We start from the raw sequence: 71,200 nt of genomic DNA, 5'->3' as shown, positions 1-71,200 counted from the left end.
CATCGGGGTCTGGTGGGGCTCCTGGTCGGTAGCTGCGCTGGAACACCCTCTCCCTGGGCCCTGCTGGCTGATGCTACTAGTGGATGGCTCATCAGCCCCTGTGGTTCCCTCCACCCTGCCCACCTGGCTGTGAGCAGCCACTCCATTAGGAAAACATCCTTAGTGATCCCAGCTGAGTTGCTGCTGGTCTGTTGTCGCCTTGACAGAGCTGGGGGCCGTGGACAGCACCCGGCCCCAGCAAAGTGTTTGGTATTCAACTCGGATGACCTTGACGCAAACCCCAACGCTACCTTTTACTTCCAAGCTGCTAGGTGTCTCTCAGCCTTTGCTTCCACATCTGTAAAATGGGTATGCTAATAGCTATGCTAATGTCTCGGTAATCTCAAAGCTGCAAATAACAGAGAAGAGGGAATTCTCTAAGGGCCCTGGGGCTCCTGACTTGACAGAGGAACCCGAGCCATGTTCTCATCCAGGTTCCGTTCGTGTCTCTGTCTGCTTCTCTCCTTACCTCACACTTGGCCAACTGTGGTTCCCCTCCAGTTCACCAGTCTTTACACTCTGAATAAATACAGACTTTATTCCACAGAAATGGGCCCACACTGCACAATGGGCTGCAACCCGCTTTTACTCACTGATCGCCAGGAGCCTCCCCCGGTATCACTGGATAGTCTTCTGCTCTGCAGCCGCACTGCCCCGTGTACTCTGGAGGTTCTACTAAGATTTATTCCTTTGACTTGTCCCTTATCCTAGGATGTTTTGTAGTGACTGTCACCAGGGTTTGAAGCACACATCCCTTCCAGAGCCCTCTCCCAGGACCCTTTTTTTTTGGCCACACCGCATGGCTTGTGGGATTTTAGTTCCCGGACCAGGGATTGAACCCAGGCTCTCAGCAGTGAGAGCGCGGAGTCCTAGCCACTGGACAGCCAGGGAATTCTCCCAGGATCCCTTCTGAAGCAGGGACTGACTTCCTTCCCATCCTGATTTCCTTCCTCCACCCCAGCCCTCGACCTGGCTTCCACCTGGAGCTCCCTACACACAGCGTGGTGCAGGCACGGCATCCTCCCCTCCAGTCCTGCTCTGACTTACTGTGAGCTTTCTGAGGACAGCCCCCTTGGGGACGAAACCATCTCCAGTTTGGGCCCCGTTCCCTGGCAACCGTGACTTTTAAAACACAGTTGACTCTTGCGCTGAAGAAAAGCACAAAGCTACTCTTGTCTCCTGCCCCAAAGGCCTGTTTTCAAGTTCAAACAATAGCAATTCGATTGAACACACACATCCACATCCCTCCTGAGGCCTTCGAAAGAGGAAGAGGACACCACAGAGCTTTTGAAAATATTGTACAAAATAAAGTTTTGAATATCGGGTGAGGCACAGTCCCTGGGGGCACAGAGGGCACTCAAACTGGGTGATTTGAAGGGAGTTTGGTAGATTATTCACAAAGGAGCAGTAGGATTTAGGAAATGAGTGTGGGGTTGTGCAGAATCCTGGGCTCAACATCGAGGGGCCCTTCCCAGAGCTGAGGAGGGATCACCAGAACCCAGAGAGAATGACCGCATGGAGAGGGCCCTAGACAGGAGCTGGGGCCTTTAGGAGAGGGAGGCACCCGACCTGTGCAGACCCAGAAAGGAAGGAGCTGGGGGGTAAATACCCAGACCTCACTTTCCTCCTGCCCCCCAGACATCATCCCACTGGATGGACCCAGCTGGAAACAAGACATCATGGCTTAAGTGTCCAGAATCCCAGGACCCAGGTCAGAGTGGAGAAGGACCAGGGGTGCCCGGGCGGGGAGCAGGGAGGAGAGCACTGAAAGATATACTCTCACAAAGCCTTTGAAAGTGTGCAGTCCAATTAGAAATTATGAATTTATTGAACAAGGAGTAGTCATTTGCACAACTAAATGATGTTTTTGATTTTACAAACATTTTCAACTCGTTACCTTTAAACTAACCAACTTCCCCCTGCAGTTAAAATATGGTTCCATTTATGGACAATTCAGCTGATTCAGAGTTGTGCAGGACCCCAGACGTTCAGGTAAATCAAACCAGGGCGCACCAAGGGCTGGCTTGGAGTTACGCATAATTCCCGACAACGTCCCATCCAGCGACCTCCCTGACGGCATCGGAGTGGGGAAAGGGCAGATAGTTTCCCAGAAGGAAATTAGAGGCCGAGAAAAGAGGGGGCAGATGCTGGAAGGCCAGGAAGCCAGCTAGCCATTCCATGAGGCGCAAATTAACTTGCAAAGCTCACCCTGTTCATTTAGTGGCTGAGTCCTGATCAAAATACCAGCCTGTCCTCCCCGACAGCTCTCGTGAATATTTCAGGCTGCCTTCCACCTTGACCTAAGCGTCCGACCAGCACAATCTTTCCCAGAGATGTTCTTTCTTGATGCTCCCATCAGGAACTACTCAGGCCTACCACAGGAGCCCCTTGCCTTGGGAGATCCAGGAGCCAGTGAACATTTCCCAAGGAAAGTCCTTATGATGGGATTTTTTCCTGTGCTCGTAGCTCCCCAGGTACGAGACATCACTGCAAAGCTGTACTTCACTGGTAACAGTGTAACACATGACAGCAATAAGGATAGACCCGCATGCAGCTGGGGGCTCTGCTCAATGCCAAGGCCCAAGGCGCCCACAGAGCCCCAGCCAGCAGACATGCGGCTGAGTCCACTGTCCTCGCTGCTGCACCCAGGACAGCACATCTGCCAGCACTCTGCTGGATACCTGACCTCAGCTGGAAGTCACGGACACAGACAGAACCTCCACGTGCCATCCAGCCATCCCAAACGGCCACGTGCAAATCCTCTCCTGGTTCTTCATCTCTTCTCACCTCGTGCTAACACGTAATCGTGCTTAACAAACTTGGAAGGTGGATACAGAAAGCGCCATCCCGAGCTGGGTGGGACAAACTACAGGAAGCTCAGAAAACACTGTGTATTTAAAGAGCCGTTTTGAACAGCTGACCTTTTCAGACAAATCCCAGCAACCTTGGCACCGCCCCTGAGACGGCAGACTGGGGAGGGTGTGCAGCCATGGTGGCATGTCGATGACCACTCAGCAACACCTCCTGCGCCCTTTTCAAATGCCTACTGTTTCCTGACAATAGTGGTGGCCGTGGACAGGCTGGTCCCCGATGTCATATTCCCTCAATGGAGGCCTTTGTCTCCTGCCAGCAGCTCCACAGCCCTTGTCTTCACGATGCGTCACCCTCCACCGGAGCCCTGCTCTGTGGACAGTGTAACATGGTTCTGGCAGGGCTCAAAGGAGGCCTCCACTCCCTCCCAGCACGTGCAGAAGTGCCACTTGCAGGATGCAGAGCGGAGACCTCCATCCCGGAGCTTGACGGGAACTCGGCCAGCCTGAGTGGGGGATGATTTCATCACACCCTCCAGCTCCAGCCTCTCCCGATCACCTTCCAGCCACATCCCTGTTCCCGTCCCTGTTCCCATGGTAACCAGCCTTTCAGATGGACCCCCACCTCCTGGCAATCAGTCCCTTCCCACATTTCAGAGGGCTGACCCGAGCAATCTGTTGTGGAAGGGCAGGATGTGACTAGGTCATAACAGACATCGTGGCTTCCACCTTGCTCTCCCCAGGATCACGCCTCTGCCATGGGGTGAGGGCAGTCAAGCATCCCCGTGGAGAGGTCCGTGGGATCAAGAACTGAGGCCTCCTGCTAACGGCCAGCATGAGCATTGCATCCACGTGAGTGGCCGTCTTGGAAGCCAGTCTGCCAGCCCCTGTCAACCCTTCGGGTGAGTGTAGATCTTGCATCTTGACGACAACCTCATGGAAGACCCTGAGCCAGGACCGCCCTGCTAAGCCACTCCCAGATTCCAGACCCACAGAAACTGTGAGACAGTAAATGACTGTTGTTGCTTTAGGCCACTAAGTATTGTTACACATAACATGGCATTAGGGAGCCTGATATTCTGGGTGATAAAGTCTGAAGCCTGCAGGGGCAAAGAGCAGAGTGGTGAAGGGCAGAGAATGGACATGGTCAGTGATCCAGCACATGTGGTTTCCGGATTCCTTACTGTCCTGCCCCTCGTTGTGAAAAAAGGAAGGAGGTGTTAAAAATGCAAGTTATCCAATATGCTCCAACCACCAGTCAGTACGTAGGACACCCCCTCCAACCATGAACTGGATATTGCCCTCCCACAAAGCACCCCAAATCATGTTCTTCTTATAAAAATTATACAGCTTTCTTGACTAGAGCTCCGAGCTCCTTTTCACAGAAACTACAGCCTGGCCAGACCCCCTCAACCAGTTCTGCACTTGGCCAATGGATTTCTCTTTAAAATCTAACCTCCTCTCTCGTCAGCTTTATCTTAGCTTCATTCTGAATTTCCAAGCTATCGAAATAACTCATCTCAGCTCAGTGATCACTTTCACTCTTGCGCCCCCAACATTGCATCACCTTCATATCTGATGCCATAATTTCTCCCCATCTGCATCTGGAAAGTTGACTGAAGTAGTGACCTGGGCAGAGCTAACCGCAGAGCCCTCCACTACAGACTCCACGACTGCCTGGGGCCAGAGACCCCTTGACGACAAACACTTTGCAGAAAGTTGTACAACCTGCCATAAATGCCCTGGAAATGCTCTCATTATCAATGAGTTTTCCAACCCATTATTCAAATGCTGGCTGGATACAGTTTATCCATTCACTCTATTCACCAGCACTGTCTACAAAGAAAGTTATCTTAGCTTGTGTACTACTTTCCCGCAGCTGCTGTAATAAATTGCCACAAACCTGTTGGCTTAAAACAATAGAAATATATTCTCTCACAGGTCTGGAGGTCGGAAGTCTGAAATCTGTATCACTGGATGGAAATCAAGGAGTGGGCAGGGCTGTGCTCCCTCTGGGGGGCTCTAGGGAGGAATTGGTTCCTTGTATCTTCTAGCTCTGGTGGCCGCTGGCATTCCTTGGCTCGTGGCTGCATCACCCCAACTTTCAAGTCCAGTATCTTCAAATCTTTCTCTGCTCTGTCTTCACTTCACTTTCTCCTCTCCACGTGCAGGTCTCCCTCTGCCTGTCTCTTATAAGGACACACATAATGGCATTCAGGGTCCAGCCGGATAATCCAGGATAATCTTTTTTAAGATCCTTTGTCACATCTGCCAAGACCCTTCTTCCTTATAACATCAACAGGTTTCAGGGATTAGGACCTGATATCTCTGGGGGGCGGTGGTGGGGGGAGGCATTATTCAGTTCACCCACACCAAGATTTCCCACCTCCTGATCACTGCATTCTTTCCTAATGTTTACAAATAAACTATATCATGTTCTGCTCTATCATTTTCCAAAAGTTAACATCAAGGTTACTGTCTCTACTTTTATCAATCCACTTAAGAACTCTGCTTCCCCAGGCCGCATCAGTCCGGACATAAAAATGGGGTCATAATAAACAAAAACAGCATTTCTCAAGTTTGCCATTACTGCTGGTTCTCCAGCCCCCTAGAAACATTGGGAATCCCTAGAACGTATCTCTTAAGTAGAGGCAGCTTAGAGGTTGAGATCACAATCTCTGTTTGGACGGTCTGGGTTTGACCCATCACTGTGACCAACTTTCCAAAGATGACCACAGAAATCTCTCCCCTCCCAATGCTCTTCTGCAGTGTGGACTCGACCCCCGCTCCCAGCAAGAGGTGGCGTCCGTTTCTCCACCCCTTCGATCTGGACGAGTCTATTGTGCGTTCTCCCATAGAATGTGGTGGAAAAGACACTGTGCCATCTCCGGGCAAAGCCCTAAACTGGGCAGGCAGTTTCCCATTCCTGCCTCTTGGAATGTTCTTTCTTGGGATGCTCCTTTCTGAAGCCAGCCACCCGGCTGCGAGGAAGCCCACCACACAGAGAGACCACTTGGCCGACAGCCCCCGCTGAGCTTCCAGACGGCCAAAGTGAGAAGCCACCATGGACGTCCAGCCCAGTCAAGCCTTCAGAGGCCTCATGCCCCACCAACGTCTGACTGCAACCACAGTGGACCCCAAGTGAAGACCACCCAGCGAGCCCAGTCAACGCACAGAACCACGAGTGACAATAAATTGTTGTCTTAAGCCATTGAGTCCTGGGGTGCTTATTATATACCAATACTTAAATGAGCCACTTATTAACTGTGTAACCTGAAGCAAGTGACAGGCCTTAGCTGAGGGTCCAGCCAGAAGCAGACCCTGCAACAAAGACCTGGTGCATGTAGTTCATCTGCATTCCAGGAAAGCCAGGTAGGAGAGTGGGGAGGTGAGACAGGGAAGAGAAGGCAGCCAATAAAAGGGTAGCGTTTATGAGCGGGTTACCACAGTGACCCGTCCCTCCAGGGACCTACAACTACTGTCTCATCAATAAAATGGTGCAGCCATTGTGGACAACACTATGAAGTTTCCTCAAAAACTTAAAATTACTGTGTGACCCAGAAATCCCACTCCTCAGTATATATCCAGAATAATTGAAAACAGGATCTCAAAGAGATATTTGCACACCCATGTTCATAGCAGCATTATTCACAATAACCAAGAGGTGGAAGCAACCCAAGTGTCCATCAGTGGATGAATGGATAAACCAGATGTCGTATATACCTACAGTGGAATATTTTCCAGCCTAAAAAATAAGGAAATTCTGTCATATGCAGCAACACGGATGCACCTTGAGGACTTCATGCTAAATGAAATAAGCGAGTCACAGAAGAACCAACACTGCATGATTCTACTTATGTGCAATATTTAAAGGAGTCAAATTCATAGAAACAGAAAGTAGAATGGTGGTTACCAGGGGCTGGGGGAGGGGAACAGGAGCTGTTCAATGGGTATAGGGTTTCAGTTTTGCAGGATGAAAAGTTCTAGAAACCTGTTGTTGCACAGCAAGGTGCACGCAGGTAACACTGGAAACTTAAAAATGGTTAAGATGGTAAATCTTACATAATGTTTTTTTACCACAATTAAAAAAAATTGTCTCAGCAAGGAGCAAACAAGTTGGGGTATTCACCATCAACTCCCTTGTTGAGGGTCACTCTTGGGGTGTTAACTCCACCCCCCATGCTAAGGGCCAGAGAACACCCTGTACAGAGATGCAGGAAGCCATCAGCACAGATGGGACTCTCAGGGGTGACCTCTGGGTGAGCAAGGACCTGGGTGGGGCACTTATGGGGTCTGACACATCACCTACCTTTGAGTCTCAGTTTCCTTGTCTGTAAAACAGGAATAAGCAACACCCACCTGGGCGGAGGTTGTGAAGGCTATTTTGGGTGACAAAAGCTCCCTGCCTGCTCCCCCCACCCCCGGGGCCTCCCCAGTCTGAATTTAAGTGCACACAGCTCAGTCCCGAGTTAGGACCACCCCCACCATCACACACCCTGCCTCCCCGCTTTTATTTTTACAAATCAGTGAAATATTTGCCCAGACCCAAACTTTTGGAACCAGCCTCTGAGGTTTGCAAAGACCGAGGCAGTAGCTCTGGGTCCCAAATGCACACTCCACCTCCTCCTGGACTCCGCCCCCCCTCCCAGCTCACAGATGTTCCCGCTGAGAGAGGTGGACACACAGGCAGCCTCTCTCACCAACCTCCACCAGCGTGACATCACCTCCCCCGGCAGACAGACTTCGCCCTTCTTTATCTCGCTCGTTTCAGGCTCCAAGCACGGCTTTAGACACCCTTTCTGGAGGCTGGGAGAAAATGTGCTAAAATACCAGCAGTGATCCAGCTGGTCGTAGGACTGAGGGAGTCGCTCTTTCTTCTCTATGCTTCCTGGATTTTCCACAATAAACACATTCTATTTTTTATTGACAGAAAAACCAATTGTGTTTTTTAAGCAAGCCACCTAAAAGCCCTGGTTGCCTCCGCATTTTTCGTAGCCTCAGCTCATTCTGAGCGTCAGTTTTTCAGCCATGATACTATTTCCTGCCTCTCTGGTTTGAGTCCTCTGCCTTTGGACCTTTGCTCCGTCCTTTGAACATTTGAGCTAATCACAGATGCTGGTGTAAACCACACCAGCCTCCCTCTACGTGTCTTGATTTTCCTTCTCACTGGGAATATTTATAACCCAAATTTGCTTTACAATCTCCCAAACCAAGAAATTATCCTCACGTTCTGATACGATGCACTAAGAACGTGCCACCCCGTCCCTAATATAGGAGGAAACATCAGACAGACCCAAACTGAGGGACAGTCTATAGCATAACTGGCTCTCACTCTTCAAAACTGTCAGTGATGACAATGGCTCCTTTCCTCCTCCCCAGCTGGAAGCACAAGGGAAGTTTTCGCCCAATATTCACTTCTTAGAGCAGATTGGGCTTCTGGAGGTAATTCACAAACAGGTGAGGACCCCTCTCCCACTGGGCCCCCTCTGGAGTTTCAACTCAGCCTGGTCTACACTGAGCCCCGAGCAATTCGTCAATTTCCGTTCTGGTTCCCTTCCCCAGCCCTGGTTCCTGTGTAGCTTTCTGCTCCTGGAGCTATTGATTTAGTAAAAAAACAGGACTTCCCTGGTGGTGAAGTGGCTAAGAATCTGCCTGCCAATGCAGGGGACACGGGTTTGGGCCCTGGTCCGGGAAGATTCCCACATGTCACGGAGCAACTAAGCCCGTGCGCCACAACTACTGAGCCTGCGCTCTAGAGCCCATGAGCCACAACTACTGAGCCCACGTGCCACAACTACTGAAGCCCGCACGCCTAGAGCCTGTGCTCTGCAACGAGAGAAGCCACTGCAAGGAGAAGACCGTGCACCACAACGAAGAGTAGTCCCTGCTCGCCGCAACTAGAGAAAGCCCACGCACAGCAACGAAGACCCAATGCAGCCAAAAATAAATACATAAAATAAATAAATTTTTTAAAAAAGAAAAGCATTAGGGCTTCCCTGGTGGCGCAGTGGTTGGGAGTCCGCCTGCCGATGCAGGGGACACGAGTTCGTGCCCCGGTCTGTGAGGATCTCACATGCCGCGGAGCAGCTGGGCCCGTGAGCCATGGCCGCTGAGCCTGCGCGTCTGGAGCCTGTGCTCCGCAACGGGAGAAGCCACAAGAGTGAGAGGCCCGCGTACCGAAAAAAAAAAAAAAAGAAAAAGAAAAGCATTAAAAATATATATATATCTTAAAAAAAAAAAACTGTCAGTGTTGTGAAAGACAAAGAAAGCCTGAGGAACAGCTCCAGACTGGAGGAGACACAACCACAGGCAACTTGTCATCCCGTGATCCTGGATATCCTTTTGTTTAAAAGGAAGGTATTGGGACAATTGGTGAAATCTGAATCTGAATAAGGCCTGATATTACATCACTGGATTGATAGAAGTTTCCTGAGTGGGGTAAACGCACTGTAGTTCTAGAAGAGAATGGTTTTTGTATTTTTGGGAATTATACAGCTGAAGCTTTGGGAGGTAAAGGGTATCCTATCTGCAACTTATTCTCATATGACTCAGAAAAAACAAAACCAACACACACACACACACACACACACACACACACACACAGAATGTGGGCGAAGAGTAAAAAACAAGTTCTTTGTTCTATTCTTGTGATTTTTCTATAAGCCTGAAATTATGTTGAAATTAAAAGGGAAAAAAATCCCACAAACCTCAGGCACCGCAGGCCCGTCGGCCCCTGGGGCTGTCCTTTCCGTGTCTGTGCCTTTAGCTCTCTGACGAGAACCTCTTCCTCCTGTCTGGGGGCTCATCCCTCTCTCACCCACAATTTCCCGCTGACTGTCAGAATTTCCATTTGGGACTGTCTCAGGATCCCTTTCGCTAATGAAGACAAAAAGGCCTTTCCCTACCCTGCTGCAGAGCAGGAATTCCCCTCCACGGCGGATCCTGGATTCTCTCCATCACAGCAGTGGTTCTCACCCTCGGAAGCCCTAAAAACTCCACGCTGAGGAAACACCCTAGATTAGAATCTCTGGTGGGGGAACCCAAGCACCTGTGCTTGGAAAGCTCTCTAGGTAATTCTATTGAGTAGCCAAGACTTTAAAAAATCGACCCTACATCCCACCCAGAAAGACAACAATTAAGACCCCACCCCCACCCCGACTGCATTCCAGAACAATCAGACCAGAATCTCCGGGGTTGGGGCCCAAGCAACTGACTTGTTTAAACTCCCCAGGAAATTAGACCGCCATCACGCTGATTTCTAAATATAAAAATAAAAGAAACAATTGAAAACAAATCAAAAAATAAAGAAAAACAATCAGCTGGAAACAGGTGATTCCAAAGAGCAGCCACGTTTGAGAACCAGTGACTGAGGACGGCGGTTCCCAAACTTGAGCTGCATCTGAGTCTCCAGTGAGGCCTGATAAAGCGCAGATTGCTGGGTTCCACGCCAGGGTTTCTGATTCAGTCGGTCTGGATGGGGCCCGAGAACCTGCATTCCTAACAAGTCACTTGTCAGGGGACGCGCCTGCTGCCCCTCAGGACAAGACTTTGGGAACCACTGATGAGAATCTCCCTATTGTGTGTGGCGCTGGGATCAGCGAGGCGGCACCACCTGAGAGCCTGTTAGAACTGCAGACTCCCAGGGCCCCCAGAGCTCCTGATTCAGAATCTGCATATTAAACCAGCTTTCTTGATTTCCAAGCCGCGCTGCTCTAAAGGAAATCCCCACCATCTCACACACATACACGTGTGTTAGGGCCCCGAGCACTCAGGACTCAGGATGGAGTGGCTGCATCTGGGGAGGACCCCCATCAGTATGACCCAAAAAGCCCTCTCGTAAAAGATGGTTAACATAACCCAGACAGGCAGAGGCCACCAGTCTGCTGGACCACGATGAGAGGAAGGGGGTGGGCAGAGGCCCTGTAGGGGTTAACCGTCCAGAAAGCACAGGTGGGGGTGAACACCCCAGGAGCCCCCTGGTCTGCCCTTTGATTTGACCACCAGAGAATGAAGTTGACACAGCTGCCTGACTCCTAGGAGACTCCTGGCTAGCCCAGTCACTTGACGTTCTTGACCTCGGACTGTGTCCTCACCCTGATGCAGCCCCTTTAGGGACCCTGAGCAGGGAGCCCAACTCAGAGCTAGGTGTCTGTCGCTGCCGCACCGTCATCGTTGCCTGCAGGGGCTGCACTTAACTGTCTGCGGGCGCTGCCCTGAGGCTGCACTTCACCGGCTCTTCACAAGAGTCCTGAGGTCGGTATTTATTATTAGCCCCAATTTACAGATGAAGGAACTGTGGCTACGAGAGATGAACTTGCTTGCCCCAAACCACAGCAGCTGTTAAGTGGCAAGGGCAGAACTGACTCCCAAATCTCTCTGGCACCACCGTCTTGACAATAAACTAACCTGAAGCAGAACCCTCACCCGGAGAGCAGGAGCCTTAACTGGCCACTGCGCTCTTCCTGTGTTTCCTCTCTGGTTTCTCCTTTGCTGAAATGACAGAAACAAAAATTATTCTAAAGCTGTGACCCTTGGGCATGTGTGGCTGTTTACGTATAAATTAAAATTAAATAACATTTAAAATTCAGTTTCTCAGTCACACTAGCCACGTGTCAAGCACTCAACAGTTTCACGTGGCTGGTGGCTACTGAAATCGCATAGGACAGATTGTAGAGCAAATTTCCAAAAGTTCTGTTGAACAGCCCTAGTCCGAAAAATTTTACATGCCCTTCACTACCCACGGTCACTCTTCATTCCAAGTTAACTTTAAAAAAGTAAAGAAATGAAACTTCAAACCCACAAAGCGTGCTTTTACCTTGTTCTCATTTGTCAAATAGAAGCCAACGTTTTCAGCCATGAAACATCAGGTGTTAGAAGGGAGGCCCCTACTGGCAACACATGGGATTACAACCTAGCACAATCAGACACTGGAAACAGGCCAGAGGCTGGGGTGGAACAGCCATCACTGAGGTATCAGGGAATACACAAGTGTGGGAGAAATTCCATATCTGGATAGGATCAGGGATGAGACTCCAGGAGCAGACCCTCAGGCAGAGAATCCATCCATCGCCAGACTGAAATCTCCAGTATCATATACCTCATGCCTAACACAATGCCTGACACCAAGAAGATACATAATAAATGTTACTTAATTTCTAAAAATCTAAAACCAGTAAATGGCACGAATTTTCCAGTCATTTATCAAAATGGGCATATAGGTTTCTGCCTTTGATATTCTGATGTGATGATTATGTAACTTCCTAATAAAGCTTGGTCTTGATATTAAAAAAAAATTAGTCACTTAAATAATTGATTGATTGATTCTGAGGATTCCAGAACTGCACCACTGATTATTTAATCCTTTTATCATTTTTTCCCCAATTGGACACATCCTTCTTTTTTGTTTTTAATTTTATTTATTTATTTATCTATTTTTGGCTGCATTGGGTCTTCGTTGCTGCGCGCAGGCTTTCTCTAGTTGCGGTGAGCGGGGGCTACTCTTCGTTGCAGTGCGTGGGCTTCTCATTGCGGTGGCTTCTCTTGTTGTGGAGCACAGGCTCTAGGCACGAGGGCTTCAGTAGTTGTGGCTCACGGGCTCTAGAGTACAGGCTCAGTAGTTGTGGCGCATGGGCTCAGTTGCTCCGCGGCATGTGGGATCTTCCTGGACCAGGGCTCAAACACTTGTCCCCTGCATTGGCAGGCAGATTCTTAACCACTGCGCCACCAGGGAAGCCCCCATCCTTTATATTAAGAAGCCAATGGAGAAACAGGATTTACTATTTCAGACACTTAGCTGACACAAGAGTGTTCAATAATCAAGGGTGGTTAGGACTTTATGAAATCATCAAGAACAAGATGTCAAAATTTTTGAGTCTCTGGTAAAACATGAAAAGACATTCCTGGTTTTTCCTTTGGCCCAAGGTGGCAGGAATGAAAGATCGCCTGCCTGATCGGGAGATGAATCAAATCCCAAACCATTCATTTATCCATTCAGTTCACAAATACAGACTCGGCCGCATGGGAGCCAGGTGGCAAAGGAAATGAGCTGGCGGCTGCTTATCTGAGCCCTGAGCACAAAAGAACACAACGCATCCAAAGCTCATCCCCAATCTGGAAAGCACCCTGGGCCGAGCAAATGCTCCACAAAGACCTGGGCTGGGGAGGGCAGCCTGTGGTCTCTGACGTCTCTTCTGGGGTTCCAGGTGCTGGGAGCCCTGGGCTATTGGATGCAAATCTTGACCGTGAAGAAATTGGAGTATAGATAGTGATGCAATCCCAGGGCCCTGCAGAGGACCCCCAGTTATTGGGGAGGCTTTTCATGGGATCCAAGCAAGCCGATCAACAGGTCTGAGTCAGGGCTGTATTAACGATCTGGTGGCCTAAGGCTGCTTATAGGTCGCTGTCCAGAACTGGAGGGGACACGGGGTCTGGCCTAGCTTCACGGGGATGGAAGAGTGGAGAATGGAGAATATCATTTATTGCAAGATCCAAAACAGCCCGCCCTCCGTCAAAAAACAAAGGATGGTCCCCCTATTTGATGAGTTTCACTGGGTTCCAGCCTTGTGCGTGGTCCTGTTCTAGGTGCTGGGGAGACAGATCGGTGAGCTTCCGGGGCCAGGGGCAGACTCATTACAAAGGGCCCTTCTATCTCATCCTCCTCTTCACAAGCCCACTTGAGCCCCCTCTCAATTCCTGGCATAAGTAAGGCACTATTTCACGACACTTTTACCTTAATTAAAAGGTCTCAGATACCCATACCCAATGTGCAAACGACTTGGACAGGGGACTATCCGAATGGCTGGGAAACATGAAAAGATGCCCAACAACAATGGTTACAGGGAAATACAAATTAAAACTACGAGTGCTGTGACTGCACCCTCACCAGAATGGCTAAAGCCAAACCTCTGGAAATGTCCAGGGTGGGTGAGGTTGGGGAGTAGCACACACTGTCAGTGGGAGTGTGGATTGGTCCAAGCACTGCAAGAGAACTGTCGGGCAATTTCTGTTCAAGTTAAACAGGGACTTCCTTGGTGGCGCAGTGGATAAGACTCCGTGCTCCCAATGCAGGGGGCCCGGGTTCAATCCCTGATCAGTGGAACTAAATCCCCCATACCGCAACTAAGAGTTCGCATGCTGTAACTGAGGAGACTGCCTGCTGCAACTAAGACCCAGAGCAACTAAATAAATTTTTTTAACAAAATAATAATAATTAAAGTTAAACATACACTTAACATACAACCAAGCAGTTCCACTCCTGGGGATAAACCCAAAGGAAAGGAGGGTGTTCGTGCACCACAAAGGCCATGTCCAGAAATGCACATCACAGCTGAACTGCGAATACCCAGATCCTAAACATAACCCAAGTGCCCATCAGTGGAAGAATGGAGAAATATCACTTACGGCACCGAAGGGAAATGACCGAACTGCTCTTACATGCGATAATATGGATGAATCTCAAAAACAATGTTCAGGGAAAGAAACCAGACACAAACGAGCACATCCCGTGTCACTAAGTTCATATGGAGTTCGACAGGCAAAACTCACCGGGGGGACTTCCCTGGAGGCGCAGTAGTTAAGACTCTGCGCTCCCAATGCAGGGGACCTGGGTTCGATCCCTGGTCAAGGAACTAGATCCCATATGCATGCCGCAACTAAGAGTTCACATGCCACAACTAAGGAGCCCGCGAGCTCCAACTAAGACCCAGCACAACCAAATTAAAAAAAAAAGTCCTCATCCATGGCGCTGGGGTCAGACAGTGGCTGCCTGCTGGGGCGGTGGGAGGTGGCGACTGGGAAGAGGGCTTGAGGTGACTCACTGGATGATGGAATGTCCTCTGTGCTGATCTGGGTGGTGGTCACATGGGTGTAGACACAGGTAAAAATTCATCAAACTGTCCACCTAAGATTTGTGCATTTTACCGTGTGTAGATTATGCCTCAATAAAAGGGTAAAAGCAATCAAAGGTCTTGGTGACCACACTTGACAGAAGCATGGCTGAACATCAAAAGCTTACATGAAATACCATGACCACATCCCCTGGGGGTTTAACAGAACAGCGTCTCAAACACAGTCACAGTCCCCAGGCCCTTGGCAACAGTTTCCATCCTTACTGCTCACCTAGCACCAAAAGGGATGTGTCCCTTTCCAGCCAAGCGGGCTGCAGCCCCTCCCAGAGCTCTCAATGGACTCACTCCCTGGAGTTGTCCTCCAACAGCTCCCAAGCACCTGGGGTTGAGTGCTGCCGGCGCAGCCCTGCACCCCCGGAGCCAGGCCTGCTCAGAGCCTCGGAGACGGCCCTGCTGGACTTTAGTGGAAACTTACGGGGCCCTGAGCAAACTAGACACGCAGGGCTGGCCTGCAAGGAAAGGTTAGACAAAGGGGGCTTCCCTGGTGGCGCAGTGGTTGGGAGTCCGCCTGCCGATGCAGGGGACACGGGTTCGTGCCCCGGTCCGGGAGGATCCCACGTGCCGTGGAGCGGCTGGGCCCGTGAGCCATGGCCGCTGAGCCTGCGCGTCCGGAGCCTGTGCTCCGCAACGGGAGAGGCCACAACAGTGAGAGGCCTGCGTACTGCAAAAAAAAGAAAAAAAAAGTCCTGCTGTATAGCACAGAGAACTATATTCAATATCCTACGATAAAGCATAATGGAAAAGAATATTTTAAAAAAAGAATGTATATATATATATATATATGTATGTATAAATGAAGCACTTTGACTGTGCAACAGAAATTAACACAACATTGTAGATCAACTATACCTCAATAAAATATTAATTAATTTTAAAAAACCAAGAGAATGAGTTAAAAAAAAAAAAAAGAGCTGTCAAGTGGTAGGAAAGATCCAGACTGGAGGTATATTTGGGCATCATTAGAACAAATTCAGTTTTTAAGTCCATAGGAATCAATGAATCACCTGAAGAGAGATTTAAAGAAGAAAGAGCCTGAGCTCCTAGGAACCCAGACTTTAGAGATTGGGTAGAGCAAAGGGAGCAAGTAAGGAAGCACAAGAAGACTCCAGCGAGGCAGAAGGGAAACCAGAAGAGGCAGGTGTCGCCGAGGCTGAGAGACAAGAGGATTTGGAGAAGGAAGTGGCCTCCCGGGTGGGACGCGGCCCATAGGGTGGGCAGCACGGAGGCGGTCAGGACCTGGACGAGGCAACTCCAGTGTGATGATGGGCAGAAGCCCACTGGGATGGACCAAGGGATGAATGGACAGAGCGGGGTGGGGAGTGGAAGCTTGAGTGTCAGTGACTCTATCCAGAAGGTTGGATCAACTGGGTGCAGCTACAGGCAGATATGGACCAAGGACCGATGGAAGAATGGGCGGGAGCGTGTGCAAGCTGAGTGTCAAGACTCTATCCAGAAGGTTGGATCAACTGGGTGCAGCTACAGGCAGATATGGATAAATGATTGATTCTCTTCTGCTCAACATATTATTGTGAAAAACTTCAAACCTGCAGAAAGTTGAAGGAAGAGTACAACGCACAGCTCTTCACCCTTCACCTAAAGTCATCATTTGTTAACATTCTGCTGCATTTACTTTCCACACACACACACATATTCATTTTGGGGTGAATCACTGGAAATAAAGTTGCAGATACTCCTAAATACCACAGCATGCCTTTCCTAGGAACAAGGCCATTCTCCTACATGACCTCAATGCCACATCCCACCCAAAGAAATTTAACATTGAATCGGTAACATCATCTAGCAGACAGACCATATTTACGTTTCCCCAGAAGTCCAGACACGGCCTTTATAGCTGCTTTCTATTTCCTGGTCCTGGATCCAATTGAGGTTCACTCCTTCCCTTTTGTTGTCAGGTTTCCATACTTTAATCGGAAACAGTCCCTGGCCTTTTTCTTGTCTTTCAGGGCACTGACATGCTTGAAGAGTTCAGGCCAGTTGTCACGTTGCCTGTCCCCATACTGGATTTATCTGATTGTTTCCTCATGACTGGATTCAGGTTAAACATTTTTGGCAGGAATACCACATAGATGATGTGAGCTTCTCAAGGGAGAGTTTTTGAAAGATGGAAAATACTCCATCGACTTGAATGCAGATGTAAATGATGCAGTAGATCAGGATGATGACGGGGAGGGAAATTGGCTCAGTGAAGGAGGTCATAACATCCTTAAATTGGCCGGAGGTGGGGTGCGGGGCCGGGGGATGGGGAGGGTGGAAACAGATGAAGGGATAGACATACCTGACTGGCAGCAGGTACGTCTCCTTGGTTGTAGCAAACAAGGAGAAGCAGAAGGTGGTGTGAATGAATGAACATAGTCTGAGGCAGGGAGGGTGAGTCTGTTTGGATCTGATAGCTTCTACCTCCTCACTGAAATGAGGTGGCTGGTGGGAATGTAAAAAGGCACAGCCGCTGTGGAAAACAGTATGGCAGTCCCTCAAAAAATTAAGTAGACAGGAATTCCCTGGTGGTCCAGTGGTTAGGACTCTGCGCTTCCACTGCAGGGGGCATGGGTTCAATCCCGGGTCGGGGAGCTAAGATTCTGCATGCCGTGCGGCATGGCCAGAAAAAAAAAAGAAGAAGAAAAAGAAGAAATTCCCAGGCCTAGATGTTTTCACTGGATAATTTTATAAAATATTTAAGGAAGGCTTAACACCAATTTTATACAATGTCTTCCAGAAAATAGAAAAGTAGGGAGTACTTCCCAACTCATTTTATGAAGCTAGTATTATCCTGACACCAAAACCAGACAAAGATAGTACAGAAAACTAGAGACCAATATCCCTAATGAACATAGATGCAAAAACCCTTAACAAAGTATTAGCAAGAAAAGTCAGTCATATATAAAATGAATCATACATATTGACCAAGTAAGATTTATTTCAAACAATAAAATATTTGAATGCAAGGTTGGTTCAATATTTTAAAAATCTATCAATGCAATCCACCATACTGACAGTCTTAAGAAGAAAAATCACATAATCATATCAATCAATGAGGAAAAAAGCATTTGACAAAATTCAACATCCATTTATGATTTAAAAAAAAAAAAGCTCTTAGAAAAATAGAAATAGAGAGGAACTTAACTTGAAAAAGGAATCTACCCAAAAAATCTACCACTGATGATATACTTAACGGCAAAAGACTGAATGTTTGCCCCGTAAGAGCAGGAAAAAGGGCAAGTAAAGGCTCTCACAACTTGTATTCAGCATCGTGCTGTAAGTTCTAGTCAGTGCAATAAGGCAAATACGAAAACAAAAGAAACAAAAAAGTAGGAAGGAGTAAAATGCATATGACTGGAAGAAAAAAATTGTTCCTGTTTGCAGAGAACATGACTGTCTATGTAGAAAATCCCAAGGAATCTGAGAAAACAATTCTAGAACTAATAAGTGAGCTCAACAAGATCTCAGGACACAAGTTAAACATATAAAAATCCATTGTATTTCCATGTTCTAGTAATGAACAGTGGACACCAAAATTAAAAATACAATACCATTTACAATTGCACAAAAAGAAAAGGAAATACTCAAGAGTACACATCTAACAAAACTTGTTCGAGATCTGTATGCTAAAGTGACAACATGCAAGTGAAAGAAATGAAAGCAGATCTAAATAAATGGAGGGACATAGTATGATGGTGGATTAGAATACCCAGCATAGCTAAGACGTCAGTTCTTGACAAATTGATATACAGGTTTAAAGCAAACCCTATCAAATTCCCAGAAAAGGGCTTTTTTTTTTTTAGATACAGACAAGATTATTTTAAAATTTATACTGAAAGGCAAAGAAACTAGCATAGCTAAAAGAGTCATGAGAAAGATAAATAAAAAGAGAGGAATCAGCCTATCAGATTTCAAGACTTGCTGTTAAGCCTGCAATTATCAAGGATGTATGGTATTGGCAGAGGAATATACATATAGACCAATGGAACAGAGTAGAACATTCAAAAATAAATGCACACAGACTTGCCCAACTGATTTTTTACGAAGGTGCCAAAGCAGTTCAATGAAGGAAAGAGATCCTTTCCTACAGGAGGAATTAGACATCCACAGGCAAAAAAAAATTATCATCAACCTAAACCCCACATTTAATACAAAAATTAACTCCAAATGGATTGCTGACTTAAAGGTAAAATGTGAAACTATAAAACTTTTAGAAATATGCATAGGAGAAAATCTCTAGGATCTAGGGCTTATACTTGATACTAAAAGCGCTATTCATAAAAGGAAAAATCAGTAAATCGAACATCAAAATTAAAAACTTTTGCTCTATGAAAGATCCTGTTAAAAGGTAGAAAGACAAGGTACAGAGTGGGGAAAAAATATTTGCAAACCATGTATCCAACAAAGAACTATTATTTTGTGTATATGAAGAACTCTCAAAACTCAACAATAAGAAAAACAAACAATACAATTAGAAAATGGGCAAAAGACATGAAGAGAGATTTCTGAAGAGGACATATGGATAGCACGTAAGCAGTTGAAAAGATGCTCAATGTTATCAGCCATCAGGGAAACGCGGTTTGAAACCGCTATGAGATATCAGTACACATTTATCAGAAGTCTAAAATAATAATAGTGACAACACCAAATGCTGGCAAGGATGTGGAGTAAATGAATCCCTCCTACATTGTTGGAGGGAATGTGAAATGGAACAGCCCAACTGGGTCTTGGAAAATCTAAACATGCAACTCCCATATGAGCCAGAAATTGCACTGTGGGTAAATTATCTCAGAGAAATGGAAACTTATGTTCAGACATAAACTAGTACATGAATGTTTATAGCAGCCTTATTTGTAATAGCCAAAAACTGGAAACAACCCAAATTCCTTTAAGGGGCAAATAGTTAAAGCAACAGTAGTACATCCATACCATGGACTACTGCTCAGCAATAAACAGGAACAAACTATTGATACGGGCCGTAACCAGGATGAATCTCCAGAAAATTATGCTGAGTGAAAAAAAAAAGCCAATTGCGAAAGGAAATCTAAAGAAGAATGAATATATGTATAACTGAATCACTTTGCTATACACCTATATAACAAATTGTAAATCAACTATACTCCAATAAAAATAAAATATTAAAAAAAAAACAAAAATTTTTTCAAAAGCCAGTTGCAAAAGATTACACATTGTGTGATTCCATTTATGATTCCATTGTTGAAATGGCAAAATTATAGAAATGGATTAAGGAGGGAATGGCTGGGCTTCCCTGGTGGCTCAGTGGTTAAGAACCTGCCTGCCAATGCAGGGGACACGGGTTCGATCCCTGGTCCGGGAAGATCCCACATGCCACGGAGCAGCTAAGCCCGCGTGCACAGCTACTGAGCCCGTGCACCTACAGCCCGTGCTCTGCAACAACAGAAGCCACCACAATGAGAAGTCCGCGCACCGCAACAAAGAGTAGCCCCCCGCTCGCCACAACTAGAGAAAGCCTGCGCGCAGAACAAAGACCCAACGCAGCCAAAAATAAATAAATAAATAAATAAATAAATATATATATATATATATATATATATATATATATATATATATATAAAAGGAGGAAATGGCTGCAGGAGGCAAGTGGGTGTGGCTATAACAGCTCAACATGAGAGCCCTCCCCATGTACACAGGATCACTCTGTATTACTTCTTCCAACTACATGTGCGTCCACAATTATCTCAAAATAAAGTTTAATTGAAAAAATTCCAGTTGAATTATTAGGAGATAAAGTCAATGACATTTTCCAAAAGTAGAATGGCAACAAAACATGATAACCTGGAAACTAGGAAAGAAAACCTAAGAAAAATACAGCATTCATCCAGGTGGTCTGACATCCAGCTAAGATGAGTTCCAGACAAAAGAACAGAGAAAAACAGTGGGGCATGAGATTATCAAGGAAATTATACAACAAAATGACCAGAATGAAAGGAAGTGATTTTCCTATTGAAAGATTCATATAAATGTAAATCATCACGAATGTCAGGACTCTAGGGTGGAAGAACCCAGAGAAGGAGAAAACAGAAGTGTCTCTGGGGTCCTTTGGTGTCAGCACTTTCCACTTCCCCACTGCCGGCCACTATGGATCCCTGTGTCCTGGCTGCTCAGCCCCTCCAGCTTCTTGTCTCTGTAGGGTTTCTCTCCCTTTACTGTCACTTGGATTCAGGAAGGAGCCGACACTAATACCTGTGCTCGGTCTACCCTCAACTCAGACGTCAGGTGCTAGAATTTTACTCTGTGTTTGAACCTAAAATCTAAATTCTCTCCTCTGCCACCTCACAAAAGGCTCATGTACAACCAACAAGCCAGTCCCCTCCCAGCCTCTCAGTCTGCAACTGTGCCTTCTTCACGGGAGTTCACACCTGACTCTTACTGTTGTCTAGTCCACATTTCACCTGCATGGCAGAGTGAGTGCTTTATCCCTCGGTTGGGAGGTGGGGCGGAGTCTGGAAAATTCACTTTCCAGTGTAACTTGCCTGTCTTAGATCAACATGCCTAGATGTCATGTTTTTTAATTATACGAGTAATATTTGGATGCATTCTTTTCATAAAAATTAAGCCCTTACAAAAGATTCTGCCTTTACCCAGCATTCCCAATACAGGCAGACCTTGCAGGTTCGGTTCCAGGCTACGGCAATAAAGCAAGTCAGGGGCTTTCCTGGTGGCGCAGTGGTTGAGAGTCCGCCTGCCGATGCAGAGGACACGGGTTCGTGCCCCGGTCTGGGAGGATCCCACATGCTGCGGAGCGGCTGGGCCCGTGGGCCATGGCCGCTGAGCCTGCGCGTCCGGAGCCTGTGCTCTGCAACGGGAGAGGCCACAGCAGTGAGAGGCCCGCGTACCGCAAATAAATAAATAAATAAATAAAAGAAAGCAAGTCAGATGAACTTTTTGGTTTCCCAGTGCTCATAAAGCTATGTTTACACTCTACTGGAGTCTATTAAGTGTGTGATGGCATTAAGTCCAAAAAACAATGTACACACCTTAATTAAAAAGTACTTTCTTGCTAAAAAATAACTCTCATCTGAGACTTCAAGGAGTCATAATCTTTTTGCAATAGTAACATCAAAGGTCACTGATCACAGATCACCATCACAAATATGATAATAATGAAAAAGTTTGAAATATTGCCAGAATTACCAAAATGTGACGCAGAGACACGAGGTGAGCAAATGCTGCTGGAAAAGTGGCACCGATAGACTTGCTCAACGTGGGGTTGGCACAAACCTTGAATTTTTGTGAATATTGTAAAACATGCAATATCTGCAAAGTGCAATCACGTGAAGTGCGACAAAACGAGGTGTGCCTGTACCAGAGGGATGCGTTTCCAGTCCCTTTTCTATACATTTTCATACATATTCACAAGCCCATAGAAAACATAGAGCATTGTTTTATTGCAGATTTTCTTTTTTACATTTAACACTTGAGAAAACTGTATATCCTTTTCCTACTCAATAACATGTCTCAGCCACCTTTGCACGTCAGGTCTTATAAATCTGCCATCTTTATTTCTTACTACTACACGGGTTTTATGCTATGGACATAACATGTTTATATAGTCATTCTTCTATTGATAAGTATTTAAGCTCTTTCCAGTTTGTTTTGCAAGCAGCACAGCTGAGCATCATGACTCAGAGTCTGTGGTCCAGCAACCAGGGCTGGCCCCGAGTTGTGAGGCAGGGGTTGGGAGGGAGTGGTAAATACTGAGAAACTTTTAGAGCAATTTGGCAGTGATGTTATGTCAAATCTCACAATAAAAATCATGGGCTTGTATTTTGTAAGCCTTTCATTTTTAAAACTTTCTCTAGTGATTCATTTTTACTGTAAAAGTAAAAATGTATGAGTTTGTGACAGATTGGAAATAAAGGCTAGAGCTAGCCCAGGACCGCTGAGAAGCCCTGCTTTTGTGAACAACCTCACGCACACCCAAGACCTTACCCTCCTGCTCAAGGGTCTCTGTCCCACAGATTCAAAGACGTGATTCTCTGGGTTATAGGATGTGGAAATTTTTTTATTGCAATAGGTAGTCTCAACTTGCCTCTTTAATTCACTAGTATTTTTTTTAAAGAATTTATTTATTTATTTATTTTTTCTGCGCTGGGTCTTCACTGCTGTGCACGGGCTTTCTCTAGTTGCGGCGAGTAGGGGCTACTGTTCATTACGGTACGCAGGCTTCTCATTGCGGTGGCTTCTGTTGTTGCGGAGCCCGGGCTGTAGGTGCGCGGGCTTCAGTAGTTGTAGAACGCAGGCTTCAGCAGTTGTGGCTCATGGGCTTAGTTGCTCTGAAGCATGTGGGATCTTCCCGGACCAGGGATCGAACCCGTGTCCCCTGCATTGGCAGGCGGATTCTTAACCACTGTGCCACCAGGGAAGCCCCTTCACTAGTATTTTTAATTCATATGTTCCTGAAAACTGGTGAGGTGGAGCTTCTTTTTAGATTGTTTTTTTTTTTTTAATATTTAATTATTTTATTTTTGGCTGTGTCGGGTCTTAGTTGCCACCACGGGTTCTTCGTTGGGATCCTCCACTGCAGCGGGTAGGCTCCTTGTTGCAGCGCATGGGCTTCTCTCTACTTGTGGCCCGTGGGCTTAATTGCCCCAAGGGCATGTGGGATCTTAGCTCCCTGACCAGGGATCGAACCCACATGCCCTGCATTGGAAGGCAGACTCTTAACTACTGGACCACCAGAGAAGTCCCAGAGCTTCTTTTTATATGGTTATTGTCTCTTTCTGTTCCTTGGAGGCCAGGAAGTCAGCCAGGCCCTGGGTTGTGACAACCCTTTTGTCATCTCATCTGCTTTGAAGCCCTAGGCAGTCCTAGGAGGGGGACCAGGCGAGGGTAATTTCCTCTTTAAATTTCCTCCTGTGGGTAATGGAGGCGGGGGCTGCACCCGGGCCCCACATCCACAGATATTTATTGGCAAAGCCCAGGTCCCCTCCCTCCGGACTCAGAAAGAAAGCCCAGGCCCAAGAGTTCACCAGGAGAACAGGCTGGGAATACAGGAGGGGCCGGAGGAGTAGTGAGAACATGAAACAGGAACTAGATGCAGGAGGTCAGGAGGGCCGGGGGAACAGTGCAGAGCTGGGACACACAAAGCGTGACTCGGTTCCCTCTTCTGGAGCCATCAGAGGGGCTGCCTGGGGCCAGAGAGACAGCGGACTATCCATCAGCCCGACAGTCTAAGTCAATAAGAAGCCAGGCGTTTCTTCTGTCTATTCACCTAATCTTTTAACACTGTTTATTGGAGGGGTTGACATAACTCAAGTCTCCTGAAATAATGCAGGGGCTTTTCCCCAACCAACTCAAACATCGAACCTGCAACTACCAAGACACTAGGCGGAACCATCACAAACACACACCCTGCCCAGCCTGGGAGGCAGTTTCCAGGCTAGCAAGAGGGCTGCAGAGGAGGAAACTGCCGTGAGAAGCAGGGGCAAAGGGAGAAGGCTCCAGGGTGTTCGGTGGAGACTTAGAACTGTCCTCACCCAAATTCATATCTTCAAGTGCCAGCTCTCAGTACTGTTTCTAGACCCCAGATAAGTCACTTAGCTTCTCTGTACCTCAGTTTCTTCACCTGTAAAATGGGGCCATGCCTGGAGTGGATGCTGTGGGTGTCCTGCCCGTAACCTGTAGACCCTCACCATTCCCAGGCACAGCTTTGCCTGAGGACTTTCTCCAGCCACCATAGCCTGCTCTGCCTGCATCCTTAGAAGAACTAGAGAATGAACACGCCCAGGAGCAGCCATCAACCCAAACTAATGGGAATCGGTATATAAGCACCCCTGCTCCTGAGGGGCCGGAGAACTCAGGTATGAATTCCACACTGTCTCCCAGGCTCTCCAGCAGGACTGAAGTCCAGTTGCTCATGGTGATGATTTGCTTGATTATACAATAATAATACAATAATAATACAGCAATGGCTGCCCTTCTCTCCCTGTCTCACCTCTCCACACCCCAGAGATCACTTCCCACAGAAAGGCCTTGCCCTTGAATCGTTATAACAAGGTCAGCTTCTGAGGGGCCCAAATGAAGGACCTCCCTTCCAACAACATTCTCAGTTGTTGGTAAGCTCAGTCAAAGCTCGTAGACAAAGGTCAAGGTTATCATCATGATATCTTGGCACTTCCTGTCTGCCACGCAAAGGGAGCTCCTGGTCAGCATGACTTGGGTGTTCTCCAGCTTTTGAACCCTAGGGGCTCCCTGGGGGAACTCTAAGGTAGAAGGAACAGAAACCATCAAAGACAATCATTTGGAGCCAACCTAGGTCCTACCTGGTTTGAATGGCTCCCGACACAACAATCACAACTTCCAACCTCCAAATGGTGGGGATTTCTGCAAAGACGCAGCTGTGCCAACACACCAAACAACTAAGATATATGTTTTAGGTATAATCTGGCCCATAATCGATTCAAACAGAAGATGTGACCTGTGGCCTCAATAGCCCACAGAACCCAAGGAGAATATCTAATAATTAGCCGAGTGAGGGCGGCAGCAAATCCTAGAAAACCGAGGGGAACCAGAAAACACGGGGCTGGTCCAAAGGGTACAGGGGCCCTGAAGGAGCTCCCAGAAGCCAGGGCTGAGAAATGTGAACAATAAAATAAAAAATGATAGTATCAGATTATCACCCACAGAATAAAATATCCCTAAGCCCACACAGATATAAACATTTGATTAAATAAGTCGGAGCAGAAGGGACAGCTCTTTCTTTTTTAATTTTTTAATTTTTATTGGGGTATAGTTGATTTACAATGTTGCGTTAGTTTCAGGTATACAGCAAAGTGAATCAGTTATATATATATATATACATATATCCACTCTTTTGTAGATTCTTTTCCCACATAGGCCATTACAGAGTATTGAGTAGAGTTCCCTATGCTATACAGTAGGTCCTGGGACAGCTCTTTCTTGCAGTGGAAATCCAATCAATACATGTGGAAGGAAGGAGGGAGGGAGTAAGGGAGGGGAAGCCAAAGAAGTGATGCTGCAGACAAGATCTGATGGAGGCTAGAATCTTGAAAGGTTTAAGGAGAAAAGGCATCTGCACGGCCTCAAGGAATTTCTCCTGAGATGTCTGTCGATGGGGCTGGGGGTGGGGATGGGAGGTGAATATAACCTTACAGAGGAAAAGCCCCTCAGGACCACTTGACCAGAGAGCCAGGCATCGCTGCACAAACCGGCGTCGTGACCCCGTGGCCCCAGGTCCGGAGCTCCACGGCAGCGGTGCCCTTGCCAGATGTACGCCCTCCACCCAGACATGAGGACCCCACAAAGCCTGGGCTCAGGGGTGTCAGTCAACACTCCTCGCGGTATCCGGGTCTGGGCAGACAAGGAACAACTTAGGGACTGTTGCTGATAGCAAAGCAGCAGAGATGCAGAACAACTAAATGCACGGGCAGGATCCTGGATGCATTCTTCTGGAGCCAAGAAGGACGTTCGTGGAAAAGCTGGTGAGGTTCACGCAGGGTCTTGGGTTGGATTAAGGGTGTTAGGACGAGAGCTAACCTCCTGGCTTTGATCGCTAGGCTGCGGGTTTGTAAGTTTGGGCAAGTTGGGAGAGGAGGACAGGAAACTTTCTGTACTGTTTTTGCAACTTTAATACTATACTTACTACGTTTTACTCCTACTTTTTGAAATGTAGTTCAAAATGAAAAGTTTAGAAAACAGCAGCCAATGTCCAGTTTGCCAGCAATGTCCTTCTTAGAAAAGGAACAATCGCCACACCTGTGCTGATCTGAGCAATGCTCAAAACTGGGACGACAGACCTCAAAATATTCTGCCGCGTGTGAGTGGGGAGGTAAGAGCCAAGGCCTTTTCTCTCTGCAACGCGCCCCCCAGGTTCAGAGGAGGCAAAAATGCAGGATCGCATCTGAATAAACTTGGCAGAAAAAATGTTTGGTGGCCTGTCCGAGGGCCGGTCACACATTCATCAACAGTGTTCGCAGCTCTGGGCTCCCCACTGGGGTCTCCCAGGCCTGTGCACGGCATCCGCCAAGGCCAGGAGCTGATTTCCTGGAAAATAACGTGCAAAACTGTTTCAGACAACACGTCTTTTCACCACAACCTCTACGTGGCTTGTTCGAACTGGGATCAGGAGCCCGTGTTGCAGCCAGGAGCAGTTTGGGACATTTAGAATATTCTCGGGACCTCAGTTCTAGGCCCGTGGACCAGACCCGACATGTGTGGAGCCAGAGGACAGGTTCGAGGTGGAGTCGAGTGACCTGGGAAAGCCATGCTGGGCCCAGGGAGCCTGCTCGCAGAGAAGGGGGAGCCCCCAAGGAAGGACAGGGAAGCAGAGGGCTAGGAGGCGAGGGCTGCCATGTCTGCTGCCGCCCTTTAAGTAAATACCAGCCTGTTTGAGGAATAAATATTGACCAAGGCGAAGAGCAGCACAAGGCCAGGAGGCTGAGGCTGCAGAGGGAGCCTGGCTTAGAAAGGGTCCCCTGGAGAGAGCTCTCAGGATCCCCAGGCCACTGAGGTCCTCTCCCCAGGGCGTTGGAGAGGGGCCCTCACACACGTCCTCGATGTCTTTCAGCTGATGCTCCTGGGGGACTTGGGGTCAGTGGCCAGGATGGGAGCCACACCAGGGGCAAAGGCGTAGCCCAAGGGGCTGTCCCTGGTCTGGGATGAGTGCCAGGCCTAGAAGGTCCTGGGTAAACACAGTCCTGCTTCAGCGGGTGCTTCATGGGTCCTGGGTCCAAAAGGCCTACCAGCATTCTCAGGGTCAGGGGAGCTTCTCAATGTGTGGGTACAGGGCTCTCATCAGAGGCCCCTGGGGAGCTGGGTAAAAATGCACATTCCTGGGCCCCCGGGCCCCTCCATACACTCAGAGGTGAAGCCTGGGACTGTGCATTTTTAGCACCTTCCCTGGTGATTCTGATGCCGGTTCAGGCATGAGGCCGGTTAGACCCATTTCGCAGAAGAGTAAGTCGAGGCCCAGAGCGGGAAAGGTGGGCACGGCTTCCTTTGGCTGCAAGGCGGGTGAGGGGCAGTGAGGGAGGGAGGGGAGCCCTGGCTTCACCTCTCCTAGCCCCCGGGAACAGCCAGCCGCTTCCACCCTTTGACTGGGAACGTCCTTCCCTCCCCCCACCCAGATTGTACAGATGACTCCTCTGGGCCACGGGGGTCTCAACCTCTGCCTCCAGCCCAGGAAGGAGTCCCTGCCTGTCCTCGGCCCCCAGCCCCTGGCCCTCTCTCCCAGCACTGGCCACGGCGAGTGTGACTGACCACGACCCCCGGAGGCCCCACAGCAGCACGGACACGGGTGCTGGAGCCACAGCCTCAAGGATAGCTCTGCAGCGCCACACTGCCCACCTCCACCTGGCAGCTCTAACAGACGAGGAGCTGGTCCTCCAAGTCCCAGGGCCGTCCCCCATCGGCCTGCCCAGGTCAGGGGAGAAGCTCACCCAGGCCGGACCTCAGGGCTTCAGCCTCACCAGGCATGGGGGCAACCCTAGCAGGAGGGCAGGGCTGGGAGTGGGGGAGAGGCTCCTGGGATGGGGGGGTTCCTCCCAGAGGAGGGAGCAGCTGGGGAAGCAAAAGCCAGCACCTGTCACCCCGCCCACCCCCTCCTGACCCGGGTCTCACCTTCCGTGAGGGCTGCATCTCCTGCCCATCCCTTTCGCTCACCAGATGGCCCCTAACAGGCTTGCTGGCAGCTCCCGTGTCCCCCCGCCAGCCACCCCAGGCTCCACTCCCCTCACACGGGTGTATCCCTGGCCCAGCACTCCCACTTCCTTTGCCTAGAATTGCAGACCCCTCCCCTGCCCAGCCATGGACACCTGCCCTTCCTCGCACGTGGCCACTTCCCTGCTCAAACCCTCAACAGCTCCCTATTACCTGCCGTCTGAATCCTCACTCTGGGGTTTAAGTTCCACCTAAATCTGGCCTCCAAGGTGTCACTGGCAGTGTCATTATTCCATAAGCCTGTTCTGATTACTTATAATAAAAAAGGTAAGTTATCTCCAGATTCTCCGACCCTCATAGAGATTGGACCTGCTTGTGGCCACTCTTTTCTTCTTTATTCCCACGTGGGATGGAGAAGATACCAGCCACCTCATTACCTTCCCTCACTTTTCCTCTGAGCCTAAAACTGCTCTAAAAAATAAAGTCTTAAATAAAGCCACCCCCTGAAAAAGTACTTGCGAGAGAGGAAGGGAGAGAGTGAGTGTGTTTGGGGTGGGGTGGGGGACCCACACTTGTGCAGAAGGAAAGGCTGGAAGGCTGTGTGGGTGTCTCACCTCTCCGTCCTGCCACTCAGTGACTTAACATGTAATTTGGGGGACATTAAAAATCAGTTTAAGGAACTTGGGAGGCAAGAGGCAGTTTGCATGAGAAAAGGCACCAACCACGACATTACACAGGCTGGGTTGGAATCTCCATGGTCACATGGCCTTGGGAGAGTCACTTGTGCCTTTTTCTCTCTGAGCCCTGGCTTCTCACCTACAATGTGCGGGATTATAGTAAATTGCAAACGTGGCCGCAATCTTTGCAGCACCTGCTATCAAAAATTGGATCGATTTGCCCTCCCCTTGAATCTTATATGTTGACAAAACATGTCCGAAGTGACCATGCCTGTTCCAAGCCCAGACTTGCTCTCCTGGAAGCTTGTCCAGCGGCCACGAGCACAAGCTGGGTAAGGCCTGCTGGGGGCCGGGAGCCGAGAACACTCACCCCAGTGGAGGCTATCTGAAGCCCCCCACCCCAGCCGGCCTGGCCGCTGACCTCAGGCAGTTGAGTAAGCCCAGCTACCAGAAAAACTGCACTGCTGGGTCCAGCCAGTAAAAATAAACAGCTGTTATTTTAAGCTACTAGGTGCTGGGGTGGCTGTTACACAGCACTAGCTAACAGATATACTCACCAAAAATGCCCCGACCTTGCAACCTTTGCCCTTGCTCTTTCCTCGGCCTGGACCCTCTTCTCCAGATACCCACATGCCTTTCTCTCTCATTGTCCTCAGGTCTCTGCTCGGTGAGGCCACCTCAGCAGGTCCACCCCCACTCACCCTCCCAGATGTGTACCTCACCAGAGCGCCATCACCTTGCTTCTTTAAGTGCCTACTTGTTTGCTTACTGTCTCTCTCACCCCAACACTCACAGTAGATTAAAGCTCCACAAGGGCAAGGACAGTGACTCCTGCCCGGCTGGCTCTGCACCACCCTTGGTGGCTTCATGCCGGCAGCCCCCCATTGGCCCGCCTTGCTCTGGATTCTCACTGCCCTGGTCTTTGCATTCGAACGGTCCCTTTAGAGTGTAAAAGGGACTCCACACCATCTATTGGTCCCCTTTCCCTCCATCCACCACTGGGGACACTCCCACCTCTATTTTTCAGAGGGGAAACTGGGGTCTGAGTGACTTGCCAAAGGAGATGGGGGTATTTCAAGGCACATCTTGCCCAGAGCTCCCTCAGACCACTGGACAGAGGCACCTCCTGCCTCCTAGCCCAGGGACCCACTGGAACCCTGGTCGTGAGACCGCGCTGGAGCCTTTTCTTCTGCTCCAGGCTGCACTGGGGCCTGACCTGCCCTCCCCGCAGAAGAAGTTCCAACAATCCCAGTGCCTCACGACGCTGACCTCAGCATTGCTTAATGTGAAGCACACCACAGGGGTCTTCGACTTTGGCCTGGGGTCCCTCTACACCGAGAGCTTCAGAGACTAAGGAAGAGGGGCAAGGAGGGGGTCCCCTGCAGCCTCGGGGCTGCTGCCACCTGCACCTCAACCTCCCTCCCACCCCCATGGGCACCTCGGGGTTGTCCTAGTAATTTGGGAGGAAATGCACCGAGGGCAAGTCTCTGGAGTTCCCGGGTGGGCGCTCCGTCCTGTTTGCCGTGGTTCGGGCTCTTCCCAAGCGTACGGGAAGGACTTGGGCACATTGTATTTGGGATGTGGCCCGGGAAGCCCTGGAAGAGGGTGTGGAGGTGAGTGGGGTCTGGGACTGTGGACCCACCTCTAACTCATCCCACCGAGGGCCAAGGACCCCCCCAGCTCCTGCCCCTCTCCGGGTGGGGTCCCTCCCAGGGGAGCAGCCAGGCCCGGGGGCAGAGGGCCAGCTGTATGTGCAGGAACAGCAACAGGTGGCCTTGGTGGCCAGGGTTGAACCCAGGGTACCTGCAGTGCCGTGCGGGACAGAGACCAAAGAGTGGCTCCCCAGTGGCTGTGTCAGAGGAGAGCAGGGCCAGGAGGAGGGCTCACGTGGCTGACTCTCCATCTCCAGACCGAACGCAGGGTTTTCCGAGCCCACCTGGCTAAGGGCCTTTGCCCGCAAAGGCCCCTGTGTGTACACAGTATTCTCGGAGGGCAGCTCCAGTCTGGGGAGCAGGTCTAGGCCACTTCGGGAGCTGCCCACCTGGCCGGAGTACAGCCTGTTGCCTCTGGCTGCCCTGCAGGCGCCTATGAACTCTGGCGGAGCTGGAACTCCTAGAATTAGCCCCAAGGAGAGTGGTTCCAAACCAGTGGAACAAACAGCAGTGATTGGGAGTCTCCTGTGTGCACGGCCCTCAGCCAGGAGATGGCAGGATGGATAACAGGACGACCTCACTTTTGTGAAGCACTGACTGCGCCGCTCAAGGCTTTGCGTGGACCATCTCCCTCGGTCCTCACAGCCCCTCCAGCTAGTCGGAGCTATGACACTCATCTGAGATGACACTGATATTCCAGCATCTCAGGTATGCGCGGGGGCCCATACCTCCCCAGCTGGACCCTCTACTGTGCTCAGAGCAAGCCCCACCCTGTCCCCCGTCCCTGCGCACATGTGCAGAGGCCTGAGCTTCGGGAGCGGAACCCCTGTCACCGCTGATGGGAGGGAGGTAGATAACTCGGCCTGGATGACGTGGAAGCGTCACAGAGTCCTTACCCACAGGAGACACAGTCCAGGCAGAGAAACAAGCCCCGGAGGCAAAGGAGCAAGAGAAGTTAAACCCCAACACAACGCAGTGACACAGGAGAGGGTGCCACCCAGAGCCAGACGCTGGGCACCAGCTGTCCTGCCCCTGCTCTTTACCAACCCTGTGGTTTCTAACAAGTGTCTGAAAAGGCACTTAGAACAGCACTGGGTGGATGGAGGGGCCGCTGCCTCCTACTCTAAACTGTTCGCAACAGATCTTCCCACCCCTTGCAGGGCTCTGCAAACAGCCGCTGTCCCCCTCCGCCCTCCCCCAGAGGGATCAGCCAGCAGGAAAGCAGCCCCTTCACTAAGGCAGGGATGGGCCTCCTACTGCAAATGGAGTCCCCAGGCCTTGGGACACTGCTGGGGAGACAACAAAATTAGAGGGAAGGGCAGTGAGCAAATCAGAGTGGGAGTGGGCGGTTCAGAGAGCCTCTCATTAGGCTGGTGAGCTGTGCAGTGCGAGCCCAGGCCCTGCGGAGGGGCTACCTACCTCCTGGGGGGTTGAGGGCCCCTCTGAAGCCCAGGGCACCCCAGCCTCGGCTTCCACCTTCTGGGCAGACCCTGTCCCCTCACTGTAGGGGAGGAGCCAAGGGGCCGCCGGAGGGACCCTTTGACCTGTGTGCCTGACCTGTGTGCCCGGCCGAGCCTCATTTTCCTCATCTGTGAAATGGGGCTTATGAGAACCTGGCTCATAGGCAATGACCAAGGATCCACCTAAACAAGTGGTTCTGATCCTGCCTCTCCATCAGAACCATGGTGAGTGCTGTGAACTGCCAGCACTGGGGCTGTACCCCCCAGCACTGAAATCAGAACCTTGGGGGTGGGCCCAGGCATCAGCATTTAAAATTCTCCCATACCAACAGCAGGTTGAGACTAGACCAGGCCTGTTGAAAGTGGCTACAACTCCTTGGTTCGTGTCACCAACACCAAGTTAAATGGCCGATTTGGAGTCGCCCTCCCAGATCCCCACCCTCCTAGAACAGAGGCTACTTGAGGTCAGGGCCCTCATCTGTCACAGCCACCTTTGCAGCCCCAGGGCCTGGGACGGTACATGGCATACAGTGTTTGTTGAATGAATGCTGGTAACAGAACGAAACCTTACATCTACAGGGAATCTAGGGTCAGCAATCAGCCGTGCTGAATACTCGAGGGCGTTTGGAAAGACAGCCCTGCCTCTCCACTAAGCAGTGGTCACTCCTTCCACAGACGTCTGCCAAGGACCCACTGCACGGCAGGCACTGTTCCAGGCGTCCAGGCACATGAGGGAACAAGAGGTGTGGAGCCCTGCCCAGCCTCCTTGAGCTCACAGTCCAGCAAAGAGACACAGAAAATGAGCTGAACATACCAAGAGTAAAGATGGAGAGGTTTGTGAACATTTTTTCAAGTAGGTAAAGTAGATCAGGAATTAAGTAGGATGGTGAGGGAGGCCTCAATGAAAGGCAAGATCTGAGCAAAGACTGGAAGCATGTGAGGAAAGGAGCCAAGGGCGTGTGGGAGAACATTCCAGCTCAGGGCCCGGGGTGGAAGTGAGCTGGGTTCCTGGGGGACTGAGGGAGTTCCAGCTACAAATGACCACAAATTTAGCGCATGAAACAAGCACCATCTTACCACGCTCAGGGATTCTGTGGGTCAAGGACTCAGGGCCTAGGGGGACAGCTTGTCTCTGTAACACATCGTCTGGGGCCTCAGCTGGGGAGCCGCAACTGTCCTGGGGTGAATGACTGGACCTGGCTTTCTCTAGAGGACACTGGCCAATACAGTAGCCACCAGAAACATGTGGTTGTTTATTCAAATTTTTATAAATTGAAAAGTCACTTCTTGCTAATTCCCTGACAGTCCAGTGGTTAGGACTCGGTACTTTCACCGTTGTGGCCCAGGTTCGATCCCTGGCTGGGGAACCAAGATCCCACAAGCTGTGGGAAAGAAAAAAAAAAAAACTCACTTCCTCAGCTGTACTAGCTGCATTCCGGGTGCCAGACTTTGCAAATAAAAATGCAGGATGCCCAGTAAATTTGGATATCTGAAAAACAACACATAATTGTTTTGGTATAAATATATTCCAAATATTGCATGAGACATACTTAACACTAAATAAGTAGTGTTGAATTCAGAAACAATTTGACAGGGTGTTCTGTGTTTTCTCTACACCAGAACTACCATGTGGCCGACAGGCACCTCGCTAGACCACACAGACAGAACCTTCCCATCACACGGAAAGTTCTATTGTCTGCTTCCTGGGCTGGGATGGCTTGAAGGCTTGGGCTTAGCTGGGACCCGCGACCTCCTGCATGTGGCTTGGCTTCTCCCAGCACAGCAGCTGGAGACAGAGAGAGACAGAGACCAGAGGCAAAGAGAGAGAGCAAGGCTTCCTCTGGTCCCTACCGGGAAGTTCCACCCCCACCCCACCCGCAGTGTCACTCTGTCCCATTCTATGGATTACAAACGTGTCACTAAAGCCAGCCCAGGTTCAAGGGGAGGGGAAGTAAATTCCTGTGCCGGGCAGTCACATTACAGAAGCACACAGGGGACGTGGACACCTTTGGAAAATACAACCTCAGGGTGGGGTCTACAAATCAGGTGGGGTCTTGCAGTCGTTGGAAGGACTTGTGACTTTATGTTGCATCAGATGGGGGCATCCTGAAAGGGCGTTTTGTGGATGAGGGTAATGATCAGATTCAGGTTTTAAACTGAAACGTTAGGAGCGAAGTGGGGGACCGTGAGCTCGTCCAGCAAGTGGCTGCCAGTGCTGGTGATGCGGAGGCTCCCTGACAATCCCGGCCCCTGCCCACCTCCTCTCTGCTTACCCAACAAGGACCCTCGCGACAGCACCCCACGCTGGCCTGTCCCCGCCCCCCTCAGTGGGACAAGCGCTTTGCAGGCGGTGTGAACGGGCCCAAAGGCAAAAACCAGACTCCAGAAAAAACACTTGTGCAAGCCCCACAGGCTTCTGAGCAGGCGTTTCCAGAGTTTCCCTCTCGACATGGGCTTTATCCATCACCTGTTTGTGGGCGCTCACCGGCTGCTTCCCTTTTCCTCCCCCTCCTCCTCTGGCCACTTTTTCTGCCCCCAAATCCATGCCGCATGCCTCCCAACAAGACCAAATGGGCTCGTGATACAATCAACCCCGAGGACAGGGAGGCCCCAAGAGCCTCTGTTGGAGCCAAAGGCTGACTCACCCTCGAGTGACCTGCTCAGCTGCTTTGCAGGAACCTCCCTTCCCCAGACAGGACAGGCCACTGTGGCGTTGGGACTCCCACCACTAGGCCAGGAATTAGCACGTGTACCAGGCCTGAATCTGGGGAAATTGGTACTAGCCTAAGCCCAGCAGCAGCGTTTTAGTTTGCTGTCCCGGAATCTTGCCCTGTCTTAGGTTGATCCTCCAGAGCAGGCAGAGTCCCCTCCTGTGATTCTGCAGTGTGAGGGGACATGGCCAAGTACAGACACACAATCTCCATTCCATCTCCAAACTCCACCAAAATGACAAGTCTGCAGCGTGGCAGTTAAAAAATGAGGCCAGTAAACAGTTCCTGAAACGTTAAGCATCTGGCCAGCCTTCCACTACATGATCTGTGCAGCAAGCTTCAGCGGAAATCCTATCCCGACCCCGCAAGCCTCTCCCCTTTGACTGATGCTAAAAAATCCTCCTTCAGCTGAGGGTGCACCAGATGAATTAATGCAAGAGCTGGAAGGCAGCCATCAGAAATAAAATGGCTGTGGGCTGGGATTATGGGCTCTCCTTTTTCCTGAGTGTTTTGAAGATTACAGGTCTCACAATTTAACAAGCTTTGAAAAGAGGTTTTGTAAAGCATGAAAGTAAGACCCAATTAAAATTAAAATCTTCCTAAAATGGCTATGTAAGTCTTTGGTTTAACAAGTGATGACTTTGCGGGAGGGGAAAAAAGATTGCTGAAGAGACGCCCGAGGGTGGGAAGGCCAAGAAACCCTCACTTCCTCCACACTTGACTTCTGGGGGTCCTGCCCTCTTTCTGGTGGGATTGGCAGTGGAAAGACAAAGAAACAAAAGGTGTTCAGGCCTCTGGACCACGGAGACCATTCCAAAGGAAGAGAGAAGGTACTCAGCGGTTAGGAACCTCCAGAAACCAAGCCCTACTCTGGCATCCTGAACTGTAAAATACACTGCCTACATAGGTAGGGGGAAAATCAGAAGCATATTAACTGACTTTTATGGGATGTGGTAAAATAGGATTTTTACTTCCTAGTTTAGTTTGTATTGTCTGAATTCATTTTTGGTAGTCAGAAGTAAAGATTAAAAACAGAAATTAAATGCCTTTTGAATGGCAACTAACTAAACCTGCAATAAGGAGTCACTCTGCTCTGCCCACCCAAGCAAGGGGAGCCGTGCATCTGTTTTGAGGGGCATGGGGAACAGGGCTGGGGAAGGCTCCTCCTGGACCGCTCAGTTCCCAGCTGTCTCTCAAGTTCATAACCGGCCCCTGCCCAGCTGTGGTGCTCCCGGCCTTCCTTCCAGACTTGTCACACGGCCCAGCTCTGAACCCATTACCTCCCATCTGTCTGACACCAGTCCCAGAACGCAAGGAGCAGCCTCAGCAACAGGGTGTCTTGAGTCACCCAGAGAGGGCTGCTGCTCTGGGAAGAGACCATCGGAAACAACTCTGCAGACACCGGGCTGCCCCTCTGTCCCACAAGCTGAGGGCACGTGTGGGATCTGGGTGACTCTGCCCCTACAGGTGGAAGCTGACAGAGCAAGGTGACTTCCAAATGGGTCTAGGCATCACCTCAGATGAACCTCGAAGGCAGCACCTGACATGCGCTGTATGTGGTACAGAAGGGTCACTAGCTACCAGGTCCCTCAGAGCAATCCTCAAGCCTACAGCACACCCACTGAAGCTTTTAGAACACCTCAACAAAAGTCTCCCACACATCACTCAGAAGTGGCCCCAATTCACCCACGGGCTTGAGGAAAAGCATTTTAGAGTGCTCTGTGCCCACCTGTGCCCCTGGAAGGTGCCTGGGCAGCTGTAAGTTTCCCACTTGGCTCTCCTCCTGCTGAGGCTGCACAAGGTAGTCCCTCCCTTGGGTCTGCACCCTCCGCCGCCCCCCAGGCGGCACATAGATGTCAGCACCCAGTCCCACACCGAGCCTTGCCTTCCTGCATCAGGGCGTTGGCTCCCTCGTAGCCAGGTTGCCTGGCTCCTCAGGAAGAGCCCAGGTTTGCAGAGGCAGCAATGGCTCCACTGGCCGACGTGGGCAGGGAAGGGGAGGACTAAAACACCCTCACCCACCCAGAACCCCGTGCAGTTTCACGAATGACCAGCAGGCCCATGAAGACTTTAGTGCAGAAGGTAAACACAAACACTCTGAGATCACTCGTATAAAATTAACTTGAGGGGCACCTAGTTTAAAGCACTGCTGCACCTTACAGATCTGTCTGGTTCAGAAGGGTGCCCCCTTAGCCACCAAGCAGGGCCGGGACTTGGACCCCAGCGTCCCAACCACCTGTTTCACATCCAGCAACAGACCTAGTCCAAAGTGGCCCCCAGTCAAGGGCTGAGGCAAGGTGAGCCATAGCCAGAACTCCTGGGACCAGCTGTGACCCAGGCACACTAGGCAGAGTCGCACACCCCAACGCCACATGACGCCTGTGTTACTGTGGGGGATCCGGGGGTGACAGGTGTGCGGGAACCGAGATGTGGTTAGGAACCCAGACTGGAGCACAGCTTGTTTAAATGCACTCGCTTCCTGCACCACGCCTCCCTCCCAAACGCTTTACGTGAAGGGAGCAGGAATTACCCTGTCTAGGCTCGTTTAGTAAATTTCAGTCACTGTAACTGGCTGGGAGGGCAAGACTTCAGCATCAGTTTAACATCAGAAAAAGTCACCTATGGTGTCCAAAACCAGAGTTTTACAACCCTCACACCAGTTACAGCTGATTAAAACACAGGCTAAAAGAAGTGGGTAAACTTTTTACACAGTCTCAAAGTATCTTTCGAATAATTACAAAAGATAGACATAAACCTGGCAGGCACCACCTTAAGGCTCAGTCACACCGATGATGGGACAGATATACCCTTAAAAACAGGTCTGTAGTCTTCTAAACTGTTAAGATTAGAACAGAGGCTGGGACAACGCCTGGCAGATACCAAAGCCCTCACCACCCCCAAGGCTTAGCTGCAAGTGCAGTCTCAGGGCACACCTGGCCTTGTTTCCCACAAAAACACTCCATAGTAGAGCATGGATTATTTTATTGTACACTTTATAAAAAGTCCAAACACACATACCGCCCCCCCCATTAGGTAGGGGGTTCACATCTTTCTTAATGTAGATCTGGCCACCTTCTAAATTAGGCCTTATTACTTGTTCTTATACCCTTAAGATGCTTCTCTTCCCTCAAATATTTATCTCCCAACTACAAAAATGGAGTTGCAAAGGGTGTATATAAAGATATGAGATTTTTCTTGCTCTTGTTATAGTACAAACAACTCAAGGTGATTAAAGAACCAGGAGAGTAAGAAAGGGGGAAATTACCTAATGAAGAGATGGAATGTCCCTCATCTGTAACAAGCGGCTGACTCATCTGTTATAATTGGCACCTACCCTAAAGTAACCGGTTTGTAGGGGCATGGGCACAGGGAACAGTGAGGCAGTGTATGCCAGACCACTGCTTACACAGACTCCAGAAGGCGCAAGATTCCCGCACCCTTTCTTAATTACGAAAGACAAATTAGAGGAGAACCCAGTACTTAGATTCTACCCGCTCTGAGGTATTAAATGCATAAAGATTAGTTATGTCGAAGTAGCATGCAATAGAAATATTTTTGAACCAACATGGTTAAGTGTTAAGATCTTTAGAAATCAAAATATTTATTCACATAATTTTAAACTAAAGCCAAAGGTAATAAATCTTCCGTGGTAATGATCTGAGTGCAAGTGATGCGGGCTTTCTTCACATTCACATTCACGTCCTTCGTTCAGTTGTTCTTGAACAAGTCGATGCAGCTCTGCAGGAGGGAGACGTTGTTCTAGAAGACAGACGTCGGGGCACTGGTGAGGCATGGGCCTCAGACCTACCGACTTCACTTGTCACAAGACATCTGGCCGGGTACTTGTTTTTCATTCAATGACCCCTGAACCACAATTCCCCTCATCCCAATTTCACGTTGGGGATTTCCTCACCCTCAGAAGGGCTGGTCAGCACTTCAGCACCTCCACCCCACACCCCAGGTTTGCTCCCACTGCAATCATGCCAATCCCACTCATGTGACTTAACCTAAATGTGGTATTTGAAAGCCTTGGAAATACTGGATAAAAAGTTGTGAAAAAGTAGTTGTGGGTGAGATTATAAATGAGATTACAAATGATAAATATTCACATAGGACTTGGCAGGAAATACTGTACAAAGTACTCACTTTAAAGGAATTCAAAAAACCTAGAATACTCAGAACACTATCATAAATGACCCATAAATGATACTTTAAAACTCCAATTTAAAAGGTCATATATACAGCAGGACTTAAAAGAGGCAAGTGAGTAAGCATCTCTGTTGTGGTCAAAATAAAGAAATTCAAAATACATACAAACGTTCAGTCTTCCTGCTTTAACCAGCACAGATGGCCAGTGACAGTGACCTGACTGCCCTGGCTCAGACAGCACCCTGAGGCTCAGTATCTGCTGTACCCAGGAACCACCCAAAGAGCCCAGAAACCCTGAGTGAATGAGCCTGGGCACAAAAAAAAACAAAAACAAAAATTCCCTAAGAGCTCCCCAGTAGGATTCTAATATGCTCTAGCACTGAGAACCACTGTTCTCCATCTTTTCTGGGCTAAATTATGCTACAGACATTATGAGGAAGTTTTCCTCCCTTTTAAACCAAAAGGGAATTAATATCAGAAGACACTTAGCAAATTAGAAAACTATTTAAAAAAAAAATCTTCCATGAAAACTCCAGATAACGAAGAGCTTATAAATGCTATGATGGATGCTCACAAATTACTGGAAAAACTCCTTCAGGGTGTGGCCCGCAAGGACGTCAAGAGAGAAGCTGGGTAAACGCCACCAAGAATGCTCTTCTCAAAAAGCAGTATTTCATCAAGACATACGGAGTTTTGGTTTGCAGTGGAAAAAATACTCTGACAAGTGGCTCCCACCCACACCTCAGGGGATTAAAACCACAAAGCAAATGCCATCTGCTTGATGACACTGGAATAGTGAATTGGTAAATAACTTGAAAAAGACCCCCCAAAGTTGACTTAGTTTGAAGATAACACTTACCCTGGCATGCTTTATTTCCAGTTCAGACATTTCAATCAGATTCTTCCTAAATGCTGCCACTCTCTTTCGTTTGAAATTGATTAGCTCTACAAAGCAAAGTTTACCAAGAAAAACAGAACAATCTTCATCTTTAACTTCCAAATACCATTTTTACAAATAAAATGATCTCCAAAGCTTTGGTACCCTACAACCACATTTTCTCATATTTTTGTTATCTCTGCCATTGGAACACACCCCCAGTCACCAAGAATGGCCCCTGAACACCTGGAGGTTTCTGAGTTGAGCTGCCTTGCCCTTTCCCTCTGGGAACCAGTGCTTGTGGAGGGTGGGCTAGGGAGGTAGTGGGCCACACATACTTGCACCAATGACCTTTTTTACGGATCATTTTTAAACTTTGAAAACTGCTTTTTTGTGGCTATTTCTACAGAACATGCCACCTTTGTGTCTATATCCATCATGAAAATTCAGGATCACTGTCCTATCAGACTCCCTCTGATTCCTTCCACACACTTGTGAACTCAGGCTCTACCTGCAGCTCTCACCATCATTCCTGTAATCAAAATCCTCCCTTAGCTTAAGGTGGTGCTCAGAGTCCTGTATCTTGTCTACACAGCACCATCCAACAGAAATGTAATACAAGCAGCCACATTAAAAAATAAAAACTCAAAAAATGCATAGTGATGTTAACGATAGTAACTCGGATACATCAGGCTGGTTTTGTCAGATGTCAAAATAAGCTCTTCTCCTTCCCTCCAGGACCAGAACTCCAGACTGACCCATCTGTCTCCCAGGACACCTGCCCACTGCCCTGTGCTTCTGCAAGAGTTCCCATCAATTCAGCCACAACCTTAGAACCTCAACCTAAGACAAACAGGCTAGGAGCCATTTATCTCATTATTCTACAGAGTACTGCACTTTTAAATAGTGTACACCCAGGCTTACATTTTGAATAAGGAGGATAAGATCAAACAACAAAGGGACAAACCTTGGGCAATAGAGACAAGCCTAATCTGGCACCATTGTAAAGCTTTGTGGCTTCTCTTTAAAAAAATTCTCAAAGCCACTAAACTCTGGCCTATATAATAACCTAAGATTTCAACTCAGTAGTTTTGAAGTGTTCTTTTTCCTTATAAATTTAAATTAGCTGTTTTTTTTTTAAAAAAGCTAGAATTTTTATTTAAACTACAGTGCAGCGAGAAAGAGGTTCCTCTGAAAGAATACAAAGGGCAGCCATGGGAGCATGTCTGCAGGCCATTTGCAAAGACTGTACAGAGAAGCCCTGTCCCTCAGTGAGGGCACCGGAGTCCTGAACAGAGAGAAGCCAAGACAAAGGAGCAGAGCTCTTCCAGATACACCGGGACTGCAGCGCCAAAGAGGAGGGGGAAGTTCTGAGGAAACAGTCTTATAATGAGATACGGATTCCACATGGAAACCTGAGTTTTGAAGGGGGAGGGTGTTTTGAGGGTGAATCAAGTGTCCACTCTAATTTACATTCACATTCTGGAGGACACAGTCTTTACTTTTTGCTCTGGCATGTTCCATGGCCCCTAAGAACTTCAGGGCAGGGAGATCCCCACTAAGGAAAAGACTACCTAGAGTACACTCATGTTCAATGGATATGGTACACCATCTCCCAATTTTATTTTATTTTTTTGGCCATGCTGCGTGGCATGCGGGATCTTAGTTCCCTGACCAGGGATTGAACCTGTGCCCCCTGCATTGGAAGCACAGGGTCTTAATCACTGGACCACCAGGGAATTCCTAAATTATATTTTAAAAGCCCCTTACTCTGGAATGGTAGAAGGCAAGAACCAACCCTGTGGAGATGGAATACAACTGAGTCATTATCACAGACTCATGATCCCTGAAGAGTATATACGTGTATGCACACATCCTGATATTTCCCCACTGTTGGCTGAAAGGTCTAGAAGCAGGGGCACCCCAGAAGAAATGAGCACACGTAGCACTCAATCTGGGCTCCTGGAAGAAATGGCGATTTTCATGGCTGGAGTAGAAAAGGTCTAAGATTAGCACAAAACATCTAATCCTCAAAAATACGGGCGTGTCATAAGGCCACGCCAGCTTTAAGGGCGCTCTCACTGGCTCAGTCTGGACAGTAGGAACACCAAAATAATTTCATCTAGTCATGAATTTTAAAACTGTTTGAAAACAGGAATCCATGGGTCTAATGAAGATGATAAAAATAAAAATATGGGAGAGAAGGGAAGGCTTGTGTTAATAAAGGATAGACAGCACCAAGTGCTGACCTGGAGGAGTGGGGGAGAGGACAACTCTGTATTGTATCAAAGGTTACCAAAGTTGGTAACTGTACTGTAGGGATGTAAGAGAAACACAGCGAAGTTTTCAGGGATAAAACTACTAAGAAAGATACAACTTAATCTCAAATGGTTAAAAAAAAAACCACCCAGATATGTTTATAAAATCACACAAGTAGGAGCACATGTACGTGTGCAAGTGACAAGGCAGAGGATGTATGGGTGTTCTCTGTACCATTTGTGCAACTTCTCTCTGTAAGCTTGAGATTATTTCCTAATAAAAAGCAAAAAGTAAATAAAAAGTGGCCCCACTCAACCTTCTTTTGCAGATTCAGAAAGCTGTTCAAATTTCTGGCAGCATTCCTGCTGGTGTGCCTCAGCCAGCTTGACATCTTTGCTTTTTAACCGGGCCTTATCCAACGCCTTGTTTGAATTCTCATAGTCAATGAGGGCTTTAGTGCGTCTGTATAAGAGATCCTGAGAAGAAAATTAACAGATATGATGCATGGTAGTTAAACCAATACCGAAAAACCTCTAGAACAGAACAGGAAGACTATCTGAAGTACTCTAAAAAACAGACAAGTACCTTGGGGCACTGCCTAAAATGTCAGACATCAACCACCTCCTGCACCGCCCCCGCTTTAAATCTCAACATTAGGCTGGTAACAGCAGTGCTTAATGCATTGCTGACGGCCTTTCCGGCATTCTTTATACGGATCAAGAGAAGGAACCAAACAGTGACGACTACAGGATTTTTTTTCTCTAAGAAAACATGTCACAAGACAAGTCACCTAAAATAAAACTAAACTATGGGGGAAAGAATGAACTTCTACTTCCTGATGACATTTTCCCATTAGGTATTTTCCCTACCTAATTTTATGCTGCCAGGTTTAGTATATTTCATATAAAAATAATTTAAACATTTTTCTTCAGGACAGTGTAGACAGTGAAGAATGCACGTTCCATTCCCAAAGGTCATTCTGCTGACCACTTCACCTTGCTTTTGGTTAAGTAATGCTCTATGACTCAAAGGCTGCAGTGACAACTGCAATTCAATAAAAGATCACAACCCCAAAGCCTTTTCTGCCTCAGAAATAGCCCCTTTGGCATGTGTCCAGTTATCTCTGCATCCAACAGCATATTATCTCCCAAGCCATTACCTGTCTACTCGGCACCAGCCCTACTGCCCCTAAGTTCCTAAGCAATGCAAACTAAGGACACAATGTCACAAAAAAGGCACGTCACTGTGAGATGATTTCAATCTAAAACGGAACTGGAGGATACACACCCGCACCCTCAGAATATAACTATACAACTTAAGAACTGAGAGACTGATTTCCCACAAACACCTGATACACGGGAGACCCAGACTTACCTCCTGACCAGTGAACACCAGCCAATGAGCTTACTGCTGGGGACCAGCTCCCTCACGCCAACCATCTTACTGCCAAAGACTCTTCCTCTTTGCACTCCTTGCCCCAAAATACATCCCACCCCACACCCTCAATGGACTCTCCTGTGGCTTGCTACAGTGTTTCCCATACTGCATGCAACTCCTCTCCTACTCCTGAAGAAACTCGAGCTTGCCTCAGTTTACTTCTTTATTTAGGCTGACATCACTTACATGAACAATCCTGACAAATTCCCATCTTCTTTCATTTTTAACAAAGAGAATACATCGGTATCATCAGACCTCTTCTGGGAGAACTCCCTCACCTTAGCAGCCTCTATGTTGAGCATGTAGTATCGGAGGAGCTCTGTCAGCTTTAAGTCTTCATCTGAGGAGACTCGACTCTCTACTTTCTGTTAAGAAATCAAAGGCCACCATCAGATATCTAAGCACAAATCTACAGATTATAAAACACATACCTTGAAGACCAACATAAAAATCCTTACCCTAAGTTTTTCAAATAGCTCAGCCGCCTTCAACAGGTACCTGCAAATATACACGATTTTGGCTTACGGTCTTAAATCATGTATGAAATATGCTTATCAATGCTCTAAGACATGAATGGGCAAATTCAGGAGTCCTAGTCTGTGGCGCTTTAGAATTAACTTATCAAAGCAATGCTTTCATCACAAGTGGCCCAAACTAGCAGAGAAGATGGTTACGAAATCGAGCACATTTCCAGTGCTGCACTCACCGGCATTGGTCTCTCTTGCTGCCACTCAGCCACCTTGCTGTGCAGAACCTGTGTCCCCAAGTTTTTATCCGCTGTTAAACTTGTGTTAGTCAAGGTCAGGTTCTAAGCCATAAATACGCTACTAGTTTGTCTTGGTTCTGTCATCAGCCTGACTCCCATTTTCAAGTCTGAAATACTAACGCCCCCTAGACCAAGCCTAGGTGTAAGTAGAACACAGTCATTTGACAGTAACAGTGAGGGATGGTTCCAGGATACAGTGCCCACCCTGCACAGAGCTTAAAATCCACAGTTGATCAAGTCCCTCATCTATATGGTGTATTTGCATATAATGCACATACACACTCCTGTATATGTTAAATCATCTCTAGATTCCTTATCACGCATAAAATGTAAATACTATGTAAATAGTTGTAAGTACACCGTAAATGCTATGCAAATAGTTGCTGATGCACAGCAAATTCAAGTTTTGCTTTTCGGAACTTTCTGGAATTTAAAAACAAGTATTTTCGATCTGCAATTGTTTGAAGCTGTAGATGCAGAACCCACAGACATGGAAGGGGCCAACTATACCATCTCACACCAGAAATAACTAGAATGAAGAAACTGTGAAAAATTAATATAAAAAAATGCTCAAAATCAGACTGGGGTCATTACTTCACCCTTATGGCTACCTTAACCAAATCTCTTCAAGTCAGCCCAGGGCATTACCTAGTAAAGCGCAAGCACCATTTGCCAGAAAACACAAAGCAAACTTCTCTTAAAGACAATTCCAAAATCAAAAGAATCAACAACAGACACATGTAAGTTTGACAGAAATAAAGGCTTTGACAACAACTATCACGTTTGGTACAGAAGTGCCCTGAGTCCCCTACAAACGTCTTACAAGTTTTTATGTTCAGAGGGTGTATAGTATAAAGTGAGTGCTGGAGACTATGGTCCACCCGAGATGGGCTTGGCTCAAGAGCGGAACTGAACCTGTGTAGTCATTACCCATTTTACCACCCAACAGCTTTCAATTAGGGGATTAGAGAAAATGTTTTCCAACAAAAACTTACTTTTTGATGACCGTGGGCTCTTCTAAAGCCAGGCTATGCAAGCAGGCTGCGGTGTGGATGTAATCGTCTGCTACATCTGCAGGAACAAGGATAGCCGTTTTATGTGAGCAGAGCTGGCACATTAGCAGACTAAGGGGCTAATGGGCGAAAGTATTTACTTTTGTGAGCGCTGGTCATTCTGTCAGCCTTTGCACAGGAACCCTTGATCCTATCGTAATAGTTACTGAGGAAATGCTTCTCTTGCTCAAAGAAGTCATCTACTTCCTAAAGGGAAGGAAAAAAGAGGTCTAAGAAGCAAAACTTCTTACAAATATGTATTTTATATTAGAAAAAAACACTAAAGAAATAAGCTTATGCATAAGAAGTTTAACCTCTAAAGACTAGGGAAATAAAAATAATTTTTTTTTGAAATGCACTTTTTATACCTGGGATTAGGAAAAGCGAAATGCTAGCAGGAAATGTCAACAGAGAGAACCACTTTGAAGAGCCATTTAGCACAGCCCAGTAAAACTCAGCATCTTCTCTAACCTCCAGCAATTCCGCTAGAGCAGTGGTTCCGCCCAGTGGGTGGCTCCCTCGCCTCGGATACCTGCACCTGCCAAATGTGTTCGGTTCCAGACTGGGAGGCAATGCTGGCATCTGGTGGGCACTGACCAGGGATGCCAAACGCCCCCGCAATGCGTGGGGACAGCACACCTTCAGCTGTGCCAGAGACAGCCCCAGAGCTTCCACATTTCTGACAACGCCCTGTCTTTCTCAGCACCTACACCCTGGGCTCCCTACTCAAGCCCTGAAGTGGCAAAGACAGACACCAGACAGTAACTGTTATGGTAGAAGGGAGGGGCGCTGAGGAGTGAAGAAATAAACCACACCTACAAGGCTAGTGAGAAACTTGTACATTTATTTGATGTTCTAGAACAGCACTGTCCAATAGAAACATGTGAGCTACACGTGCCGCTTAAAACTTTTGTAGTAACCACATTATAAAAAGAAACAGGTAAAACCCATATTTTATGGTTCCTTCTCCCTATCAAGTCCTTGAAATCCAGCATGTAAACAAAACATAAAATTCAGTTCCTTCATTACACCAGCCAACTGCATCTGTCAAGTGCTCTACTGCCACCTGAGGCTGGGGCTACCAGGGGGCAGTGCAATTCTGGAGAATAGCATGAAATACTGGTCTTGTAGCTTATTTTTTTAAAAAAATAACTGAGTAACCTCTCCTTACAGAAAAGGAGAAAATGAAGATTTAAGTGTGGAAAGGTTCTTATCCCTTCTCCTGGGAAAGAACAGAGTATTTTTGGAAAATAAGTGAAAATTCAATGAGTAGATAAAAATAACCAAATTTGAAAAAAATTATTTACATTTTTGAGAAGCTAATACCATTTGTTTCACAAATATCTATTCTGAAGAAACAAAAGGTCACCTATTCACACAAAGAGAAGAATTTTCTCAAATAGCTAAAGGCCACTTACCTTAACTCCTGAAAAAAGAACTTCATCAGCACTTTTCACCACACTTTTGAAAAAGCCACCAAACATCTCTTTGGTATTTTTCCGCCTAACACTTAGCTAAGGAGAAATCCAAAACAGTTAATGGTACATATATTTCCCATCAAGTCCTGAACACATTCCAAGTAACTGTTTACTAGTATAAGTATACACTTAAGATACCTCTAATTCTATCGTTAACAACAGATCTAAAATATCAAATAAACAGCTAAATCTAAGCACAGGTTGTAATTCTAAAAGTGTGACTTAGGAGATATTGTGAAAAACTATCTAGGTATCAATATCAAGTCTTAGTGCCTTTAAATTCTTGATAGAATTACTGTGCTGTTATGCTGATTATTCACTGGTTAGAAGACCTGAGGAAATGTCTAGGTCAGGGCTTGCCTCATACATATTAAACAGCAAGAAATGTAACGTATTTTTGTAAAAAAGCAAGCATATGTCTCTCTTTCAATGAATAAAACAAATGTGGATCAACTTAAATTATTTTGAATAATCCCAAGCTTAACTGAGGGGAAAAAGGTCAAAATATTTACATGCAACATTTTATAAAAATGCCTTACACATTGGATCTATTGCCCTGGGGGAGGTAGGCAAGGGAAGGAGCATCTAAGAAAGGTTTCTGTTGTGTTGATAAGAAACTCAACCTTGAAAGTCAATTTTTCAGAAAATATATCAAGTATATTCTTTGTACATTTTAACTGGATCATGGAAATGGAATAAAAATGCCTTACATCTTGATCATATTCCAGGAAAATGTGAAAGTTGCGATCTTTACTGAGAACAGGGTGAGAGGAGAGCCGCTGAAGAAAGACTTCATGGGAAGACACAGTCTTCTTGAAGACCGCGAGATACTCACTGGAAGAGAAGCGCACAAGGCCTCAGCTCAGCTGACCACCCAACACTGCTCCCTGGGACCTCACTGTGCTGCTCCTGCAGCCATGCAGAACACCTCAACTGGACCCAAAGCAGCTTGGTATAATGTAGCATCCAACTAGGTAATAAGGCAGTTCTCGTTTTGGAATCTGTGGAACAGCCACCGAAAGGGGAAGCGATATAACCAGAGTTGATAGGGTACATCTGTGAAGCCCAAACCCACATGTACTTAAGCACAAAACACTGGCTTCTTTATAACCATGAAAACCCTTTAATTTTGCAGCCATGTACACAGCAGTGAGTCTAACAAAGCCTGGAACCATCAGAAACTACTAAGTGGCTTCATCCTAATCTACACACTAGAGATGACTCTAAACTTCCCAACAGTAGGAACTTGTCTGTTGTGTTCAGCGCTCTATCCTCAGAGCTGTCCACGGGGTACCAGGCTAATGGGCCTGTGGCAGCATGCTGAAGAGACTCGCTGAGATGGACCCCGAAGAAGGGAGGGAGCCAATAGAAAGAAGTGCAAGGAGGGCGTCATAAGAAACTGTATGCAAACCTCCAACTATGATACAGAATAAAGAATCAATTTTTCTTTGAAAGAATTACAACCAGATTAAAAGAGCCATAGCTGTGGCTATTCTTAGAATGCTTCTTTGTAGCAGCACTCACTGCCATCTAGTTTCAACCATACTTCCAGTAAACAAACTTCAGGGAAGAAAGTTTTGTACATTATCACAGCCTGAAGACTTGTTTATATATAAAGACAAACGTTTAGTTCTTCACTTTATGCCAGACCAACACTCCATGACAAGCATGGTCTACAGATAGAACCACCATCTACTCAGCATCAGCAGTCCCCAGGGAATCAATGTCTAAAGTACAAAGACCAGGCCCCTTCACCCACACTCTGCAAAATGTGGTTTGAGAAGACAATAGCCAGGTAACTAATTAACTGAAATTAGCTGTCAGATTCTCGCTTCTGCACACATCACCACTTTTATTCTCAAAGGGTAGAGCCCCCATCAAGAAAATGCACTTACGCTTCCAGCTCTTGCTTCATCTTGGCAAATTCTTCTTTGGTCATAGACCCTTCACCCTCTCCCAGTTTCTGCATCTTCTCTCGAGGGCCGTCGAAGTCAGGCTTTGCAGGCGCGGGCGGAATCTGCAGTCAAGGCAGTAACTCGTGAGGGTTCTTGCCCCCGATATGTGCAACTCAGTGCCTGTGCACAGGAGGCAGGGAGCCCAGTGGGGCTGCCTGAAAATCAACTTGCACTTTTCTCTTAACCTTATTCCTTTCGGCCATTTAAAAGAAGTGTCCCCTACAATGGGCACTCACTTTGACTGCAATCATTTGTTCGGTTAATCACTGGACAGTTGGTAGGTATGACAGTTTATCCTGCTTCAATTGTCAGTTTAATTTATATATTACAATCAATGCTAAAATGAAGCCAATGAAGTACGATGAAGATAATAACCTCTGGATTTATAAAGGAATTTATTCCAGAGGATAAAAGATTCTAATTTTGTGTGGACATTCTTAAACATAAGCTTCAGTACTGATTTTGTTTAACTATTTGGCCAGATTCTTCAGCTGGCCTGGCAGGAAAAGCCATGTTTCTCTCTCCTTTAAAATCGGCTAAGGGACTTCCCTGGCAGTCCAGCGGTTAGGACTCTGCGCTTTCACTGCCGAGGGCGCGGGTTCAATCCCTGGTTGGGGAACTAAGATCCTGCGAGCTGCACAGTGCAGCCAAAAAATAAAAATAAATAAAATCAGCTAAGTCTCTTCCCAGAGCCACGCATTAACTCTCAAGGGCCAAGCACAAAGACAACTGCCCCCTTTACGCCTTCAGCAGAACACACCTGAGAAACCCAGCACACACTACCACCAGCAGAGATCAATTCCACTTGATGGCTGAAAGGAAATGCCAGAGAAATGCTAAACCCAAAGGTAGACAAGACTTTACACCATGAAACTGCTTACTCTCTTTTATTGTACAGAATATAAGACTATGCTTCATCTTACAGCTAAAACGCTATTTTCACATACTTTAGATTTTACCAGTAATAGCTAACACATACTCTAGTTGACAAATGAAATCAGACTATTTTCACAATCTATTATAAATAAAAGTGGGTAAAAGTCTCTCAAAACAAAATGAACAGCAAGGTAGAAGAAATTGGCTTCAGTAATTATCTGATTACCCAAAATGTACTTACAATAAGCCCAGCGTAGTCTGTAGTTTCAATAAGAGTGTCATGTAGCCACACAAAGTCTTCATGTTGCCTTGTAACAGAAAACTCTGGGCTCTGAAACGTGGGCAGCGTGGTCTGTAAAGAAAAAAGAAGTGACTGTTAACTACTATTTTCAGATAAAGTGGCTTGGGTTTCATGCAGTGCACTATGGGAAAATTCTGCATAATAGAACATCCAGTTTTTTAATGAGATCCAATAAAGAACAAAGCTAAGATTCAACACATTCTTTACGGAATTCTAGTCACAAAACTCCACCTTTCAGGTCAACTCAAACAGATATAATCACGTAGGCCTCACGCTGCCTGAGTGACAGGTATGTTAATACCACCAAGCCACTAAGGTACACAGAGAAAACCTCATGGGAGAGGACCTCATAGACAACATATTACCAATATTATGCTGGAGATGGCATAAACCAAGAGCTCTAGCTTCAAACTTCCTGACTCAAATTGTGCCTCAGCCATTTACTTCATTTAAACCTGTACCTCAGTTCCTCACCTGTAAGATGGGGATAACAGAATACCATAAGATTGTTAGAAAGAGAAAATTAAGCCCATGTAAACCCTTTACAAAAGTGCCTGGCATAAGACAAGCACTCAATATATTTTAACTAGTATGGAAGGAGAAAGGAGGCTAAAAATGTTCCTGAAAAGATCCCAAGGAATTAAACTTTCTATATTTTTCACAGATTGGCATATTGCTTTTGTCAAATGAAAAATCTGGAGAAAAATTAACAACATTATAAATCAGTTATACTTCAAAGTAAATTTTTTTAAAAATCTGGAAGAAAAAAACCTCTTCTGAATCATAATAGGTGGGGTGACGGCCAAGAACTTAGTAAATATGGGAAAAGCAAGCACTTCCCACGCACGCAAATTACAAACAAAGGTGGAGTTCTGTGGCAGGTGGCTCCAGCTCTGTCGCTCTGCCTGGTTTGCTTCCCCACGGAGCAGAGCACAAGCCACACTAAACACCAGCAAAGCCCACAGCCCCAGGGCTCCACCACAGTAGAAAATGCTGTAAGAAGAGCACTCATCTGATGCTTACTAGGAGCAAGTGGAGGGAGGGGCCTCACTTAGCAGGAGTGCCACACTGCACTCAGGTCACTAGGTCTCTTCTCACACCCACTGTGAATAACAAGGCTGCAACCTGGCACTGTTTTTATTACTGAAGTCATTCTGTCACTTACCTTGGTGTGCACCGTAAATTTGACTTTATCCCTCTCACTGAGTGCATCAGGTATGTCAATCTGAAGCGAGGGATCAACATTCAGGTCCACTGACACAGATCTCAGCTGAAATACATTTTTTGGCTATTAGTCTCAAGTTCATTTTAGTCCTAAAAAGTATCCTTCCAAAAATGGGGAGCTAGTAATTAAAAAGCAGTCTATACAAGACTTCTATTGTTCTATTTTAGAACAAAGTTGAGATAGTATTTGAAACTGTGGGGAAACCTGCTCTTAAATGCATGGGTGGGTCCAGTGAATTCCTGTAATCTAAACAAAGCAACTATATAATTCTAATATCATGTACATTACATACTTTATGTGTACGTGAAAAATACATTTAACCAAATAATTGAAGAACTGTACTAAGAATAAGAAGGCTTCAACTGGATAAAACGAAATCTTGAACTTCTTACATAAATGCCCAAATTACAAGAATATTCAAGAGGCGTTAACAGACTGTACGTATATCTGAAAGTTAGAGGCTGGGAAAACTTGGAAGTACAGAGAACAGTCAGGTGGTATGGGATCTTGCGTGGAGAGATAAAAACCCACTCAAGAGTGGACCTATTGATATTCAGGGACTGCAAGGAGATGCGAAATCTAGACACAAGAAGTGAATTGTAAAAACCAACAAAGGCCTTAATTATCAGAATTCTACTGCGATTACACATAAGGAAGAAGTGTGAGCACTGCCCAGGAAACAAAAGTAAATGATTTTTGTTAGTTGGAAACTCAGAGGAAAATAATATCCAACTCCAGTTCTGACTGTTTAAAAAGAATTCTTGGAAGAAGTGGACTGTTAGGAAAAAGTGGTTAAAATGGTCTTGCTTAAAAAAAAAGCTTTCCTACTGAGTCTAAAATATGATAATTTCTTTCATTCTTAAGACAGACAAGCTGACAGTGGATCTGAAGGCCTGACACAAATAAGAGATTGCAGGGATTAAACATCTCATCCTTCCCCCAGCCCCCAACTGTAAACTAGTGCTAAAGTTGCCAGAACCCTCTAGACTATTAAGGAAAATGCCAAGTGAAGACTGGAGTTAAGAGGATGAGAGAACAGGGAATCCTGAGTATTTCCCTTTAAATTTCCCTTTGAAGTAAGAATTCCTTACTTCAAAATAAAAAGACCAAAGACTGATGAACTTCTGAAAATAGAAAAACTGGTTCTATTAGGTATGAAAAGATTAAACATATTCTCTAAGAACACATGGATTACTTCTCTCTCCTTTGTAGTATCTCAGAAACTGTCAGTACTTCCCTTTTTCCTTCAGCACTGTGACCAAGAAAAAAATTTTAATTGCAAAAACCAGAGTGAGCCCTTAGAACAATGGCTTTCCTCTAAGAACTAAGGCTCACGTTCTTGCCACCAGAACTTGATTTTTAACATCAAGTATTTTAAGATCACAATATACTTAACAGTTCCTTACATATCAACCTAAATACATCTTCCAAGTGAACTCGTGATGACTCCTATGAAATATTTGCTTGTTTGGCTTAATTTTCACATGTCCATTTATGAAATCTCTGCAAAGAAAGATAAAGCTTCAAGGTCAGGGATACTTCATTTTATCACAGCTGTGACTCTCTGACATATTTCTGATAAAAGCTTCCTTCCTTCTGATAATTTACCACTGGGCAAATGCAGCATTCAAAAAGACCTCAAAATATACACTAAATTTGACTGCAGAGAATACTGGCCACCCCACTGATCTCATGTTTGTACGCGCCCACTGATCTCATGTTTGTACGCGTCAAGAGTCAGTACACGAATAAAGTAGGTCAGGTTACTGGTGGAAAGATGGGGCCGGCCCAGGGACCGTGTCTAAGGTGCATTTCCCTGAGTTCAGCAACAACAGCCATGTTTCCTGAGATTCCATTTCCCAACGAGGTCACAAATCCTGGTTTCCAGCAGTCTCTCAATTTCTGAACATACCGTCAATTCCATTTTAGCTCACTCCCAGCCCAGTGAGCCTGCGAGCACCACAAGGACTGCCTTGGGAATTAGGGTTAGAAGACCCAAGGGGAATGTAATCTAGTAAACGGGGCTCATTGAAGCACCAGTCAAAGCAGCAATGGACTTCACCAGCGAACATCAGATGTCACCTCTTTCCCACACCTCCAACCATACAGAAGTAACAGCCCAGGTTATTCACTGTGTTACTATCTTCTTGTCAGCAAAGATATTTTGTTTTTTAGTCTAAGAGTGTGATGAGAACACAAAATAACAAAAACCACTAGAGGTTTGGAAAGACTGTGCACTATAACAAGATGCCAAGCACCCAGCTTCTCCAGCAGTAATCACTTTTGCCTAAATATACCACCCTAGGAAGGGACTCAACAATCCCACCACCTGACATGATAAACACTCCCACCTCACCACGAAAACAAAACAATTAAAAAAAAAAAAAAAGAAACCCACAACAGATAACACGAAAAAGTCTGCATTTGGGCCTCAAAGAATTGTCTGAAAAAGGATGGTGGCAAAATTCTGAGTATGCAGACCATCACCAACTCAAATGATCCCTATTCACAAGTCAAAGGAACTTTCTTGTATTGTAGCAAGATAACCCTCCAGATAATGAAGCCCATAAATCACCAAGGAGTAAAAAGTTGTGAAACGTTTATACCTTCTAAGTCAGCACTGTCTCCTCACTCCGGAAGCATCAACTGTGATTAAAAGCTCAGCATTCCTTTTTCTGCTTGGTCAACAGAACCAACACTCCATAGCCCCACAGCACAGTACTTGCTAAATAATCAACAGGGTGGAGGGTACAGCGAGTGAGTGACACGCCTCCATACACTTTCGCCCACTCACCATCTCTGCCCCCTAGCCTAAGTAAGTGCCCAGAGTGCTGCTGCCTTAGCCCTGTTGGCCAACACTGTCTGACCTGGGCCACAGGTGTCAAAACGACTGGGACAGCTGTTTAAAGCAGCGGGGAGAGGCAGGCAGGAGAGGCAGGCTTCAGAACAGAGTCTAACCTTAGGCACGTTAACTTTCCCTTTCCCATTCCCTTAGGTCACTGGTGAGAATCAAATTTAAAACACATTTATTCTCCAATGCACAATGTTGTTTTAAAACAGACTTTCTTTTGTAGATTTCCACAGAAACCACTACATCACATACTCCAACTTTTAGATGGAGTTTCAGTCCCCAATATACTTCCTTATCAGACTAATCCTTACAGTAAGGATTACAGTGATCTTTGTGAGAAGAAAAGGGGGTAAACAAGCATCGCTTCATTTAGAAAACAAAATTTTAACTGTTTTAAGAAATCTGAAGGCTTGGTAAGAGAGCTGAAAAGGAGAAAAACTAAATCAATCCCTGTGCATTCCCTCACTTGTTCATCAGCCTCCCAGCTGGGGCACCTGACACTGGCCACAGGACAGATCTGCAAAGCTCTGAGCTGCTAAGGACCACTTTTGGTCCAGATCTCACTTATGACTCACTTTGGTACACAACTTTAATTTAACGCCATTGCAAAGCCTCCTCTTCAAAAGGTTAAGTGGCACACAGATGGCAAAGAGCACCTCTGTGGCTGGACGACACAGAAAGCCAGATTCAGAAATTCAGAAGCCACAGAAGAAGATACGTAAAGTATAAAAAATGTTATGGCAGCTGCAGACTCCAGTTTACATTACTGCCATATAGCCAAATGACAAACACAATGGGAAGAAATCATCTCCGCAGTCACTCTGATCTGCTAGAATGGCGTCTAGTTGAATAGCCACTTAAGTCTAACCAGTTTTGTATACATGCAAGAAATTGAATATGCCAGCCCCTATATTTCCATCTTAATTTGAATGTTGCAAGGAAACTACTGCAGATAGAAGAAAAGCCTGCATGTATACACTGAAATGACTTTCCATTCTCCAGTACCGAAGCAGAAATGTACTTAACCAGCACATGCTACATCAGTGTGCCTCTCCTTCAAACTGTTTCTCTCCTAAGGATTCTGCTTTGCTTTCCCTTCACCCAATGGCTAAGGTAAAAGACCCCTACCAGGGAGAGGGCCAATATGACAAATAATCTTTGAATGGTCTGTAAACAGCATGGAGTCAGAACAGGCAAGAAACAACCAGGCCATATTTCAGCTAGACAGGTACGGATACCTTGCCTAATCCAATACTCACTAGTGAGGAAATAAAACCAAAAATGCTCTGCGGCAGACACACTGGATTTGCAGTAATTTCTGAAAACTGACTCACATGATACATACTTACGAAACATATATTACTTTGTTACTGTTTCAGCTCACAGGAAGGAAGTGCTCTGTAAGAAATTCTCATACTGTATCTTTCTCCGAACCCCTCCTTATGGCTCAAATACTGTAATGGTACTGAATTATTTCTCACTATTTTCTCCCACCCTGAAGGTAACCAAAACTTGTCTGTGTTCTATCCCACTTATCCCTGAGGCACTGGTGCATGAAAAACAATTGAACTGACTGTGCAATACATGAGCTGCTTTTACAGGTATGTGTTCATCTCCCCCCCCCACCACTGGCTCCCCCCTTCCTATAATTCAGGCCTGCCAGTATCATATCATAGTCCTCAAGGACAACAGAACCAAAGACTTCTAGATCTCAGTCTACTAACATAGATAATAGTTATGGAAACTAGCCACAAGCTTAACAGCTAGATAAAGAGCTGCAGCAAGTGATCAGATTTCCACCACTCATCTTGGTGAGATGAGACCCACAGGGACCCATCCCTGCTGACACCAACCATTCTTACCGGTAGTCCACCAACACACAAGCTGTCCACAGTAGAACACTGCAGACTGCAGGGCATTTGGAGGCTACGCAGCCCAGAGCTCCTAGAACAGAAATCCAGGCTTCGAAGAAGGTCAGTGCAGCGCACTCAGCGAATGGATAAACTGAATCATCATTTCACAAGGCTGCAAGCCCACGAGCCAGTGGAATCCCAACGTGGAACCAGAAAGAGATTAAGTTGAATTATTGGCTAAAATAAAATTCATTGTGAAATTCATCTAATTACAATCCATCTAATTGCAAGATACCTGGATTATTTTCAGGAGTTCACAAAGTGAAACGCTTAACCACATGATCTATAATGATCTAGCACAGAAATTCTATTGGGAATCAACATACCACTGCTACAGAGGAAGAAGCTGCCACAGACAAAAAACTAATTTCCTCCATTCAAAGCTAAAGCCCTTCACCTACTACTAGATTTCATCAAGTCTCCCTTCCAAAAGTTCCTGGTCTATCAAGTCCATGGCTCCTTACTACAAAACAGTCTTACTTTATGATCAACCCAAGATGAAATAGAAAAAGATTTGAGAATAAAATTTACCTTCACCAACAAGGATGATTCAGCAACGTGGATGGAGCTGAGCTTGAGCTTGTGTCATGAGTTAAAGATACAAATGGCAGCGTGGAGAGAAGAAAAGCTTGCCTGCTTCCTGGTGGGACTCCTTGTACGCTAGTCAGAGGCACCACACATTTCGCAGATCTTTCAGATATAAATATTTCAGCCCTTCATCCCTCACCAGATACCTGGTCCCCACTAGCACAACATGTAAGCTTTGTACTGCTCTTCATTAAAGATCAGGTGAAAGCCTTAAGGCTGGTGACATTTGCATTTGTGCTCCTCACCATTTACACTAACTAGACCCAAAGGCTTAGGGACCTGCCCCTCAAAAACAAGTAAACCATAAACTCTTCTGGCAGAAAACGCATACCACAGATTAACATAAGCAACTATTTTGAGAAAACTACACTTTTCTATCCAGACCATATAGCAGTGCCTGAAAAAGTTACACCAAATTTCTAAAAGGAAGCGGGGGAGTCAAGCCAAGAACCCAATCTCTAAACTAAAGTTCAGTCTCTCCTGAACCTCAAACTACAACTTCACTCCTCCCTGTGTATTTACGGTTTGCCTTTGGGGTATGAAACAGTTGAGAAATTCCATATCCCCCTTTTAGGGGGAAATCTCTCTTCTTAAGAGTTAACTCAATGGCCAATCAGAAAATATACAGGTGTTGGAGGTGAAGTATCTTTTTTTTTCTTTTGGGGGGGGAGCTAGTTTCTCATGTAAAGATGTAGAGAACCTTCTCAATTTGAACCTGTAAAAAACAAATTTGCTATTCATGCAAGACAAGATTTCCCACTATCCCTTCGCTATTTCAAAAATAAAAGGCAGAACTTATAAAGCGCAAAAATACTTTTCTCTGAATAACTGGGTTCATTAAAAGGTTGTTTCCCTAAATACAACCTAACTTCACTATATGTGCCTTTCACCACTGGCCAGTGGTACTACTGACCTACAGAAGTACATCCTAATATCCTCAAGCAATCAGGACAACAGAGCAAAAAAGCAGGATTTTTAAACCAAGTTCCACCCTGTAGCACATTTCTCAGTGATCTTCAATTCTGCACCACAATGCTTTGTGAGTACTGTGGCATCCGAGCCTCAGGTTTCCACTGTCCAAAGGGGGCAGTGAACTCCAACATGGTAAACACAGCAGAGTTTGTAACTCTCAACTGCCCAGAACCCTTTACCATTTTTTGGTAAGGCTCCTCAATACTGGGGGGAAGGCTAATTCTACCAAAGATAGTCAACGATCTGACCCACCCATATCACACCATTTTAGAAAGTTTAAATTGGTGATTCTCAACCAAGGGACATTTGACAGTGTCTGTATTTATTTTTGACTGTCACTGATGAAGGGAAGAGAGCTACAGGCACCCAATAAAGGCCAGGAATACTGCTACAATATGCAGGAAGGACAATTCCCCACAACAAAAAATTATCAAGCCCAGAATGTCAATCGGTAATGCTCAGGTTAAGAAACCCTGGTTTAAACTGAAGCTCTACATTAGATGTTAGTCACTTACTACGTCTCATAGCAAATGAGAATTTGGATCTCAGAATCCAGAAAATTCTCTCATAGTTGCCCGAAGCCATTTCTTCCTACAGCCCAAAAAAAAAAAAAAAAAAAAAAAAAGTGGGCAGATCATGACCTGCTATAGTAGTATTCACAAATGGGGATCTTAAGACACTGTCTGCAAGTTACTGATCCAGAACTAAGGCTTGGGCAGCTTTGAGAAGCCACACTTCCCGAATTTAAGAAGTCAAGCCATAAACATAGTACAAAACTTCAGTCCACAAGAATCAGTTACTCTGGACTTGCTGCAGTATTGGTGAAAATTCAGGACTGTTCCTATACTAACATAAATTTTAACACTCTTCATCTAAGCTGGTGGAGAGTGGTGTCCCTAGAGACAACTTCCACACCAGTTAACAATCTGCAAACCAGAGCAGCAGCATAAATGTAAAACATTAATGACTGGCTCTGGGAAGGAAACACTGTCTACCCAAAGCCCATGTAACCAACTAGTGAAAGTTAAGGTGAAAGTAACAGCACTAGGCTGGGGAGGGCCCTTACAGATTCTCCTGTGTGATCATTTGCTTCAGTCCACTAACAAGTTAAGAATAATAAAAATCCCAGGAGACAATCAGGACTCGCACTCCATTTGCCGTAGGTTGGCAAGACTAACAGGACCAAGACTCATCACAATAGACATACACTGAGTCTGTGAGTGGGAGCCTAAACGCGCTGCCCACTGTTTAAAGGACCTTTTGGCAAACAGGAAGCCTGGGTAAATATCTTATGGGAACAAGGTTCTGCATAATCTCCATTTCTCCCCCCAACCTTTAAAAACTCCAGACACCTTAGAATGTTGATGCAGCCAGTGCGCGAGGCAGGGCGGGGACTGCACTACACCAGTTTCTTTATCGTGAAGATGCGGCCTAATGGTGTTAAAGGTTCAGTTAAATTTCTCAGGGGCTCGACTTAGCAAAACCTTACTTTTCTAAATTTTAAAGACCAGAACACCATCTTTCCCATCAGTAGAGGACTAGTTAAAGAACAAATTAATCGGGTTTCCCTGGTGGCGCAGTGGTTGGGAGTCCGCCTGCCAATGCAGGGGACACGGGTTCGTGCCCCGGTCCGGGAAGATCCCACGTGCCGCGGAGCGGCTGGGCCCGTGAGCCATGGCCGCTGAGCCTGCGCGTCCGGAGCCTGTGCTCCGCAACGGGAGAGGCCGCAACGGTGAGAGGCCCGCGTACCGCAAAACAAACAAACAAACAAACAAAAAAAAGAACAAATTAATCATGCAACTGCTTTCTGGGAAAGGAGACAAATCAACACCTTCAGCTCAAAAGGATATGACTAAATGGAAGTGCCAGGCTACCGGATATAGGCCAGTACTCCTGTTTTGCTGAACTAGCCAAAAGTTCTGCAGGAGCACTCAAAATCCTCAAGAATTAATTATGTTCCCTGCCTTATTAGCAGGTCTAAACCTCAAGAACCCCTATCCTCATGGAAATTCCAAAGCAATCATAAAGTTTAAACTTACATTTTCAGCAAAAACGTAAAATATTTGTTAACTAACAAAGTTGAATTACAGCAAGAGAACAGTTTGCCCAAGATTTGCCCTCCTGTTATTCCACTCTTGTCCCAAACTCCCCTTTGGTGAACAGTAAAAATCATCTAGACTTGATCCACATGCCAGGACTAGTATCGGATACCAGGAAGTAAAATGAAGCCACGTGTTACAGTAATATTTTATTAAGTTTACTATTTCCTTATTTCTGCAATTAAAAGAAAACCAGGAAGAAAATTCTATATAATCCTTTCCTGTAGTCACTAAAACCAGGAGGCAGGAAACAGCCTTCAGAATCCTCTTTTGCTCAAGGATCAGAATGGTGGGGAAGTTATTTTAAAAACCAACCACAGGTATACTATACTAACAAATAGGAAGGTCGGTTGAAGTTTTAAACAGCTGTCTAAAATAAATTCTGGACCAAGAAAGAAGATGGAAGGTAGGGGATGGGGGGGGGGAATCCATCTACCCAAATTTCTATTCAGCCATCTAAACGTCTAGAGAGAAAACTACCTTTGGAATGTTCTAGAAAGAATGGTTCTCAAGTTCCCACTTCCGGCTTTAGGGAAGGAAAAAAAATTACTTCTTTCCACTTTGAAATAAAAATACCCCAACCAAGACCCTATCCTCACGCTTCATTTCAGTAACTAATACAGCAGTGACCCCCTTGCTGAACAATCCCGCAGCCGTGTGCGACCTTTGGCACCACTAGATGAAAAGCTCTCTCCAAAGAGCTGTGGATCAAAAATGCCTTTGATTTCTTAAGAGATGCCTTCCACGTTACTTAAATGTCAGAGCGCCTCGAATTTCTAGATTAGTTATTTTGATTTTCTGTTAGAAAAACGTTTCTGTTGACGATTCTGCACAAAACGTTGCGGCTCATACCAACCCCTGTATATTTCAAACTAACTTATAAGTAAAGGACGAATCAACGTGGAGGCTTACCTCAATTTTCAATTGGTTACGGTGACATAAATTGCATTAGTCACCTTTTAGACCTCAAGATCCAAGCGGCATGGGGGTACCTTACATCAACACGCAAATCTTAAGAGCGAAACTTAAGTTCAACTATTTGAGCACCTCCTAAAAATGACAGCACTCCCTCCCGGAGCGGCGCACTGAGCGCTTATGAAGTTGCAAGAGACACTCTCGATACCTGACTGGACTGAATCTCCCCAGTATTTTGGAGGGGCTGGGGTGCGGTTTCGAGCTCCGTCGTTTGCTGCAAAGCGGGTCACGCGTGCACCGCGCGGTCTCCCCCGAGAAGTTTTAGCAACTTTCCACGCCGAGCGCGCGCTCCCGCGTCTCCGGCCCCTGCCCCGCGAGCCCCTCCCGGGAACCAGGGCAAAGAGCGTGGGAGTCTGGGTGACCGCCGGGGCCTCCCGGCCCGGGGGCCGAGGGCGGCCAGGGCCTCACCTTGCTGCGGTCCTCCTCCTGCTGCTGCAGCAACTCGGGAACCGCGGCCATGGCGACGCGGGCCTCGAGCGTGGCCGCCTGGCTGTGCGAGGAGAGAAGAGGCTGGGCCGCCGCCGCCGCCAGGGCTCGTCTCGAGGGCGGCCGCGGCCCCGCCTCCGCCAGCCTCTCTGCCCGACGGCGGCGGGAGGCCTCGCGACTCCTCCACCGTCCCAGCAGCCCCAGGAAAGGCGAGCGGCGCCCCACGTGCTCCCCCAGGGCGGCCTCCCCCGTCCCCGCTGCCGTCCATCTTGGAGCCGGGCAAAGAAGCTACGCGGGGCCTACCCTCGCTCCGAGCCACGCAGAAGCCGCCGACCACCGGCCGCCACGGGGACGCGGTGCCCCTGACACTCTCCCAACGAGGCGCTTCTCAAGAAAGGCTGCGCGCTCTTGGAGGGACGGAATTTATTATTCAGTCAGAGTCCAAGATGGCGACGAGCTCTGACGTAAACGAAATCTCGTGAGAGAGAGAGAAGGTGAGATTTGGAGGCGCCCGCGCTTCTGCGTGCGGGGAGGGTCTCCACACGGATCGCTCGAGTGTCCACTGAGATGCACGAGGGGCTAGGGGTGGGGCGTGAGCACCGCAGTGTATGCTGGGGCCGCCGTGCCTGGGGCGGGGCCTAAGTCTGGAGCAAAGCGCGGGACTGACGAAAGTACCTGCTCGCGGGATTGTCGCGCCCTGGAGCTAGCAGAGCGCGCCGGCTTCCGAGGTACCTCCCCTGCCGGCCCTCCCTAACTCTGACGCCCGCCCGAGGGGCCGCCGCCGTCCTGTCCCCGCTGGGGCTGCGCCTCCGCCAGAGCGGAGATTGGGCGGTGGGCCTTGCTGATGGCCTCTAGCCGGCAGGTCAATGGGGACCCTTCAGGAGCGCGGGTGCCGCGTCTTGAGCGGGCCGGGTCGCAGTGGTGCCCACCTTGGAGGGTGTGAGGGGTTAGATGAGAACTCTCCACGCAGGATACGTAGCAGAGAATCTGGTGTTTAGGGATGAGTGGAGGCACTGTTAACTGTCGCCGCTCCTCGAGCGTCCTGTGTTTCTTTGTCTCACACACGCCTACCTTCGTGGCCGGCACATGGCTCCATAGCTGGGGACATGTGGCCCCAAGCTGTCTAGTTCACGTTTAACAGGTGCCGGTCCTTTAGAAATAGTTTTGTCCGAGTATTACTGAGTCCAAGCTCGGCTGCAGGACAAGCCAATAAATTGACAGATGAGCTGTTAGGGTAAAGTATAGAGACCTTATTCAGAAAGCCAGCAGCCAGAGAAGATGGTGGACTTATGTCCCAAAGAACTATCTTCCCCAGTTAGAGTTAAGGCTTCTTTTATACTAAAAGGGGAGGGGGTGTGGCTGCTTGTTGCCCACTTCTTGGTGCCAGAATCCTTTGTTCTTACAGCTGTCCACGCAGGTCTGGTCACAGTGTTCCTATATACCTGCAACAAGATCGTTATTTTCTGTTCTGCAACTTTTTAATCTCTATATGATTGGAAAAGTGTTAATACCTTTAAAGGTCAGAGCCTTGAGAATGGGTTCTCCTGTGTATTTCAGGCTATAGGCAACGTACTTTTCCAAAAGGTGCAGAGCCGAAAAGACTAAGCCCCCTGCAACAGGGCACAAAGGTTAGAGCTAAAGTAATAGATTCAGTATGGAGTTAGGTTTGTTTTCCTCTGTTAAACATGTCGAAAAAGCGTACCGAATACAATTTTAATGTGCAGTATCATACTGTTGCAGCTTTCGCTTTGATGGTTCAAATATTTAACACATTTGATATCTAACACCACTTTTCTCTTTGATAGGAAAGCGAAAATTAAAAAGGTCCTCGACATTACAAGTAGACTAGAGGGAAGTGAAAAAAATCTGAAGATGAAGGTATTTCAGACCATCTGCAGGCAGCTTAAAAGTTCAAAGGGGTTTTCTGTAGAACCAGCCCCCCGTGTGGTCTTCTCCACTTCCTCTTATTTGTGTGGCCGGAAGAAAAAAGTGAACCCTTATGAAGAAGTGGACCAAGAAAAGTACTCTGATTTAGTAAGGTCTGTCTTGTCATTCAGAGGCCATGCTCAGGCGCCACAGTCTTTGTTTGAGGAAGATGCTTTACTCTACGGACCTGTGAGGAAGTGTAAGGCCCCAAAGCAAGAAGAAGCAGGAGTTCCACGAAACTGGTGTCCTCTCTTCAATCCAGAGAAAAGCAGAAAACCAAATGCAACAAATGATCCTACAATTCCTTTGAAAATCCCTTTGCAAAGGAATACGATACCAAGTGTGACCCGAATCCTTCAGCAGACCATGACCTCAGAACAGATTTCCTGTTTGGAGAGGTGGAAACGACGGATGATTCTGGAACTGGGAGAGGATGGCTTTGCAGAATATACTTCAAGTAATTTTCTTAATCCTGATTCTGTATGGTTATTATGTTTTCCAGAATACAGAGCACCAGTGTCAAAAGGATGAGTTGTTCTTTTTCTAACGTTAACTAGTGAGGAACTACTTTCAAATGATAATTAGTATTAACAGCATTTTTTATATATTAACTCATTTAATCCTCATGACAACTCTATGAAGCACAGATACTATTATCCCCATTTCACAGATAAAATTGAAGCACAGAGATCAAGTACTTTGACTAAAGATGTATGAAATTCATTTATTTTATAAGCTACAAACTTAAGTATTAGAATTGCCTGTTTCGTTTGATTATGGGACAATCGCTTCATAATGGAATTCTAGTTGTTTACCAGGCATTCTGTTCAGAATCTAGTAAATACCCCCTTGCTCTGCTTATCAGCAGAGACTGACTCATAAATTTAAAGATGGGCAAAAAGCCAGAACATGTGATCTGTATTTAGGTCTTAGTAAATTGAGATTATCGGATGTTCTTCATTAGGAACTGAATTGATAAACTTCAGCCTTCAACGCCTAACTCACTAACTTCTTAGACAAGTGAAGAGAATAGCTTTCTTAAAATAGATTCCATTCAAAAGCAAGATGAAAGAAAAGACCAATGGTACAGGAGAATTAGCTGGTCCCCCATCAGGATTATAGTTGTTGAAGCTAAGTTTTACACTGAGCATTCCTTAGGCCATGCTTCCCAGAGAGCAGTACATGTACCCCTCGTGGTACACAAGAACTTTAATTTTTAATTTAAGAGCAATGCACTTATTTTGAGGCATCTTAGAAAAAACCTGTGTGTATGCATAACACATTAAACCTGTGGTCACGTGTTTTAAAGAAAAAATATTAAGTATTTAGGTGGCACTTGGACATGGCAAAAATGGTCAAGGCCGGAGCCCCATGTAAATTCCTTGGCTCCCTGGGGCAAGGACTATATGCAGGAGCTAATTGCCTTTTATTTTTATATAAATTTATTTTATTTACTTTTGGCTGCGTTGGGTCTTCATTGCTGCGCGCGGGCTTTCTCTAGTTGCGGTGTGCGGGGGCTACTCTTCATTGCGGTGCGCGGGCTTCTCATTGCAGTGGCTTCTCTTGTTGTGAATCACGGGCTCTAGGCACACAGGCTTCAGTAGTTGTAGCACGTGGGCTCAGTAGTTGTGGCTTGAGGGCTCTAGAGCAAAGGCTCAGTAGTTGTGGCGCACGGGCTTCGTTGCTCCACAGCATGTGGGATCTTCCCCGGCCAGGGCTCGAACCTATGTTCCCTGCGTTGGCAGGCGAATTCTTAACCACTGCGCCACCAGGGAAGTCCTACACTGACTTTAAATTCTAAAATATCCACGCTGTCAGTCAGAATATAGGAAACTCATGTGTTTTTTTTTTAAATACGTTTTATTTACTGGGACTTGAAAACATTTCACTTTTATTCCTTTAATTGAGTGAATTACTCTGACTTGATGCTATCTGCGATAACTCTTGAATCTTTTAAGATTTATTTTCACAAGTTTAATCACGTTTAACGTTCTCAGCTTTACAATCCTAAGGGATTCTGTAACCCAGATCCCATGTTTGTTGCCCCTTAAATATGAAGACCTCCCTGGGGTTAAGACTGCAGTGGGGAATGAGTTGTCTATTTGCTTGGCTGTTGATAAACAAATTTTTTTCCTTCATGTTTTTAATATGTTTGTGTTCTGCTTCAGTAAAACTAGTCTGTAGATAAATACTGCTCTTCTTTTCCCTAGGTTTTAATTCCATAAGGCTTAAATTTGTAGGCCTTTTATGTGCTAATAAGTCCAATTAAGCCAAGTAAATTTGGAGTAGAATAACTTATTTCCTCAGTTGAATTTCACTTCACTTTCCAAGTAATTTCCCTGAAGCAATTCCACTTTTTGCCAATGGTAGAACTGACCTTTCAAAATCTTTGTAAAAAGTACTTGACAAAGGTAATATGGTTTGACATTACCTCATTAGATGAGATGGTTTTCCTCATTTTCTGTGGGTCTGTCTCCAAGCATGTATATTTCCTGCTCTGTTTCTGTGTGTATCTTCCTGATTTTTCATCTCTCACTCTGCTGTGTCAGGGACCAGAATGACCTTAGGCTCTGGTGCCAGGCCCCAGGCCAGCATTTTGCTTTGAGGCAAATTAACAGCACTGCCTAGGCCTTCTTCATTAAAATGGGGGTGATGATCTTATCTTGCCAGGTTGTTGTGTTTGAAAGTTAACAGTTTGAAAGCGCCAAGGCCACTGCTTAGCACAGCAATACCCTCTTTTTCTTTCTTTCTCTCCTTCCCTTATCAAAAGTCAAGTGAATATGTAGTGTTTCTTGCATTTGTTGAATATGTTTGTGTCCTCTTTTCTTAAAAGTGTATGAGAAGGGACTTCCCTGGTGGTCCAGTGGTTAAGACTCCACACTTCCATTGCAAGGGGCACGGGTTTGATCGCTGGTCAGGGAACCAAGAACCCACATGCTACATGGAGGCCAAAAAAAAAAAGTGTACGAGGAAAAAAAATTCAGGACAGAGCCACTGTCGTAGGCTGTTCTTGCCCTAAAAGAAAGTGCAGGAGAAAAATGTCATATATTTTCCTCCTCTCTGCCCCAAATCCCACAACATTAATTTGTGTGTGCCTTGATTTTCACTCTTTGCCAGTCACTAAGCCTGTTGGTAAAAGGATGCCTCCACCTATGTTCATAATTAAGATTTGGTTGTAAAAAGAACTGTAAACAAGCACAGTTCCCTAATATTTATCACAGCTAGTTAACTTACTGGTTACCTAAATTAAACGGACACTTAAATTCACACTTAAATTCTGTGTGAATTCACTAGGTGTGGTCCTGTAAGCCCAGATCTTCAATTCTAGCTTTGACCTAATGCTACTAGAAATACTTCATTTTAATCTATTTTATTATCTAAGCTCTACTAGTCCCTTTTGTTTTCAAAGTGCATTCTTAGTGTATTTCACAAGAGGCTGAAATATGGTGTCTTAGGGGTTGTCACTTAAAGGTAACTCATGTAATTTTTAATTTGATTGTTGAGAGTTTTATAGAGTATCTGTTCGTTAGTATTAGCTTTGTTTGGGGGTTTTTTTGTTATTGCTGTTGTTTTCCTTTTCCCCTGATTTTCTTTTCAGACATGTTTTTACAAGGGAAACAGTTTCATGAAGCCTTGGAAAGCATACTGTCACCCCAGGGGAACTTAAAAGAGCCTGATGAAAATCTTCTCAAATCCGGCTACATCCAAAGTATCCAGCATGTTCTGAGAGATGTCAGTGGAGTGCAGGCTCTGGAAAGCGCTGTTAGACATGAGACCCTAAAGTATGTAGGTCTGCTGGACTGTGTAGCTGATTATCAGTAAGTATTCAATTTTTTACATCAAGTGTGGAGGTGAATTCATTCTGGGTGGGACACATGGTTCCCTTCCAATGCTAGTTTTTCCTTTTAATTCCTGCTTCAAGGTGTGGCCTCTGTAAAGTCACATCAGGTAAGAGCCATCTCATCCTTGTAAATCTACATTCCGAAGTCAAAGTGTTTCGTGGAGAAAAGGTACAACTTTCCAGTATCCCTAGGATGGCCTTTTTTCCAGCATGTTCCCCTCCCCTCCCCCCACCCACCCCTAGCAAAGTACCAGCCGTGAGATCCAATTTGATTCCTGCATTTTCTTTCCTGTTTCCCTAAAAATAGCACCTTGATCTGTTGGCCCTGAAAGTCAACTCTTTGCCTGGCTTCCAGGCCGTGTTTGACATGGATAGGAACTCTGAGCTTAATAAAGCTTCCCGTGGCTTTTAAATTGCTGCTTTGTTCCTGTTTTCACCACTTACTCCTGATTTCAAGGGTAGATATAACCTGCAGATACCCCTATTCCCAAAAAAAAAAAAAAGGAAAGAAAAAAGCGTATGAGCGATACAACAGGATAAGGGGAAAATCTGTGAGTGAAACCCTTGGAACTCTAGTTAAAAGTTACTGGGCTCTGGAGACAGGCTGCCTGAGTTTGGTTTCTGGCTTTTCTTGTTAACCCTGGGCTACTTACTTGGCTTTGGCTTCTCTGTACCTCAATTTGTTTATCTGTAAAATAGGGCAAATAATAGTACCTACCTCATAGGTTTGTTATAGACGTTAAATGAGACATTCCCTGTACGGTACTTAAAATGCACACTATCTACTCAGTAAATGTTAGCAACATTATTTTGATCCTATTCTCTCTTGATCCTATTCTCTTTTTAACTGCTGTTGGGTATGAATGAACCATATCCAGTTCCCTGTTGGGAGCACTCAGGTTATTCTAGTTTTTCAGTTACAAACTACAGCAATGACCGTGTCTCCTCCTATTCTGTCCTGAGTTTCTCTTGGCAGGCGCACGGGTTCGTTGGTTTGTTTGTTTTGGTGAATGATATGTGAGGTTTGGATAAATTCCGTTGATCTGAAGTAGGCCTGAGCGTGAATACTTCTTAAATTTTCCAGGCAAGTGTCACTTGCACCCAGGATAGGAAACCGTTGCTCTATGGTACAGACCTAAAAGGGAAATTGTGGGGCCACAGGGAACATGCGTTTTAACACTGTTTTGTCATTTCAGCCTGCATTTCAAGATAAATTAGGCTGAGCAAAATAAATTAGCTCTTTTTATTTGTTGAAGAGCTATTTGTGGACTGTCTCATTACAATTTTAATTTGGGTTTATACTACTAAGTTTTTTTCCATGTTATTAAGTTCTACAAGTTATAGTACATTGCTAGAAACAGTGGTACGTGGCAGAAGTCTTTACTGTAGGGTGTTTTGATTTTTTTCAAGAGAGAGAACTGGGAATGGTAGTGCCCTGGGGATGCTGGGGCCCTCTCTTCATTTGCATAGATTGTCAAGCTCTACAGCAATAGAAAACAGTTATAAAGATGACATGTTACCTCTATACCTGCACTGTCCAGTAGAGTAGCCTTTAGCCATAAAAGGCCATCATTAAGCACGTGACTGTGGCCAGTCCAAACAGAGGTATGCTGTAAATATACAAACTAGATTTCAATGACTTTGTACAAAAGAGAATGTAAAATATCTCATTAATAACTTTTTAATATTAACTATATATTGAAATGATATTTTGGATACGTTGGGGTAAATAAAATATTAAAATTTCATCTTTTTTTTTTCTTTTTGGATGTAGCTACTAGAAAATTTTAAATAATGTGTGTAGCTCGCATTTTATTTCTTTAGACGGTGCTATTCTAGACTTTATAGATTTTATAAATACCTTGCATAAGTTGTAATCTAGTGCTACGGTGACAGGAAGGTAGCTCTGTGCAGATCTCCCTCTACACTGCTGGTTTTGAAGCTGAAGTGAGCAGATAGAGCCCTTTGAGAATTCTCAGTGCACCCACCCTGCGGCCCTTTTGACATCTGTGCTTGGCAAGTGTAAAAGTCCGCCGGGATGGGGTGGGGGTGGGGGATGTACTGGTTATTTAACTTAAAAAAAGTGGCAGGAATTTTTCTATTTTCCCAATATCCCTAATAGTAATATCCCTACCCTGTGTGTAAACTTTTAGGACAGGGACCAGGTCTTCTTATTTATATTTCTGCATATAGTTGGTGCCTGTTAAGTGTTGATGGATTTGAACTCCAGCTTTGGTTTCTGAGGCACCACGATGCTTAGTCCTTTACGATGGGGACTTTGCTACTGGTCTGTTGTGGTTCATTCTGATAGACGTTTGAAGCCAAATCAACTAAGATAATAATAGTTTCAATTCCCTTGTCAACTGTTAAACCATGGAGGTCCAAAGGAACATCTAGAAAGTTTAGAAGCTTGTGCTGGAGGAGTTGTTTCCCAGCACTCGCACCTGGGCCCACACCTGCAGCTCCCATGGGTGCACTTAGGAAGCATCTTCCGTCATACCTCGTGGCTGACCTGAATGAGGGGCTCAGAGGAAAGAGAACGTCACACCTCTTCAACCCTAAGTAAAGCTCAGGAGAGCCGACTTCTTGGAATGTGGGGAATAGAAGCAACAGTCATTGGGTGACAAGTACCAAACTATGTGTAAGAAGAGGCTTAGCCTAATAGCGTTTTAGTGTGCACTATTACCTTCAAGGGCTTCCTTTGGTTTCTCTTTAGGGGCAAGCTGTGTGTGATTGATTGGAAGACATCAGAGAAGCGAAAGCCTTTCATCCAAAATACATTTGACAACCCGCTGCAAGTCGTGGCGTATGTTGGTGCCATAAACCATGACATCAACTACAGCTTTCAGGTCAGGACGCGGAGCCTCCGCTTACTTAAAGCTTTGCTCGATGCTGGGTTATAGCTCCTTCCCTCCTTAGGGTTTTATTCTGTTTGTAACCCACTTCTTACTCTGTTGCTGTCCTTCTACCACTTCAGAAAGTACTTTCCCCCTCTTCCTGGGCTTTTTGTTGTTGTTAATCTTTAACGATCACAGTCCATTCTTTAGCATCTTAACTGTCATCTTTGTGTTCTTGTGTATCCTGGGCCAGTCTTTCATCAACCCGCCTTAGAAATTGAGTTAGGAGCTGTTACTGTAGATTGTTCTGTTCTGAGTGTGCCCTGGAGTAAGAAGGAAATGGACCTCAACTCTGTTGCTACTGTGGAGATGCTGGAATTGCCCTGTGTTCCTTCCTAGGTTCAGTGCGGCTTGATCGTGGTTGCCTACAAAGACGGGTCCCCTGCCCACCCACATTTCATGGACGCAGAGCTCTGCTCCCAGTACTGGGCAAAGTGGCTTCTTCGACTAGAAGAATATACAAAGAAGGAAAAGAACCAGAATATTCAGAAACTAGATTAAAGGGCAGGAAGCTGTGTGGGAACGTTCAGAGCTTTTTCAAAGTTTGGGAACATGTATCGCTGTTTCCTGTGATCTGGAACGAGGTGCCACAGGGTCTGAGAGCTGCAGTAACACAAGCAGAACTAGTAATTTGTTGAAATTTATTGCAACCAAAAAGGCAAAGCCAGAAAAGTTAAATTTAAAGAGCTGGACTTAAGCACATAAAAGACCAGCTCTGCTACCTCTGACTAGCATTTACCCGAAAAAAAGGCAAGCAACACTGGCACAGTGTTGGTGGCTCTTGGACCCCCATAGACCTTTCTGTGTCCCAGGCAGGGCGCCCAGTCTTTGAACTGAGAGATTCAGGGCGGTGAGGCTTGGTGTGCTGAGCATTTCCCCTGGGTACGCCGTGGGGGGAGGGCTGTGCGCACCCCTAGGGTATGTGTGCAGTGAGAATTCCTATCAGCCAACTACTGCTGCCAGTGCCGGCTCCTAAAACTTGTTTTATGTATGTGGTTCCCTGTATTTCATTTGGGGGAAAAAGCTTCCATTTGACATTTTTGAAAAATAAACATGATTCCTTAGCCTCAAGTAGACATTGCTCTCTGGACAGATGGAGCACACTCACCTTATCGTGGGCAATGCCCCTTGGCATCCCACCAAATAACCCTCAGAAGCAGCCAGGCTCTAGTCTGAGAATCGTAATTGTAGGTATTTTGGTAGCTAGCTTCTGGTTTGAGTCAAGGGATTGTGTACGTGGAGAAAATGTATTGTTTGTGGAATTTTCCAGCTATGGGAAACAATAATAACATGTAATTTTTTCCTATGTTTGATAAGTAATAAAACTGACTAGTTGCCCCTGGGTTCGGGAGACTTAATAAACGCCCACTACAGCCCTGGGGGAAGGCTCCCTGTTCTATGGAGTAGATTAGCATTTAAGTTA

At 46.4% G+C, this 71,200-nt stretch overlaps 2 protein-coding genes across 6 annotated transcripts; one reads left to right on the top strand and one right to left on the bottom strand.

Moving 5' to 3' along the window:
- Positions 1–34,527: 34,527 nt before the first annotated feature.
- SNX5 (sorting nexin 5) lies at positions 34,528–61,553 on the bottom strand (the record flags this gene model as incomplete). Of its 5 annotated transcripts, none has more annotated exons than XM_079944655.1 (14): positions 34,528–38,673; positions 39,923–40,008; positions 42,516–42,675; positions 43,915–44,001; positions 44,095–44,134; positions 45,398–45,473; positions 45,556–45,661; positions 46,873–46,968; positions 47,643–47,766; positions 48,828–48,949; positions 50,005–50,115; positions 51,230–51,334; positions 61,096–61,177; positions 61,417–61,553. In XM_079944655.1, 13 exons carry the CDS (start codon positions 61,144–61,146, stop codon positions 38,623–38,625), a joined length of 1,215 nt encoding a protein of 404 aa, XP_079800781.1. In that variant the 3' UTR covers positions 34,528–38,622. The 5 variants fall into 5 exon arrangements, with proteins under 5 accessions (XP_079800781.1, XP_079800782.1, XP_079800783.1 ...); XM_079944656.1 differs by having other exon boundaries at positions 61,096–61,173; positions 61,417–61,520; XM_079944657.1 differs by lacking the exon at positions 61,417–61,553 and having other exon boundaries at positions 34,528–38,652; positions 61,096–61,392.
- A 174-nt stretch (positions 61,554–61,727) lies between these two features.
- Positions 61,728–70,408, top strand: MGME1 (mitochondrial genome maintenance exonuclease 1). Its single transcript, XM_079944661.1, has 5 exons — positions 61,728–61,841; positions 62,919–63,496; positions 66,638–66,857; positions 69,597–69,729; positions 70,117–70,408. The coding sequence occupies exons 2-5, from the start codon at positions 62,986–62,988 to the stop codon at positions 70,276–70,278; spliced, it is 1,026 nt and encodes a 341-aa protein (XP_079800787.1). The 5' UTR covers positions 61,728–61,841; positions 62,919–62,985; the 3' UTR covers positions 70,279–70,408.
- Positions 70,409–71,200: the final 792 nt, after the last annotated feature.

The sequence above is a fragment of the Stenella coeruleoalba genome (genome assembly GCF_951394435.1).
Source record: "Stenella coeruleoalba genome assembly, chromosome: 15".
In the NCBI taxonomy this organism is placed as follows: Eukaryota; Metazoa; Chordata; class Mammalia; order Artiodactyla; family Delphinidae; genus Stenella; species Stenella coeruleoalba.
This window is presented reverse-complemented; position numbering and strand designations above follow the sequence as displayed.

Excerpts from the sequence above, each read along its gene's own strand:
- MGME1 (XM_079944661.1), top strand. The coding sequence starts at position 62,986 with ATGAAGGTATTTCAGACCATCTGCAGGCAGCTTAAAAGTTCAAAGGGG. Across the intron at positions 63,497-66,637 it reads CTTTGCAGAATATACTTCAA|ACATGTTTTTACAAGGGAAA; the intron begins GTAATTTTCTTA and ends TTTTCTTTTCAG. Across the intron at positions 69,730-70,116 it reads ACATCAACTACAGCTTTCAG|GTTCAGTGCGGCTTGATCGT; the intron begins GTCAGGACGCGG and ends GTTCCTTCCTAG.